The sequence below is a fragment of the Pteropus medius genome, unplaced genomic scaffold (genome assembly GCF_902729225.1).
Source record: "Pteropus medius unplaced genomic scaffold, Ma_sr-lr_union100, whole genome shotgun sequence".
Taxonomy (NCBI): Eukaryota; Metazoa; Chordata; class Mammalia; order Chiroptera; family Pteropodidae; genus Pteropus; species Pteropus medius.
Genome location: NW_024351731.1, coordinates 1565691 through 1630443, shown reverse-complemented (window position 1 = coordinate 1630443; position 64753 = coordinate 1565691). Strand labels below are relative to the sequence as shown.

At 44.1% G+C, this 64753-nt stretch overlaps 1 protein-coding gene across 1 annotated transcript; it reads left to right on the top strand.

The window, feature by feature from the left end:
• Nucleotides 1-4797: 4797 nt before the first annotated feature.
• On the top strand, nt 4798-59023 carry DNAAF11 (dynein axonemal assembly factor 11). Its single transcript, XM_039845887.1, has 12 exons — nt 4798-4934; nt 11529-11696; nt 15722-15799; nt 19815-19987; nt 22457-22656; nt 27899-28090; nt 30587-30664; nt 33260-33325; nt 36178-36247; nt 36917-37012; nt 50841-50926; nt 58664-59023. Exons 1-12 carry the CDS (start codon nt 4925-4927, stop codon nt 58839-58841), a joined length of 1395 nt encoding a protein of 464 aa, XP_039701821.1. The 5' UTR covers nt 4798-4924; the 3' UTR covers nt 58842-59023.
• The last annotated feature ends 5730 nt before the right edge of the window (nt 59024-64753 follow it).

The window sequence follows — 64753 nt, the reverse complement described above, 5'->3', positions numbered from 1 at the left end:
TCTTCGCTGCCTTAGTGAACAGAAATGACACAGTTTCAGTTTTCCAAATAAAAGTTCAGGAGCCACCCTTGACGCTAACATTAGTTTTCTGTAACGAAGTGCCACAAACTGGGTGGCTTAAATGTCAGAAAAGCATTTTCTCATAGTCATGGCAGCGAGCAGTCTGAGATCAATGTTTGGGTAGACTTGGTCCCTTCTGAGGGCCATGCAAGAAGGCTCTGTTCCAAGCTTGTAGGTGGCTGTATTTTCTCTGTGGCTTTGTATGGTCTTCCCTCTGTACGGTCTGTATCGACCCTGTCTCCTCACAAGGTCCTACACGATTATTTGCCTCCCGCCACCTCTGTGCGCATCTGCCCCATCATACTAGCTGCCTTTCTCTGTTCCTTTCGTAAGCCAGGAGCTCCCCAGTCTGAGGGCTTCTGCTTTTCTCTCTCCTTGGGAAAAATCTTCCCTTAGCTCTTCACATAACTGGCTCTTCTCATCCTCAGGCCTCATCCCAAATGTGACCTTCTTTGACCACCCAAAGTAGTCCTCCTTTCAACTTAATCTATCACTCGATTTTTCTTTTGTAACACATATCGTCTGCAATCATCTTATGTAGTCTTTCTTTACTCGTTTGCGGCTTGTCTCCTGCTGTGAGTATACAAGGTCCAGAATAGTCAAAAGCTTTTCTGTCTTGGTCACTACTCAAGCCCCAGTCCTAGAAGCTCAATATATGTTTGCTGAAAGAAAAAAATTAATAATTGGATTAATAGAACCCTCTAATGCCCACCCAGATTAGGAATCTTAACACCAACTACATCATGTGCTTGAAACAATTATTTGGAGACACTACACGCGCACACACACACACACACACACACACACGCATTTAGGTAGATGAGACAGAGCAGGTGGAAGATGCAAATAAAAACAGAGTTTGAAATATTGTCAGTCGTCTTTGTTCATGTAACCAAAGCCCTGAAAATATTACCTTTCTCTAAGCTGAAATGGGAAGCTATGAATACCAGAAGATTTTGCGAGGAAGGCCTCTCTCTGCCTTTGGACAAATGGTGCCCAGCCGAGCTGTGTGACAAGGAAGGTGAAATCATTTTCAGCAGCTGCCACCAAACTTGAAGAGGGTTGATTGATGCGACAAAGTCTTTTCACAAAGAACATAAATCAAAGAAGATGACTGACAGCAGAGTAAACATTTTAGAACTAGAGTAATTAGGAATATATTAGCAATTAAAATAAACTTATTATCATTAGCAAAATTGGCAGTTACTTGCAATTTCCCCAGGGGCCTCATTTCTAGTTTATCCTTGTAGATTATATTTCGGCAGGACTAATGTTTTTGGAGATACGGTTTTAATTTATCTCAATTATTCCTTACCGTGCCTAGCATATGGAAGGCACTTGATAAATATTTGCTGGTGGAAAGAAGGAAGGGTCAAAGGAAAAAAGGAAGGAAGAAGGAAACAAGGAAGGAAAGAACGGAAGGAAGCGATGGAGGAAGAAAGAATTGATAGTACATAGTAAACATGGGAGCTTGTTTACTTGCAATGAGGAAACTCTTCTGAAGGAAAATTAATGGAGAGTCTAATGGAATTGTAATCACAATATTAGTTACTCATCATAAAAATACTAAATTATATAGAGTAATGAAAATACTAAGTTATATATAGTGATGGAAATAATAAGACTCAAACAGCTTTCTAGGTCAATATCCAACACAAAAGAAGTTGGGAGACTATTTCGCTGCTAGTGGAATTTCAAAACACCCACTTCAGAATTTATTTCTCCTACTTATAAACACAAAAACGCTGTCACAGTTTCCTCAGGAAGCACCACTCATCTTGTTATATTTCCAGGAGCCAAAGAAATGAGCCTGTTTTGAATAATAATTTGCATAAACAGATACACACCACAACTCTTTAAACTATCTCATTCAGTTTGAGTGAAATGAACTTGACTTTACTTGGAGCTGTCACATTGTGATTTATTTCCCAATTTCCCTTCCTGTCAGTGGACTGTAACAATCACAGTTCATTTGTGCATCCGCCCTTCATGCCCCACAGGTGCTCTGTGTCTGAGAAACGCAGTGACTGTGATGTTCGGCTTGAGGAAGGACACAGCATAACCAGCCCAGCTTGGCCCATGACAAATTATTAGGTAGAAGTCCTGGTTTCTCTGATTTATTAGCCAAGGCAAGTCTCTGTTCCACCAGAGTGATGGAATGATCTGTCAAGACCCTGCTCTTGGAAATGGCTCTGATCCTAGGTTTTCGTGAAAAAGTCCCAAGACAGGAAGTAAATAAAGAACGGAAGAATGGGGCACCCTTCCTGCTAGATCCCCTTAAAACATGGATGTCTCTGTGATGATCCTACATAAACCATGAGATGTGGTCCTTACATGCGGGACAGCCAAGCTCTTGGGGAGACTGGCTCATTGACTCGCTCATTCAACCAGTCGACAAATCTATATTGGGCACCTAATGAGTGTCGGGAATTGTGCTGAGAGCATGGAGTCGGAGAATCCTAGTTTGCAAAACAAACTCCCTGCCCTCAACTGGCTCTCGGTCTCGAAAATGATGCAGTATAGAGTGCAGGTTTGAGCACAAAATCCCGGATCTACTATCCTAGTAATATAATCTCACTGGGCTTCAGTTTCCTTATCTATAATATGCAGATGACAATGCTGCCTACCGCCAAGGGCTGCTCGGGAAGAATTAACGAACACTTCAAAGCACTTGGGCAGTGTTGAGCGTGTAAGCAGTAGAATGAGAGTCCCATTATTTGTTAACTTGTGTGTGAAGTGTGAATGAATACCCCACTTTCATAGGCATTAAGTTTCACAGGAAAAATTCAAGGCCTCTTTGACCCCTAGAGAGTTTAAGAGCAAGGCTAGAAATTCAAGAGTGAGTTTGTCTGAAGATGAGGATAGAAGCTCAGAGACAATATATTCGACACTTGGGTTGCAATTGCTTTCGAGAACTTTCTAGAGTTCCGGACTAACTCCTTCTTCTGACCCACAGGCCGAGGTTCTTTATCCCACACCTGACTTCATGCCTCTGTCAGCTTAGAAACTACTTTCTACCTGGAATACCCCCCAGTGCCAGCTTCCTACCAGAAGCTACATCCTTTTTACCCTCGATGAATCTCTTGCTGTCAAAACGCACAAGTTCAAGCATAGGCATATTTGCTAAACTAGCCTGCTGTTCATGGCATGTCATCTCCTCCATGAGTAATCAGACACCAGCATGCAGACCTCTCATTGGCACAGATATAGGTGACTACCTGTATTGTCATCTTCATGCGGAAATGGGCAGGTTTTAGCTCTGGAAGGTGGAGCTACCTCTCCGATGCCACACAGTAATAAATCAGTGGATTCGACCTATTGAGGTCATACTCTTCATTCCATACTGTCTTACTTCTGAAAAATTGTGAAATGATGAGAATCAGACTGTTGGGTAGGAGCAAGGGATATCACCTAAATGTATAGTTTGAGGGCCTTTGGGAGTCTCCTTAGGATGTGAAATATTACTCCCACTGTGGGTACAGTTCCTGAAATCTCGCCACTCCAGTTCAGTTCCTTTGGCCTGGCTTCTAAGGCCTCCATTACCCTGACCTAATTTCTCAGGCTTACTATAAAAAATCCCCTCTATGCAGCTGACCCCATCGCCATGCCGATTCCTCCCCACTTCACTCTGCCTTATCTGGCTTTCCCTGCCTCTCCGCCTCAGTCCATGCTCTCGTCTCCATCTGACAAATCCTAATAACTGCCCACAATAAACAATGAACAAGTGTCTGCTCGAAGAATACATTTCTTCGCACTCAACATTGCTCTATGAGTCTTCTCTTAAAATGCAAACATAATACACACTGCAAGATAAGAAGCGTACACTCCACACCGTTTACTATGACTGGGATGGGGGAAGGTTTTTTTTTTTAACCTTTTATGTATTTTTTTTCTTTCTTTTCTTTTGCAAATATGGCAGAAGGTAATAATTTTATAATAATACATTAAAACTCTTGAGCTGTGTAATACATGGAAGCACCAACATTCCAACATCTGAGGACGAATGCGCTTTCCGATGTCCTTCGTAATATAGAATTGGGCTAAAGCAGAAGGCGCACGTCTGGGGAGAGGTTTGGGGGAGCGTCAGGGGAGCAGAGCGAGCTGTAGGAGATACACTTCGCACACTTTACCATGAAGAGAGTAGCGGGTAGGGAGTGTCGAGGGAAGGGATAATGGGTGGTGTTTTTAGAAAACTTTTAGCAGGAAATCGACTGGTGCTGGGCCGTGACTTTAAAGAGATGACAACTAACGTTTATAGTGAGCCTGTTGTTTTTTTAAAAAAGTGTTTCTCATTCACTCAAATTATCTCATTAAGACTTTGCAATGATCCTTGAGATTATTATTATGACTCATCTTACGGAGGCGGAAACAGGCTAAGGAAGTGTCAGTTCCCCTCCCTGGTAAATGAAGTCTGGTCTAAATCCAGAACTCCTGGCTCCGGAAGGTGTTAAAAAAAATACGAAGAGGGAAAATAAAGGCAGAGGGCAGGCTCAGAGGCGCGCCTCGCAGGCTCACCCATCAGGAATCAGAGCGCCCCGTGGTTCTGGGCTCGCTCTGGCCAGTTCGGCGACGCGGAGGCAGCCTGCGGCCTGCGGAAGGTCAAGGGTGCAGGCGGGGAGAGCGCGAGGGCTCGGGTGGCGACAGCCCCGCGTCCGCCCGGGACCCGCTTCTCCGCAGTCGGACCTCCCCGCTCCTCCCGAGCGCCCGGAACGCGGCGGCGCCTGGTCGCGCGCGGCCTCCGTAGCGACCCCGTTGCCAAGGCTCCCGAGGGCCGGCGCGGACGCGCACAGACGCGGCTGGGCAGCGACAGGGGGCCCGGCGGGGCTGGGTCCGGCTTCCGCGGCCCCCGACGCCGAGGGGCGCCATGGGCTGGAGTAAGCGCCCCCTCCCGCAGTCCGCCCTTGGTCGGGCCCCGTGGGGTCGTGCGCGCCGGCGCCAAACCGTCCGCGGCCCGGGCCCGGGCGGCCACGCGGGTCCCCTCGCCCGCGCAGCGCCCGCCCGCACGCCGGGCAGCCGGGCCCTGGAGAGAGGGGCTCGGGTTCCTCTGTGAAGCGGGGCGGGGAGGAAGGCGCTGGGCTGGAGGTGCGGGGGCCTCGCGTCGGGCACGGCGGGACCGGCCGCGCGTTCCTTGCCGTGGGGCTGTGGGCTGGGCGCGGCGTCCCCGCTTTCCGGAAGGCAGGGCAGCGCAGTGGTTCGGGGAACCGACGCCGGGGCCTCCCTCCTCCACCTGCTAGCTAGGGGGCTGAGCCAGTGACCTCACCCCTTTGGGCCTAAGCCTCCTCATCTCCAAAACGGAGGCGGTCACAGTATTGTTTTACAGGCATAGTAAGCGGTGTACAAGTGGTCCTTTAAAAATACCAAGAGAATGTGCAAAGTGTTGGGGGCTAACAGTTATTCGTACTCTGTAGAACCATGTATATTAGATGGACTCATTCTGATACAGCACTGTGTTTGACCTCCCCAAATGGCAATTTGGTACATCTCAACCTAACTGATCATTTATTGCGAAAGTGTCATAGTTAATATTTTTCAGTTAAGAGGCTGTGCTGGATGATGGGGTTTCTGCCTTGGAAGAACTGACAGGCTGGCAGAGGAGGCGGCGGGTGATTTATAAATGTGAAGCCCCTATTCCTAAACCAGTTACTGATATTTCCTCTTAGTTTCATAAAACAATAGACAAAAATTTAGACATAAACAAGTGAGAATTTTGTTACTATTCTGAAACCCACCCATTTTACTCCCAGATATTATCGATGAAAAATGAAAACTTTGATCCACACAAAGACTTGAGTATGAATATTTACAGCACCTGCTTTCACAGCAGCTAAAAAAAAAATGGAGACAATCCAAATATTCTCCAATATTTGTTAATGGATTAATAAATTGTGGGCTCACTGATTGCCAGATATGGGTGCGACTCCATTTATTACCTGGCCCCCACATGCCCCCACTCTAGTAATACCTTGACAATGCTTCGTGCTTTCAGGTGTTCACGTAGGCTGGAACCCTGTGTCCAACAGGCCTCAACCTGTTTTGGTATTCCCCTTTCCCCAGACATCGTTATTCTAATGATGGCCATCATTTAGAAGGGAGGAATCATTGCCACGGACACTTGTGGTGTTGCAGAGGCCTTCTCCTTGGGGACTCAGCCTCTCTTTTAGTCAATGGGTTGTCAGATAAAATACAGGACAAACGGTATTTTTATTTGCTAAATCTGGCAATCCCAGTTTCACGTTCAAAAACAGGCCAAGATCTGGAAACCAGGCAAGAAATTGTGAATTTTTATTGAGGCGATTGTTCTTAAGCTTCTGGTCATCGACCCTTGTATATTATCCTTAAGAATGTCATGTTCTGTTAACCGTCTCCATAGCTCTCCATAGATAAGACCTCCACTGGCTGTCACTCCAAACTGTCCCTCATCGTACCATCAATCCACCAGGAATGGCGTCCTCATTGCCACTCAGGCAGTAGGTGATCTGACTTCAAAGTCTTAGCATCTGCTTTTAGTACCACTTCTGATATTAACTCCTCCAGGTTGGGTCCCCCAGGAAGCAGACTTTTAGATGGAGATTAGTGTGCAAGAGGCTTCTTAGGGAGTGTCATCACGGTGGGCAGGGAAGAAAGCAAGCTTGGGTGGAGTGGGAGGTCGAGCTGTGACGCATCTTAACCGAGGCCTCAGCTTACCAACCTAGAAACTTGGAAGGACCTGTCAACTTGGATGGACCTTCTGATTTCTTCAAGTTGGGGTGAGGGAACTGGACCTTTATAGCCCCACATCAACCAGTCATTGGATGTGGGCTTTTTCGGGAAAGGGTATGACCTCGATCGAGGTGTCTCTTCCTCCGAGATGACTTCTGAAAGTGGGCAGCTGAGGGCTGTTTGCTGGGAGAATCCGCAGCAGCAGGAATTAATCTTTGAGATCTGAAGGGGGACTGGGTGGCAATTCGTAGCAGCTGCAATAGTCTGGGTGGTCTTTCCTCATGTGTTTATCTGGCAGAGATGCAGAGGTCTACTGGCATTTCAGGATTCAGCTCAGGCTTCTCGATGCCTCTACTGACCTCCGTCTTGTCACTCAGTAGCACCGATCACTCCTGCTTGTGTACTCATTGTGCTTTCTGTATATTTTTGTCATTGTCCCTTTAGATAGCACTTTATCCGTGTTTTTTAATAGCAGTCTGCGGGAATGGCCTCTAATGGTATCGTTGGATTAGGGTACAGTATGGCTACCAATGCTCATTGTAACACTGGTTCGGTAAGAAAAGGCAGGTCAGATGAGTGATCCTTTTTTTAAGTTTCCTTTGAAAACAGTAAAAGAAAAAAGGGCTTAGTTGCTTCAAGAGGTAACCTTCACCTATTGGTAACCCCTTCTTTTCTAGTAAATCTCTATTTCAGATATGTATCTGCTAAGTCTTTCAAGATGTTTAAATCTGCCATAAAATATATTATTGGTTTTATCGTAATCCAGTGAGAAAGAGGGCTGTGTACAAAACATGATATAAAGCCTTAAGGAATGAACACTAAATTGTTGGCTTTGGAAATTTCTAGAACTTTGCTAAATACGCTGAAAAGCTTTGTGGAAGCAAACACAGCATGGCAGCCTCCAGTATTTCAGAAACCTTCTCCTGCCCTTTGCCTCCCTACCTCGCAAGTCATTTTCTTGGCACTCCCTCGAGTAAGCGGGGACCCAGTCATATTAAGGAATTGAAAAGAAGCCTAAGCTAGTGATCAGTCTGGGTTAAACTTTTGGATTCTTCAGCAGAGTTATTTTAGTGACATAAGCATGAATCTGTGGTTATAACTGTCAGATGCTCCATCAGTCAGGCATCTGCTGGTTAGGACCGTCGATGGGTGAAACCTTTCTCAGAATCCATCTGAGTCCTGTACTTTGCTATTTGAATAAGAGAATGAAAGCAATACGTTGCACGTGGTACTTTGGCATGCTCTCTATGCCATATGACAGGCATTGTAATACCACCGCTCTCGGAATTGTTATGTGACGTATTAGTGCTTCTAAGGCATTTTTAAATCCCTAGAATGGTTTCTTATAAACGCAGTGCCGTATTATTTGGAATAGGACTTTCTAAAGATGACTAGTGCTCCTTGGAGTTACAGGATGTTTCATCTAAATCATGTCGTATCCAAAACTGCAAAATGCTCTCCCATTCAAAACACGGTACTCTCCATGCACCGTGCGGATGTTCTTATGCGTTTCTTCTCGGAGACTCTGGGTTTTGCACTGACGTTTGCCGTTACAGGTCAGGCGGTGTTGTGTGACAAGTGTCGAGTGCTGTATAAAAGGGAATGCTACACAGCAGCTTGCTTATCAAAGAAGAGTTGAGTAAAGGGCCACTGGGCAGTTGGAGACCTCCACAGTTCTGCCTTCTCTGATTCTCCGTTTCATTTTACTCTATCCTGATTGTGTGTAGTTGTTGCTGTTGGGCCAACTTCCCATCGTGCTGAATGAACTCTTAGCCCCTCCCCTCCCTTGTGTGTGTCCATGTGTGTAAACTGGTTGTTTATACTACGGAGATTCCCCTACTCCCTCATCTTTTCAACTAATAGTGATTTTTATCATAATTCTCACGATTAGGAGATGGATCAACAAAATTCCCTCCTGTTATCTACATGGCCCTGAAGCCAAGCAAAGATTTGACAATTGCATAGAAATGATCAATTCACATATATAATAGCATAATTAAAAGGTTTTTTTGTTTGTTTTTGTTGTTAATTTTAAGAAAGGTATAGCAAGAGAACGCAGCAAGGGTTATTTGGTACCCATAGGAACTTTGTCAACAGTTGGAGGAACCTGGAAGTCTTTTGGTTGGAACAAATCAGAAAAGCCTTTAAGACTGTAGAGCTGGAGGAGCCTGTGATACCCTCAGTGTCTCCAAGATCCAGGAAGCCCTCTGTGGGCTGTGCAGATGCTTATGTAGCCATTCAGGCCAGAGACCAAGTGATGCTTAGCAAGATGCTTTCAGAATTCCCTTGAACACATTGGACTTAACTGTGCCTATAGAAGATAGCTCTTATGGAGTTCTGGCTAGGTTTATGTCTTTAATATGGATCCCCCAGTAAGCCTTCTGGGGCAAGTGGGGATCTGGGAAAGAATATAAGTTGATGGCTATGTATCTGGTTATAACCAAACTGCCAAGTAAAATACATTTTCCTCCCTAGAAGAATGTCGCTATAAGGACCCAGAAAGCTACATTTACTGTAAGCCTCTCAGACTCCTTGAGTTCTGTGCCAGAACATGGTGGCTGGGGAGAGCTGGCTCCCTGGCCCACCCCTCCCTCCTCATCCCACCTCTGGCTCTATCCTGGTCCCTCATGCCCATGTATGAAAGTTTCTGCTGCCTACACACCAAGTCACCCAGCATTCCTGGCAAACAGCTATTCCTTGGACAGCCCTGGATATAAAGATGCATATCTGATGGGGAATGAGCCTGGAGAAGCGGCCAGTGCCGGGCTCGGAGGCAGGCTGGGGCAACGTGAGCAGAGAATTCCCTTGCCCCTCTACCTGGGGCATGGTCTAGGGGAAAGCTGTAGGCTCTGGAAGGGCACAGGCTCTGGACGGGCACGTCCCTCTGACCCCATTGACTCCAGGTCAGATGACAGCAAGGCCCCCAAAAGTCTCCTCCCCCCATGGATTTGTGTAGTGTACGTCATGTATACACCGTTAGTCATCAAAGGTCTTTTCGACAGAGTGACTAATTCCCACATCTCATTAAGTTAGCTGAAATGACACTGGCTGTGCCATCTCAGCCCCCGTGTTGCATCCTTGCTAAGAGAATCCTTATAACTAAACTACAGATGCAGATAATAACAGATAAATACACTGACTTTACATGGCAGCTTTGCTGTGTCCTCACCTTGGCTGTACCCATCTATTCATCATCGGTTGATTTACCGTTAGAGCCAGCTTTGGTGGCGAGACATTTGGAGAGTAGTTTTAATGCCCTTCTTTTAGAGGTTTAGTTTTGGGGAAGTTTTCTTTTTCCTAAATAGAGCGGTCTATTTAAGCTGGTTTATCTCCTAGCAGTGGCGCCCAGAGGCAGCGGAGTGTGGCCGGCAGGAGGGGCCCCGGTGAGCCAGGACTGGCCGGGCTGCCCTTGCAACCACCTTCCTTTCCAGCCACTTGAGCCCACCCCACCCCAGGAGCTGGTTTGCAGCCATCAGCCTGGTAGTCGAGCCAGAGCTTAGAGCAGCAAGAACAGCCCTCACGTATGGTATTTTAATCTCTCGACTTCCATGTTTCCTTTAGCCTTTCTTCCAAAGAACTGTCGTTGCCAGCCACCCCACCTCCTAACACCAGAAGGAGGGTTCGGCTACTTGCCCGCGGGTGATGGAGCTCATGCATGTTTCCGTGCTTTTTAGTAAAAGCAGACTCTAAGGAGGTGGCATGGACGTGGGGCCCTGACGGCGCTGTGACACATTTTGTCTCAGCCCAAGAGGCCTGCACATCTGGGAGCCTGGGCCATCTCCAAGGCTGCTGCTCTGCTTGTGTTGGGGGCAGTGTAGCATAGCACTTAAGAGCACGCGGTCAGGCGCCAGATTCCTGCATTCGAAACGAGGCTCTAGGACTCCCTACCGAGACCCTGGACGGGTTCAAAGCCCTTTCTGCCTCCACTGCTCACCTGACACGTGTACATCGGTATCTACCCACTCACATGTTACATGCAGAGCACTGAGGACAATGCCTGGCACCTCGTAAATGGGCAATGACTGAATATTATCTCTTGGGAAGGGCATTCCTAAGATGTGAGGGTTCAAATGGATTGGCAGGTATTTTTAGCAGCGCTGGAAAGGCAGGGTTCCTCCTTTGTCATTACTTCCTTGATCTTAGTGCATCTTATGAGGATGACTTATGCCTTGTTCTTGGCTCCAGCGGTGCACCAGGGTATTGTCCACAATACCAGTCCCTTGGTGCCACCATCAGGCCAGCCCAGTGCTGCATATCACTGGGGATGAGACTCTCCTGTGAGCAGCTTCTGTGAAGGTTGGTGGCGGTCCATTTATAAGATTTATAAGATTGCAGTGCAGAATCTGGGAATGTTTCCTTATTGCGTGGTGGGAGATGCTTTCATATTTCTGCCCTTAGTCAGCCTGACTTCTCAATAGCAAGTGGCTGTCTCTTGGTTTACTTAGTGGGTCTCATCACTTCGACATGACACCACCACCAGATTCCATATCAGCATCTTTATAGTCGTTGCCCACCATCTGTCTCCATCCATACAGCAAGATGTGTGTAGACCCTGCACTAAAGAGACAAAACGTTCAGTATCATGTCTTCCTTCCCTCTGACTCACTGTGGTGTCAGAAAACCTCCAGCAGGGGGCAGCACTCCTCTGAAACTCACCTGGGCCTGGAAAATTGGCATTTAACTGCGAAGAAAAACCAATGCAGCAGTAATGTACTAACCTGATGAGGGACACGGGGACGCAGTGTGGTAGGTAACAAACTTTCTTTCAGTCACAGAAGATCTTATTAGACGGAATGCCGAGCACAACGACTGTGTGATTTTTTCCCTGGAGGAGCTCTCCTTGCATCAGCAAGAAATAGAAAGACTAGAGCACATCGACAGATGGTGCCGGCACTTGAAAATCCTCTACCTTCAAAACAATCTCATTGGGAAAATCGGTAAGTTTTCAGGACTTCGTTCTCATGATCTCATGGACGTTTTGAATGGGAGAACTTTAGGAAAGGCAGCGTTATTCTTACAGGAAGTGGTGGCCGAGAAAGGATTGCATGGGGAAATAGACACAGCCTCTCAGCAGCTGCGTGTGGAGCGTGCCTGAACCTTTCCGTGTGTGGTCCTTGCTCCTGAGGTCTCAGTCAAGGACTTGGGAAGAGCAGAAAGGCGGGGGCCACCTTAGTTGACTTGCTCGTCTGTAGCCTAGTTTTTAAAAATTTGAAAAGGAGGACGTAATCCTGACATTTGTCATGGTTTTACATCACTCTGGGAAACCGGAAGGATTTTGTAGGAATTGAGCACATCCTTGTCAAGTCACTGTGGTCGCTAGTTCTGCCAGGCGTGTTGAGAACGTGTACGTGCAAGGCATTGTCCTCAGCATCAGGTGTTGAGGGGCTTCCACAAGTATACCCTGTTTACTGCTCTAGCTTGGAATGAAACGAGAGGTAAATATAGGAGTCAGGTGGATAAAGATCAAAATATCAGCATTTTAGTTGGCAAAACTCATTGGAGAATGTGGTTTAGACTTGCAGCCAAGTGGGCTTTGTACTACTGCCCCCAGAATTAAGCCTGTTTGCCCAGTCACGTGCCGAAGTGGACAACCACAGGCTCCTCTACCCATGGGGGGGGGCCCTGCTTTATGGCAGCAGCAGGAGGAGCCTGCGTGCCCTCTGCTGGCAGGGAGATCCCAGAAGCCAGGAGAGAAGGTGGGACAGGCGTGGGCAGTTCCAGGTCCCAGTCACCCATCACATAAGTCAGTCCTTCCCACCAACCCCCCAGGGGCAGAGAGAAGGGAGGCCTGTGGAGTCACTAACGGGGGTCCTGCCACACAGAAACAGGAGGAGTGTCCCTCAACACTCAGGAAGGTGGTTAGTGGTAAGAGCAGGGGCAGGCCCGGGCGTCGGTAGACCCGGTTCGAGCCCCGCCTCTGCCACTTAGCAGCCGTGCGAAGCGAGGCGAGGCAGTGAGGTCATGCCAGTCCTAGTCTCGCTGTCAAACAGGGATAATAACACCTAACAGAACAGCTCTTCTGCTGCTGTCATTAATATTGTCATTTACCCCACGCGCCCCAAGCCAGCCCCACTGAGGTCTGAGCAGGACGGAGAACCGAGCAGCATTGGAGGAGCAGGGACAGGGTTGGGGCTGGCGAGGCACAAGGAGCACCAGCCCCTGCCGTTCCGCATTGAGCCCGGAGGCCAGCTTTGCACTTTCCAGGGCGATGTGCAGGCACTCTCAGCAGGGGCCTGTGGCAACGTCCGGAGACGTGTGTGCGTGCATGCGTGTGTGCGCGTGCATGCGTGTGTGTGCGTGCGTGCGAGGGCTGCTAATGGCATCCATATGCAGAGGCCAGGGATTCTGCTAGCCCTCCTGCAGTGCCCAGGAAGGCACTCACACGCAAGAAAGAGTTACCAGCCTGAAACGTTGCTGTTGCTGGCGTTGAGAAAACTTGGTGATGTGGTTGCCTCTTGCTTGGTGGATAATTCAAAATCGACTCTAAGCTTGCAAGAAGCCTGGAATTTGCATCTTTTTTTTTTTGAATATTTATTAGATTCCTTACATTTCACATAATCACTTTCAGCATCTTTTACTTTACCAGAAATTGGAAACTCTGCCACATTGTTCAGTAAAAGGCTGTTGCAGACAGCCAGCCACCAGCCTCCGTGTGTGGCGGCCTTAAAGAGCTGTCCTAATTGTCCTGATCTGAAAGGGTTCTCGAAATTTGAATCTCCACAGCTGGGTCCATCACAATCACTAATTAGTAGCATAGTATTTCAGGCCTTTTCAGAGCTGGGAGAAGGCTTACATTTTTGCTTCCAAAGTATTCTTAAATTAAACACCCTTTTAAATTTGAATCGGACTTCTCAGCGCTACCCACCCACAGGCTCTCAGGCATTTATTTAGCCAGCGAAACTGCTCCTCTTGGACTCGGACTTGCTCTCGTGCCCTTGAGGTGGAAGTTTGTGAAACCGGATGCCCTTCCTGAGCGTCTGCTCCATCTTGGGCGATACAGATGGGCTGCGGGGCAGGCTCTGCTTAGTGTGGGCCAGGTGTGAGCCGTGACCCTTGGAGTCCTGTGAAAGCGGGGCACAGGCCCCACCCCAGCCCTGCTGACTCAGAATCCGTCTGTGGCAGCGGGCTCCAGGAATTTGCATTTGTGCTGACTTCCCAGGAGCCTCTGGCCTGGGCAAAGCTGGGCACCCCAGAGCCACATGGGCTGGGGGTGGAGAGTCGATCCACTGCTCTGTCTTGGCAGAGGAGCTGCTTCCGGGGTACAGACTCCCTTCTTGTGGCCCAAGAGGCTCTATACATTTTTACAGGCTTTTTTTTTTTTTCCTGACCCATTTGGCCCGTTGTCCTTGAGGAGTTAATTTAGGACTTTTGGAACATATCTTACCTCTATGTTTCTCCCAGATGACTCTTTTAGCATTTAGAGCGTTGTATACATAACAAATGTGGGAAAGGAAGAGGCATTTTATTGTGGGGCTGGCAGTTTTAACAGTGATAACTTGGAGCGTTTCTGTTCGGGATGCAGACCGGGCACTCCTGTGTATCATATAGTCTTTGGCACAAAGAGCTCTACAAATCTGTCTGCTGTTGAATGCTCAGATGTTGCAGCGAGAGTCTTCATGAACATCAGTATTGCTTAGGATGATCTGATTGCTGAGAGCCACTTGAGTAATTTTTTCTAAAAACCTCATTTTAAAAAATGAGTAAACTGAAGCTTGGAAAGGAAAACTTATTCTCAGATCTATGGGAACAAATATATGATATTTTGTAAATTTTAAATGAAATGCAATGATGCTAAGGGCGATGATTATAATCATATTTGATCTTCAAAATATTCCTGACAAGTGGGTGGAAGAAGCATTATTTAAGTGGTGCTGCCCAAACGGACACCCCTCAGTAGGGTTTTTACATTCATGCCGACTTAGAAAGGAGTGTTCTTTCAAGGTCTAGTGTAATGATTTACTGCCAAGTTCTGCAGTCACACTTTCTGCCTCGACCACTTAACCTTGAACAAGTGGATTAATCTTTCACACCTTGGTATTCTCATTTGTAAAAGGGAGACAGTAATAGTTTTTACCTCATAGGGCTATCATGAGGGTTAATGACATGGTATATGCAAAATGCTTAGACAATTACGTGGCATACGATCAGTACTCAGCGACGTTAGCTATAGTGGTATTACCTGTTTGTAAAAGGCCGCATCCTGTGGTGATGCCTCGACTTGCCTATGTTTATTGTTTTGTCTACATGGGTTTTCAGAAAATAACGACAGTCCTATATCAGGATGATTTGGGCTTCAAGTAAAGGAAAACCCAACTCAATGTGGCTTTCCAGTAAGAACATCTAATGCCTTACCCAGCTGTTAGTCTAGAGATAGGGCAGGCTCTATCTCTCGGTTGGTCGATTCCTTCTCTCTGCTCCACCAGCCATGGTGGGCTTCGTCCTAGAGCTGGTTCCCTCCTGGTCGCAAGATGACTGTGAGTGTCGGTAGGGATACTACTGCCTCCCTTTTTAAAATCCAGCAGGAAAAAAAAGAAAGGAAATCCCCAAGCATGGAATACAGGTCTTACCTTTCCATCTGGCCGGGAGCGTTAGTGCGCATGCCCTCTCCTGCATCACGTGTTTGCCAGGAGATTGCCGTGGGCTGGCTGGCTTAAGCCCGAGCTCCTGAGCTGTCACTAGCAAGGGATGTGGGATTGCCATGCACTGGCCCAGCTTGGTTAAGCCTAACCCCTGGATCTGTGGCTGGGTACAGACATGAGCAGAACTGGCTTCCATTAGGGAGGGTTGAGGGAGAAATGGATTTTGCGTAGGTAACCAACAGTGTGTGATGTACAGGTATAGATCTGAAAAAGCAACATGGTTTTGAGAGCCATAGTTCTGAGATTCTCTTTATCATAGTCACAGTAGATTTTGTAAAAATGTCTTTTGTCTCAAAGGTTAATTACATCATTTTATATTTCAGAAAATGTCAGCAAACTCAAGGAACTTGAATATTTGAATTTAGCTTTAAACAACATTGAAAAAATTGAAAATTTGGAAGGTAAGAGTTTTTTGTTTTCTTGTGAATTAAAATTAAGTTTTAAAATTCGATTTAAACAGAATCGTTTGAACAATATATTCTCCCATTTTGTGGATTTTCTTGTCAATTTTCTTGATCGTGTCCTTTGGAGCACAATTATTTTTTTAAATAATAGCTTTTTTGAGATATAATTGACATACAAAAACCTGCATGTACTTAATGCACGCAGGTGAGTTTGGATGTGTGCACACACCTGTGAAGCCATCACCACCATCATAGACATCCATCACCTCTGTTTTCTCTCATCTCCCCTCGAATTTAAATACATACTTTGGTTGCACTAGATTGATCTTCTGTGCCTCCTAACCTGCATTCCTGATGTAAACCTCTTCGTCTTATTGTGCTGTGTCCTGGAAGGTTTCCTGTTTGACTTGGAGGCTTCTATTTTGTGCTATTATGTTTTTGCTGAATGTCTGGTAAAGCGTGGGGTCTTTTCATAAGCAGAGGATTTGGTTTTGGTTGATTAGGGGGCTGGTGTGAGCGCTTCTGCAGTTGTGAGGTGGCGTTTGCCCCTCCAGCCTCTTGCCTGGCTGGCAGGGCTGCTGTGGGCTCTGTGCGAGTGGGCGGGATGGCGGGCAGGCATTGCTTCAGGGAGCAGGGGCACCGAGCAGAGGCAGGCAAGCTGCTCTCTCCACCCCACTCCCATCTGCCAGGAGCTAAAATTAGGAGGATTTTACTTAGGCTATGGTAGATTTTAGCTGATTTACCCCCTAGTGTAGAAATTGGTATTCCAGTGACTATCAAAGTTACATATATTCATCATACATTTAAAATTCTCATCTTCAAAACCTGAAATGCCAAAGCCCCACACCTGTCATCGGTGCTAGAATTGAGATGACTCCCTCCACGATTGGCATTTTTCTCATCAGAAGCCGAGTCCTTGTCCGCTCCCAGCTCCCACTCCACAGCTCTGTGACCGTGTTCTCATGAGAACGAACGGAACAACAGAGTTTGCTCAGTGCCCGTGTTTTGTGGTAGTAAATTGCCAATCTGAAATGTCAAAGGAATCATTAAAAACTCTCACTCTTGATTGGCTTGTCTAGAGCTTGTTATTTTTAAGGAAGTATCCAAAAGGATGGGGAAAGTTCTATTTTTGCGGTGTGTTCTGGCCGTCCACCACTAGGGGGCGGCATCGTCACTGTTGTCTTTCTGAGCTTTCGGAATCAGGGTCCATAGTCCATCTCAGGCCCTTTACCTGGATGCGTCTTCCCTGTGTCCACCTTCCCGGTCTTGATATGGATGCACTGGGCACTGCGCAGTCTGAGGATATGTTTTGGGGGGAGGGGATAGGCGTCTTATCTGCTGGCAGATACACACTTTTTGCTTAATTTTAAAGGTTCAAGGTGAGAGAAGAGGAAGATATATTCAGCTCACCTGCTTAAGTAAATCTCAGTATAATTTAAAATATATATAAATATAAATAAAATATATATATAAGTCGTAGTACTCCAAATATATCTTTCACATTTCATGAAATCCATCTAACATTTTTTGCCAGTGTAAAACAAGCCCACAGATATGGAAATATAAACTTAATTATATTTACATTCATGTGTAGTTTCATATTCATTCTTATAGTGGCTGAGTCCACATTTTTATAATTTAACGACTGAATTTCCAAGTATATTGATGTTTTTTTAAATAACTCCTTACTGTTTGGTGCTTGAAGTGTTTTTAATTATGTTTGCTATCCTGAACAGAACTGTTCTGAACAGCTTTGTACAAATTACCTGTTTTCAGTCGATGCATCCAAATGAAACTCTGGGCCTGGGGCAGAAACATCTCAAAGCCCATTACATGTACTGTCAGGTTGATTACTAAAGAGAATAATCGCTATCTTATAGGCTTGGCAATTTTTTTCAAAATTTTGTCTCTGTTTTTACTAATTTAATAGAAATAGAGATTTTGTTGTCCCTTTTCATTTATTCGATTGTTTTCGAAGATGTGAAGTTACTGAATTTTCCTTACCTATGTCATAGAATCTAGAATATATAAAAGTGTTTGTTTTTGTACATTTTGGATATCCGTCTTTTTAATGACTAATATATTGACTCTAGTAATTCAATACGCAACTTAAAAAGTCAAAGTGCTCCTTGTGCTTATGCGGGAAAGCAGCAGTGTTCTGTCAGGGCCCGCGGCCCCCTAAGCCCTGACCCAGAGGTGGCCGACCGCTCCCAACCCGCCTCGTTCTGCTGTGTGTTTCTAGCGGTGTGCTCAGACTGTGCTTTTTCTGCTATTTATTGATATTCTCATTTTTGGCTTCATCTGTTGACTTCTTGATGTGGAAGATGCAGGTTTTGGCCTCTCACACGGCCCCCGAGGTTCTCTATTCCCTTCTACTCACCCCGTTTATATTTTTATATCACATAATGGGGCCTCATAATGAGATATGGGATTTGGACCCATTTATGGCGACTGGTGTTTGGAATTAGCATTTGTTGGGAAGACAGGTGGCACTCATCGGTGCTGACCCACATCCAACCTCGGGCCTTTCTCCCTCCGGGCTTCCTCCAGGCCGGTCTGGCTCTCTCCAGCCTTGATGAATCACAGGCGGGACCAGCACTGGGCCCACCCGTCAGACGGGTGTGACTACAACTGCTTATACTTATAGACCCAAAATTGTATTCCACAGAGCTGTAGCTCGAGAACTTTAAGGTGCTCATGATGTTATTAACAAATGGCTAACATTGGCCAAGAGACCTTCCAATGTACCAGTTCAAAGAGGCTTTCAGCTGGGCAGACCTGGATTCAACCATGGGTGTCACAACCTGAGTACAGCCAGCGTGGCAGCATTCTGGAAAGGCAGCCTGACATGGGGAGTCGAGCCTAGGAAAGGGAGAGAGGCGCCCTCACGTGACACCCAGGAAGAGGTATGAGAGCAAGCAGGGTGAAGAGGGAATCCACGTGGGAGGAGAACCAAAAGCAGGGTGTCAGAGCATGAGCGGGGCGAGGGCTGTCTTTGCTGTGGACATCTGCTGAGCCTGGAAGCACTAAGGCAGAGCTAGCCTATTTGGAAGAGACTGGCTTCGGATATGACTGGATGGGAGGAAAACACGGAATTCTAGAGAAGGTGGAGTCAGGTGCCAGAATCAAGAAAGGATAATGGGGAGAGAACACTATCATTTAATAAAATCGGTTCCACCATCTGTAGCCTTCGGAAATGAGAATAACTTTGCCGAAGGTTACATGGTTGCAGAGCTATGAACCAATCTGAATCAAGTTCATTTTGGTGAGCTTAATATATATCAGGAACCAAAACTCACCCTAAGTTACATAGCCACAAAACAATGACAGAAAAGCAGTGCATAATCGGGAAGCACGTGAGAAGAGTGGAGTGTGTAGAAGTTTGAAGGAATGAGTACAGAGCAAGGTGGAGCCGGGTTGTCAGCTAGAGATGACTCTCGAGATATTGAACTTGGCAAAATCTGCCATGTCAATCCAACAAGCGTGAGCCAGTCGCAGGAAGAGACAGCCTCATGTGAACCTCGCCCACAGGGGCTTCAGTACAAACCAGGTCAGCTCTTCCTTGGTTCACAGCAAGAAACTGCAGACTCTGCTCCTGCGACAGGGAGCAGCCTCCTTTCCCTGTAGGCACATCGCGTGAGAAGCCGCAGTGAGAAAAGCGCTCCTTGGGCCGCTTCTGATCCTAGCGGACAGTTACTGAAGCTCTCTGGGTGGAAGGCTCTGTGCTCGGTGCTTTCCATGCCTCGTCTGCTGTTATCGTCACAACAATCCACCGAACTGGGTACCGATACTGTTAGGATTCTATGGACGGGACGGCTGAGGCTCGTAGCTTTTCTAAGGACACAGAGCAAGGATGTGAGAGCGAGAGATGGGAATCGGTAAGCAATGCTAGGAATCGGCAGACTTAAAACATGGCAACTGCTGCTGCTTTTATGTGCCGATGCATACGTTTTATTGCCAATGCGATTTTTTTTGTTTTGTTTTTTCTTTTGCTTTACACTTCTCTCAACAGGATGCGAAGAGCTGACAAAACTTGACTTGACTATAAATTTCATCGGCGAGCTGAGCAGCATTAAAAGCCTTCAGCACAACATCCACCTGAAGGAGCTGTTTCTCATGGGAAACCCATGTGCAGACTTCGATGGCTACAGGCAGTTCGTGGTGGCTACTCTTCAGCAGTTAAAGGTATGCTTGTTCCACTGATGCAGACATCTCAGTACTAAAAACCAGCTGCAGGGCTTCCCGATTTACTCACGGTATTGTCACGGAACATGTTGCTTCAGAGAATGAAATACTCCGGAGAATCAGAACCAATTCTTTGACTTACGGAGCCTTTAACATTGTTTTAATTGTTTTAACAAATCTCGGAAAAATAAATTGCATGCTTCTCTCCTTTCTCATTCGCAACACACAGAGCTTAACTTGACATATTTCTTGATGAGTTCACCTTGTCGCTTTGAGGATCATTCAGCATTTCTAATAACAAACCAAAAGCTTAGGGATTTTGAGATGGCTACAGTTGTATGTACTTTTTGTATTTCATAGTCTTAAACCACTGTGCTTTTGTAATTATTATTTTTTTATTGTTGCTTTCTATCAACTCGTTCTCTAAGTTAGCGGTTCTCAGACTTTGGTATGTGTTGGAATCCTTGGTGGTGGTTGCTGGGCCCACCCCCAGAGTTTCTGGTTCAGTGGGTCTGACATGACACCCAAGACTTTGCGTTTCGGACAAGCTCTCAGGTGATGCTGACGCTGCTGGTCCAGGGGGCTCCTTCGAGCTCCACTACTCCCTGTGTTGGCCTCTTAGGCCACAGCTCTCCTAATCTGATATTTTTGGAACTAGGGAAAAGCATATGGTTTCTAGAGAAATCATACACCTGAGCATATTAAAGTTGTAATGTTAATTTTCACACGATTCCAAGAGTTCCTGGCCTGCACAAGGCCCCATGCTTCTGCGAGAATGCCCGGATGCCTCGGCTTCCTGCAGGCATTTTCTTCAATCCTCAGAGGACACCGGCTTTCAGACTGCTGGGTTCCATGTAGTTGAAATTTCTGGGATAATAGGATGCATTTCTTCCCATGTAAATTTCTGTAAGAGAATGAGTGCCTCAGTAATCGAACGTAGAATGTATATTTAGAATAAGTGATCAATTAGTTCAAACATAATCCAGGTTGATCATCAATGAGCAATGACTTCCTTAGAAAACGAGCTGACGGGAACCAGAATATCACGGAAACGGGCCCTGTGGTGCAGCGGCCCTGCAGATGTGAGGGGCCACACCCTCTGTTTGGAGCTCACCTACCTGGCAAGCGACTCAGGTGGGATTCGCACCTGACAGCGCCCCGTGCACACCGTGCCATTCCCACTGCTCCTCTCCGGCTTGATGTGCAACCTCCAGAACGAGTTTTTTAAGGCAGTGATACTGTTAGTAGACGACTAATTCAGCTCTTCCTTGAGGCAGCCGCCTCTCTTTGAAAAATAGCATTCATAAACGTGTTTACTATTGTTTAAAAATAGGTCGATAAACTTTAGACTCTTAATTGCCATTTTATTGAAAGCTTGTGGCCTACTTGAAACAAATCATGTTAACAGATGTGTTATTTTCCTGAAGCTGCCGTAACAAAGTACCACCAATTGGGTGGCTTAAACTCTAGAGGTTTATTGTCTCATTGTTCTGGAGCCTGTAAAGGTCAAGATCAAGGCATCAGTCAGCATGGTTGGTTCCTTCTGAGGGCTGTGAGGAGACTGTTCCATGCTCCTCGCCCAGCGTCTGGTGGTCGCTGGCCATGTCTGATGTCCCTTGGAATGCAGAAGCATCCCTTCTCTCTCTGCCTTTACCTTCACACGGCGTTCCCCTGTGTCTCTGTCTCTTCCCGTGGCATTCTTTTTATAAGGACACCAGTCATATTGGATTAGGAGCCCACTCTACTCTTAATCACATCTGCAAAGTCCCTTTTGCCATATAAGGTAATATTCACGGGAATTAGAGCACATCCATTCTTGGGAGGAGGGGCGTTTTTCCGCCTATGACACCTTTCTAAACACCTCACCTCTTTTTGTAGAATGAGGCTGGGTAATAAATAGGTATCTTTAAATTGGTAGTTTTAAACTTCAGATTTTATATTGATTTTTTTATTTGAATATTTCAATTTCAAAAATCACTATAAAAATACCAATGTAAACAGTGACCATAACAATTAATAATACAGAAGGGTAGAACGTGGGTTTATATGTATTAGAGCCCAGTTCTGTGTCGTGGACAAGGTCCTTCCTTATAGAGAGCGTGTGGCAAGGGTCATAGTTATACTTTAGAGCTATGGTTTGACTTGGGGCATTCAATCCTTGGTCTAGTGAGTAGTTATAAAATTAGTGTATTTGGAGAGCTTGTCATTCATTAATGATTAGTTTCAACAGAGGACCTACTTATTATTATCAGTAAAGACAGCTTTCAAACTGTTGATTGTATGAAATAAACATTGACTTAGATCAAAGTTTCTGCTGTTTCCCGTTAAGTATGTGACTTTTAATTCCATATCATTTTGGTGCATTAGTTATTATTTCTAAGTTTGAAATATTCCAATCAAAGTCAATGTGGTGCAGATTCAAATCGCAATTTCGAATAATTGTTCTGTACTGGTTGTTTTTTATCGAAGTGGTTGGATGGTAAAGAAATAGAACGTTCAGAAAGGATTCAGGCATTACAGAACTTTCCAGTAATTGAACAACAAATCAGAGAGCAGGAGAAAGCTTACTTCCTCAAACGAGCCAAAGACAAGGAAGAAGCTCAGCGGAAGCTGCAGGAAGAGCATGAAAAAGAAGCAGAGGAAAGTCACCCAGGCTCTGGTGGACGTTGGTACGTGGGAACACAGACATTGGCGTTATTCTGTATGTACATTATTAGAGTTCACTTTTGAGTTAACTTCTGTGCAAAGCAGCAAACTGCTCTTTTCCTAAGGTGTTCACAGTAGCATTTCTATTCCACACGATTAGTTGGGAGACTATATTAGTATGTGAATTTGGGGGGAAGATGGCGAGTGCTCCACTATCAGTGACAATTCTGCGAGGCTTTCTTCCCTTAGAAACTAAAATGTCTTTGTAAGCTTGCCATTTTAATTTGCATCCAAACTTATCCTCCGACAAAATTCTCTCTCAAAGATGCACCGTAAAGATGAATTAACAGGTGTACACTTTGATTTGTAAAGTGGGAATATTTTAGAAACGTTAAATGCAAGTCACATAATTATAAATTGAATACTTTTGATTGCATCATAAAATGCGCTGTTTTGTGAATTATATAATGAATATATTTTTAATGTGATTAATAAGCCTCTAATGGGTATTTTTTACAAACATGATTTTTTTATGCTTGTTTAAGTGAATTGCATCTATAGTCAGTTCATTTGATTTCATTTGATTTCAAAGTAAAAGCTTTAAATATTTTGATAACAGCATCTCTTAAACTCAAGAAAATCATATTATAAAATTTTCAGACAAACATAAATGTTAAAAAAAGTAAATAGGCATCTATAGCTCCACCATCCAGATTTAATAAATGTCAATAGTTTGCATTGTTGGTTTTGGATCTTCTACAAAATAAGAAATAAAATATCGTTGGGAGGGCGGAAGCCCCTGAGTGGCCTTCACCGTCCGCTTCTCCTCTCGTCCCCAGCAGCGTCTGCCATCCTACAGTTTGTATGCATTTCGTATATGTTGATCCCATTCGTATTTTTTAACATATTTACTATGTCATATGCCTCCTGGATAAGAGTAGTTTGTTGCGTTTTTTTTTTTAAGCATGAATGATTATCTTTCATGCTAAGAAACGGCTCTGCTTTTCGTTCAGCATTGTGTTTTTGAGATTTACGCATGTGAACACGTAGAGCACTAGTTCATTCGTTCTAACCGTGGAATCTATGGGACGACTAAATCACAATGTATCGCAGAGGTAATAGTCACAGTGTCTAACAGCTAGTGATTCATCAGCCCTGATCGGAGCGCGCACCGGCTCCAGCCACCCGCGTGGCCCTCCTGGCGGCTGCCAGCTGAACGTCCACCCCAGCGTAGCCATCCCTCCTCGCGTGGCCGTTTAGGTTTCTTTCCTTCGTCCATGTTTTCAGACAAAGTTGCACGTGTGTCCTTGTGCAGGTGTAAAATTTCTCTAGAGTATTCAGTAGCGACATGGCCACATTATCAGTTAGGAACATCTTTTCAGCTTTATATGCATTAATTACCCAATTATTTTCTAAAGTATATTAATTTATACTCATGTATCAACAGTATAGGAGAGAACTGTATAATATGATATTTTAAAACGTTGGCCAGTCAAGTTGGCTGTTAAATAGCACCTGATGTTGAATTTGTGTTTCTAGAATTACTAGTGAGTTTGAATATCTTCTTATGTTTATTGGCTGTTCAAATTTCTTCTGTTTTGGTTCTCCTCACGTCTTCTGCCTATTTAAGTGAGTTGTACATTTTTTCTTATTGACTTATTGTTCTTTTATGTTCTGGATGAAAATTCTTTTGTAGTTAGTTACTTGCTTTGCAAATGTCTACTTCCAGTCATGACTCGTCTTTAATTTTAAAAAGTGCTTCTATTTTATAGAATTAAGAAATATCTATGTAGTTAAACTTAGCTTTGTACTCTTTGGTGCTGTTTATGAACATTTTCATTACTCCAGTGTCATATTTATCTATCTGGAACTAACTTTTGACTACAGTGTAGGCGTGGGGTACTAGTCATTTCCCACATGGATAACTAATGGTCTCTGCACCATTTATTAAGGTGGTGTGGTTCTCCCACTGACCTATAATGCCACCCTTACCATATGGCCTCTACTTGTGTGTTCATGGGTACATTTCTGGGTTCCCTAGACCAGGAGTCTGCCAACCCCTGGGATGCAGACTGGTACTGATGCATGGCCTGTTAAGAACTGGGCCGCACAGCAGGAGGTAAGAGGTAGGCAAAGGAGCAAAGCTTCATCTGTATTTGCAGCTGCTCCCCAGCTCCAGCATCACCGCCTCAGCTCCAGCTCGGATCATCAGGCATCAGATTTTCACAGGCGCACCGGTCCCTGGTGCCTAAAAGATTGGGCACCACTACCCTAGATTGCTCCATGGAGCACCTCCACATGGTTTTAATTCCTATAGATTTATGGTAAATCTTGCTATTTGGTAGGAGATATTCTCAATATTCAAAATTATCTTGACTCTTCTTAGTTTTTCACTTTTCTGTAAGAATTTTAAAATCTGCCATTCAAATTCCCCTCAAATCCCCAGTGTAATTTTGATTGAAATTGCATTTAATTTATATGTTAATTACGGGAAAGTTAACATCTTCATGACATTGGTTCTTTCCTTGCTGAACTATTTATAAATAGCTCTGTCTATTTAGTTAGGCCTTCTGAGCCCTTCAGGAAGGTTTTGTCATTTTCTCTATAAAAGTCTCATAACATGTTTTATTAGTTTTATTTATAAATATCTTGTAGAATGGGATTTTAAAAATAGACTTGTAATTAGTTCTTTCTGATGTATTAAGGAGACAAATGATTTCTATACACTGATATTAAGCAATCTTGCTGAACTTTTTAAAAAGATTCAATAGTTAACCTGTACATTATCTTTACTAGGTAGGAAAACATTTTTTTATAAACAGCAACTTTAAATTTTTTCTCTAATTCTTCTACCTCTGCTTTATATTTCCCTTATGGTGCTTGTTAAGACCTTCAGTATGGAATAGCATCAGTAAGAACAGATATTGTGTGTGTGTGTGTGTACACACACACACACACACACACACACACACACACACATGTATATATATATATATATCTTGTTCCTGACTTTAAAAAGAATGTTTCCAGTTTTTCATCATTAAATATAATGTTTGTTGTGGGTTTCGGTAGAGTTAAGTAAGTTTCTTTTTATTCCTATTTGATCAAGAGCTTTTATCATCACAGATACTGGATTTTTATCAAATGCTTTTTTGAATCTATTGAGATAATCATGTTTTTCTGTTAATGTGTAAAATCATATTAATAGATTTTCCAGTATTAAACCATTCTTGAATTTCTAGAATAAACTCACTTTGTCCATATGATATATTTTTGTTCATATGCAATATTTTTGCCTATATGATATATTTTCAATGCATTGCTACATTCATTTTGCTAGTATTTTAAAATAATATTTAACCTAGTTTATAAATGAGTTTATACTATATTATCTTTTTTTATTGTATTTTTTCCTAGTGTTTCACATCAGTTATAATAGGCACATGAAATGCGTCGGGGATCACTCCCTATCTCTGGTTTAGAAAAGTTTCCAAGCATTCAGAAAGATCTGTTCCTTGCCTTTTAGTAGAAGCAGGCAGGTGGGTTCCTTACAGAGCCTGCTTCCTCCCCACCCAGGACTGACTGTCCCTCAGCCATCACCCTGCTTTCACTCCAGTTAGCCTATGAAATAGTGAAATAGTGAATTACTGACGTAGTTGGCGAGGAGCAAGCGGCTGCTATTCTGCTGCAGGAAGAAACACCAGAGAGGTTTAGGGATTCAAGAAGGGGAGCTGGACGTTTCATCTCTTGACTGGACAGAGCCTGCTTCCAGCCTGGAGAATGAAAAGATGGAATGTGGCCTAGAATAGCCTACAAGCAGAAGGGTCAGGAAGGGGGCATCAGTGGAAGCAGCTGACATGTCAGGCATTTGGCATGGTAAGGCTTTGCGAATATCTCATAGGCCAAGGACATGTGGTAGAAGGAGCTGCGCTTGAGCCGTCTTGAATGGACACCACCAAAGTGTGTGCCGGCAATAAGAGACTATGGGGTGGATTGTCAAAGGCAGAAGCTGAGGGATTATCACAGATGACAAGCCAGGTAGTGCGTGGATCACTCTGGCAGGGAACAGTATACTTGGAAGGCTCTCGCTGAGGGCCAACAAGAACCAACAATTGTGCTCACAGGAGAAAGCCAGAAACTGGGCATCAGCCCCAGAGAGGGTACCAACAGCCAAGGTTTAATAGCATCATCTTCACGGGAATTGTTTGCCTGTTTCTCCCCATCCATTCTCCCAGGCCCAAATTTCTGAAGTCAGAAAGAACCTGAAGAGGCCCAGTGAGATGGGGTGCAGCGGGGACGAGTAGCCCATATGGATTTTTTTCATTTAATATCATTATGCAATAAAGTATATTTTCTAGAACAAGGTCAGGGGAAAGAGGCCGTTCCCAGTGTTTCCCATTTGAATGATGTCATTTTCTCTGTGCTAGAATAGAATCTCCTAAAGGAACTGTCGTCTGTCTTGAAGAGGGTTGTATCTCTGGTGCCTGGCACACAGAAGATGCTCGATAAATATTTCTCGAATCTATGTTGAAAAATGTTGCATATCTCACATAATACCCATTTGAAGCTGTATAGAGACATCATTTAATTCTCTTACAATCCACAAAACATAAATAAAAAAAAGAATAGAGGACTGTTACCATATAAAGCTAAAACACCAGAAGTCATCCATGAAAAATGGAGTAGATAGAGACCATACCATGGGGGATTTCATATGCCCCACTAGGGAATTTTGGAGTTAGAGAATCATAAAAGAACCTGGTATTAATATGATTTAATTTTCCTGTTAGAACAGTCCTCCAGGAACAGTGCAGAGTGTGAGATCGAGGGATGCAGGACTGGAGATGGAGGTATTGCTAAGTCTCAGTGGTCCCTGAGTTCGTCTGATCATCAGTACCTCCTGCAAAATATTGTAAAACACAGATTCCTGGGCCTTACCCCAGATCTGCTGAATAGACACTCTGGTGGGAGCCCAGGAATCTCTACTTTTTATAAAGCTCCCCAGGTGACTCACATCAGCCAGGTCTGTGATCCCTTAGATCTGAGTACTGCGGTAGTCCTGGAGATAGACAAGAGCCTGTCCCAATGCTATGGCTGTCATTTCCTCCAGCTTGGCTCAGATAAGCTCTGTATTAGGCACATTTTGTCAAGGTAAGAAGATAACGTAAGAAAAATATGTAAGACATTTAAGGAGCAGCGTTAAGGATGCATCTCAAACATCCATCATTGGTCCTACATGCTCTGTGTCTCTCTGTTCTTTCCTAGCTCATCTTCTCTAGAGAATCATGAGTACCTCCGGGCACCAGAGATGCAAGATGGGGAACAAAACAAAAAGAAACTGGCTGACGGCGAAGATGACCTGGAATTCTGGAATAAGCCCTCTTTGTTTACTCCTGAATCTAGACTGGAAACTCTTAGACATGTGGAAAAACAACGGAAAGATCAAGAAAAATTAAGGTATTTCATTTTCTTCCCTGTCATTGAGAATGAGGTCACACTTTCTCATGGACTCAGTTTTTACGGTTGCATATTGTTTTCTTCATTATCTGTGTCAAGCTTTGTTAGCCATCACGCATGAACTTTGAGTTCAGCTTTGTGTTGAATTGTATCCACTAACGTTTATTCATATCAAACTACCTTCTTTAGAATATCACGAGTTATGGCATTTGGGGTAGGGTTTTGTTTGTACATCTTTAGTTTTGTAACCACTTTAAATGAGTTGAGCAATGGCATGGCCTGGGTTAGAGATGCTGGTTGTCAGGGTACCAAGAAAAAGGCCACTGGGTGAGATGAATGAGTCCCTTTGCCTCTTTTAACTTCCAGAATTAACAAGTAGAAGTTAGTTTTCTAGTCATTATCTTTTCCTAATACAACTCTCTTGAACATTTAACAGTATGCTTTCACATTCGGATTATTTGGATAAAATGTGACGATTCGTTAGAGGCTGGAATGCTTAAGCTATTATTTTCGGAGCAGTTTTTTTAAAGATAGGCTCTGTGTCATTCCATTCCGTGTCATTGCTTAAGTCTAGTATGTCAAATGTATCACTTATGCGAATACTTATAATTCACGAGCTCCGGAATGTGATCAGTTAGTTCTGAAATACAGTAACTCGTGGCAATGACACAGGTGAAAAACAGTCTCTCTCCCTGTGGTTATCAACCAAGAGAAGAACTGAAACGAGCAGAAAAACAATTGGAAATCTCTGCCGCTTCTATAAAATTTTCTTTATTAATTAGCTAGATAGGGAGGTACAGAATTGAGAATCAAATTTTATCTAAAATGCTCATTTATAAAATTCGGTGATTTGTACACTGAGAGGCCACTCAGTGCTTTGGGAACAGCATTGGAATAACATCAGAAAATGTGGACTCACGTTGTGACTCTGCTGTTGACTCTGTGTGATGCTGGCAAGCACCTAACTTCTCTGTTTTCTCACCTGTTAAACAGGGGCTAGCACACCTGCCCTATCCAATGCACTGTACTGTTGGGAGAATCAGGTGGGCCATAAATGCAGAAGTGCTTTGCAGGCTCAAGAACGCTTTGAAATGGAAATTGTACATGTTTATATGATATGTACTATATTTCCGATGTATACACAAACACATAAGTACACATATTTATATATGTGTACACGTATAGGCATATATAAATTACATTATATTGAGCCTGAAATCAGGATAAACTTTCTTTCTCTGATGACAGCCTAAAATAGTACGGCTGACTTGGATGAAAGTCCACTCACTCTGTCCAGTGCACTGCGGTCTACCCAGCCAGCGGGGCACTGCGATGTTCGCCTCTTCTGATGCCCCTTCATTGTCCCAGCTCACGGAGAAGAACGTAGTTCATGGAAACATTAACTTACTGGACCTGGGGGCCCAGGTTAGGGTACAGAAAAGTATGAATAAATCTATATTTTACAGTAAAGTTAACTGTCATAAAATCTATATTAAAAGAATAGAAATCTAAGGCAAAGAATTGCCTACAATTCCATCCTCTAAACAAATTTATTCATTCGATCTTCTAGAGCTTATCTGTAGATGCCTATTTAAGTTTTATATACTTTTTTAAATATGTAGAACTTACGTTCTACGTTTTTCTTTCATGTTATTCCATGAATCTTTTCCTCTTTGCTCTATATCTTTTCCAACTATTCCTATCCCTTCGACGTGATGGGTGTTAACTGGCTTGAGTCGATCCCTCCACAGTTTTCTGTACCGTCTACAAGCCTATGAATCATTTCTTCAAATGCAGGATATGGGCTCTTAAAAGAAAAACAAAAACGGACTTAGATTTTATATACTCGTTCTCACTAAATACATTATCCGCAATTTTCTATCACTTTTTAGATTGGTAAGTAAAGCACTAACACACTTTTGAATAGCTGCAGAATATGCCACCACACGAATATGCCACAGTTGATCCAGTCATTCCTCCATTGGTGGGAATCCGTGACAGTTCCGGGGTTTTGTCACTGCAGAGAATGCTGTGACAGCCATCCTCGTACGTAGGTCTTTATGTACTGGTATTTTTATTTCTACAGAATAGATTCTACTTGGCATTTTTAGCATTGTAATTTTAACTAAAGCAGAAGCTATATACACGAATGAAGACTTCACAGCAATCTGAATAAATCATGCATAAAATAGACCTATTGAAATATTGATACATGTTTGTTCCATGAAAAGGGTTTTTCCCCCCATCGAATTATCTGGCAGATCGTCTTGGTCACATTTTCACTGTGTAGACATCAATGCAACCGCACAGAAGTCTGGCTTGTTTGTCGATTCCCAGAAAGAAATAGATCTTCATAACAGCAAACGGCAATATATTCACAAATACCTGATTAATTTTCTTAAACTGTTTCTCAAACATATTAATTATTTTTATATTCACTTTGTTTATTTTTCCTCTCCCCTCTGCCCCTTGTTCCTATCCACTGCCAATCTTCAGAGAGAAAAAGAAGAAAGCGAAACCACCCAGGACTTTGATCACTGAAGACGGGAAAGCCCTCAACGTAAACGAGCCCAAGTATGTGAGGCCACACAGAGACTTGAGGAAGCACAATGTGTGCCGTTGGTCGTTACGGTTACAGGTTTGCTCTGCAGAGGGCACATCTGACCCCTCTCAAAAAGCTCGATGCCTCTAACAAGAGTGACATTTGTGCATATTTGAAAGCAAAACCTCTCTTATGTTTTCAAGTGCATAATGTTATATTTCATCTTTTTGGCATCCAGAAAATGATCTTGACATATGGAAACCTTAGCTATATATGTATCCCCTGAAACTTTGGACCATCTACAGTTTTATGCCTGAGAGTTGCCAGTGCATTATTGTTGTGTTTATGCATTTTTAAGACTCTGCCATGAACAGACTGGCTGAGAATACTGCTACATCTCCTATCCATCTACTTTATACCCTGGAACACATCTACAGAGCATTCAAGAGCTAAGGAAAGAAATCGATATAAATACTCCTGTGAAGTTAATGAGAGAGGAAAAATATTCAAACTGGAAATCCTCAAGAATAAGAATATCTTATCTATTCTATCTGGCTGTCTTAAAATTTAAACTAGAAAGCAGCCTAAAATACACACCAAAAAGCCTATGGTCTAAGTCTTGTTTCCTTCATTTCATTACTCAAAATCTGTTTACTATTTGCTATGCCATCACCATGATGAAGGTGCCATCCTGAATCATTGCCAGGCATCCTACATTTTATCTGCATGGCAATCTTGTGTGATAGGCACTATTTATTTTGTCATAGGTCCAAAACCTCAGCCTGAGCGAGGCGAATTGACTTGCCCAAGGGCACTTAGCTAACGGGTAGTGTGTCTGACTTGCTCATGCTAACGCACTTCTGGTGCTTTCTATGATCACCCTCCCCCAGCCCCATGCACACGTGCCTTCTTTATCCAGCAGGCACGAGGGCAGCACAAGACAGGACACTGGGCACTGGGGTTACAGCGGTGAACACGACAGGTTTCCGCCTTCGTGGAGGTTAAAAATCTAGTGGGAAAAGCTCTCTCTTCAGCCTTCAGCAGGGCTCAGGGGCGACTCCCAGAGCTCCGTGTGTCCCTCGTGAGACCACCGCACCTCTCACCACATTGACCACTTTACCTGCCTCTACGGCCAATTCTGTTTAGGGGTGTCCTATGAAGAACTGATTCCGCATCACCTCCCCTATTACCGCCTACTGCGGTCACCGTTCCTTACTCTCCTGGTCATCAGTCATCCAGAGTCTTATTCCCATATGGCTCTGTACACCTAATCGGACTCCTCCTCTCCCCTCTCCCCGCCCCCCATCCTTTCCACTGTGCCCTCTGGAGCTTATGCTTTGTCAACAAAACCCGGACAATTGCAATCGCTTGTCAGTAGCCCCCATGGTTCATCACTTGGCCTCCTGTGATCTCTTCTACTGCACTGAATAAAGAAGGATGAAGAGAGGGAAGGGTACGTACTCCCTCTCTTTAGGAAACTTCCTGGGAAGCGCCATGTAATCCTCTCCTTCACAGAGCTAAGTCACATGACCTCATCTAGTTGCAAGGGAGGCTGGAAAATGTAGTCTTCATTCTTCAGATCTATGTTTCTAGTTAACATCAGGTCCTACTACTGTGGAGAAAAGGGGAATGAATAGTAGGAAATGATGACAATCTCTGCTATAGAAAACTTCTCTGGAATTGCCTTTCAAGTGCTATATGAAGGGAGAGTTTCCGTTGGCCAGCTGGGAAATTGAGGAGCAGCAATCGAGGCAGAGGGGACAGTATCTGTAAAAGCTCCCGAGATGAGATAGAATGCATGAGTCATTTCAGCAACTGAAGTCCCGCCCGGCTGGACTGCTGAAAGCGGGGAGAGTGGCTGCCTCAGGCAGACGTACTGCCAAAAGCCAGATCTATGGCTAGTTTTATATTTTCCCAAACAATTTAGCTTACATCCTTTAGTCCTTCTGAGTAGTATGTTGACGGGATGGAAGTGACACCTAGGGCTCAGCCTCGGGGTGTAGGTGAAGGATTTAGGGCTTTGAAATCCTGCCTTTTCAGGCTCACGTGGCTTCTTTCCCAGCTGTGTCAACCTCTCCGAGTCCCTGTTTCTTCATCTGCAGAATGGAGGCGACATAACAGGCAGTGCCCCAGCATTTCCCAAGGCAGTGGAGAGGTCAACAGTGAAAGGCAAAGAGAAAACTAAGGGAAAGAACGAGGAGACAAGACTGTTGAAAACTGAATTAAGGAGTAGAACGCTGGATAAGGGGAGACACATGCATCGCTTAGTTCTCCACAAATAACTCCAGGCTTTGAGTTTGCTCCTGGAAAACTCGAATGAAATAGAACATTTGAACCACCAGATGTCTCTATCTCTGCACCAATGCTCATTTTTTTGTATGTAATTTACCTTAAGATTCTCACATGAAAACACCGTAAAGAGAAATAATGTATGACTATGTTGTACATTTCGGTTGAAATTTTTAAATCACCGTAGACATTTTATTGTCCAGCTACCAAAATAAGTTTGTCATTGGAAATTATTATATCATTATTGTGAATTTTACTTCTGATAATGAGATGAGGCTGTCTATAAAAGTATTACTAAATACATCATCTTTTTTTCCCCCAAATGAATTATTCCTTAGACTCGACTTCTCTTTGAAAGATGATGAAAAGCGTAACCAGATCATCCTGGATCTTGCCGTGTACAGGTAAAGACATTTTATTGTGTATTTTAAATGGCATTTCCGTCTATTTTCGTTCTCAATTGCAATCTCTTGAGTTGTGAAACACTTTGAAATGAAATTTGGTTTACGAGTAATCAGCACCTACTCCTCTCCCAGTGCTTATTTCTACCTCTCCGTGCTTTGTGATTTCTATCTGACAAACTATAAATTTACTTGCATTTTTAAAAAATTGTGGTCAAGGCAGGAACTTTGTTTTGTTTGTTCCTTCCTCCTTATACCTCCAACACCTAAAACATCTCCTGGCCCCTGGTAGGAGCTCAATAAGTACAAGAATGAGTACATGAATGGATGAATGAATGAATGAATGAATGAATGAATACTGATGATGGGACTCAAATAAGGCCTTTCTCTGTTTAAGGCTGTTGTACATGCTCTATTTTACTTGCTCTCATAACCCAGTGAAGTTAGAGGGCTCGTTATTCTGGAATTGCCCAGGACGGGGTGCGATTTCAGAGGCCGAGTCTTGTCAAAGTAATCACAGTAATTCAAGGAGCCCGCTCAGGAGCCCTTGGGCCTCGTTCCAGCTTTGTTTTTTTAATTGTGGTAAAATATGCCTAACTTAAACCTTACCATTTCAAGTCTACAACTCGATGATGTTTAATAAATTCACGATGTTGTACCACCATTGCCACTGTCTACTTCCAGAAAATTTTCATCACCCCAAAGGGAAACCCTATACCCATTAAGCAGGCGCTTCCCTCTCCCCCGACAACCCCTGACCTTCTTTCTCTCTGCATAGATTTGTCTATTCCAGATATTTAATATAAATGTAATCACATGCGGCCTTTGTGTCTGGCTTCTTTCATTTAGTATAATGTCTTTAGAGTTTATCTACGTGGCAGCATGTGTCAGAATTTCCTTCCTTTTCATGGCTGAATAATATTCCACTGTATGGATATACCAGTTATTGTTCATTCACTTACCGACTGATGGGAATTTGGTTTTTTAACACCTTTGGCAATTGTGAGTAGGGGCCAGGTCCGCGTGTGGTCCCCTTTTTCTTCACGCCGCGCTGCCTCTCCCACACGCCTATCAGTTCTGCCCACGTGCTGCCAGGTCACCCGCCTTGAGAGAGCTCTCAGCTGTCCTCCAGCTGACTTGCTTCTGTTCCTCCACATCCCCAAGCTGCCCTTGTGGTTTCTTAGTTAAGCCTTCTCTATTACATCTTTTTAAGTCCGTTCTGTTTTTAGGTCTTATTCCTGGAGAATAATGAATGCGTAAGCCTCTCCTTCTAGCTCTGTCGACCGCTAAACCTTCAATCCTCAGAGGAGAGCTTTCCTCACCCCCCATACGTGTCCATCTTCAAAGACAGTGCTGTTTCTCCTGTCTAGGCAGTAAAATCCTTCCATTCCCATACTTCAGTCCAAACTAATGACGCTGAGATTCCTTGTTATCTTCGTCAGCACATGGGAAGTTAACTTCACGCATTCATGTAAGCTTCCTGCCTTTATTCAACAAATATAGAATACCTACTACATTCCAGGCCCTGGGAGCTTGTAACTGGTCTTGAGTAAACGCGCTCACTGCTCTTCATAGCTTACAGTCCAGACGGACAGGAAGCAGGCGGGCATACAATAAGTAATTACAGAGGGAAAAGAACTGTGTAGGAGAGGGGCAGAGTTCAAGGTGTGTGAGTCCGGTGGTCAGTGGTATAATCAGGGAAAGTCAGTGACATGAGCCCTGAAAATCAAATGATAAGAAACAGTGAGCTCCGCAAAGAACTGGCAGAAGATTGTTTTAAGCAGAGAAAAAACATAGGTAGGGGAAGATGAACATTTTAGGAGGCCCTAAGCATGAAATAGAACACGCCGTCAATTAATGTGGGAGATATTGAATATGACGTTTTAGGAAACTTTGACTCTACTTTTGATTATTGTAATACTTTTTATTAAATAAAATATGATGGCGCCTTGTTAACACCAACTATGTACTCGGCGCTGCGCATGTGTCTTCATAGCACTCTGAGCGGACAGGCACTCTTCACCTGATTTCGCAGAGGAGGAAGCAGCTTGGAGGGGGTAAGGAATGTGGTCCAAGTGATAGAGCAGGAAGAGGGGGAGTTCTCCCTCTCAGGTCTGTGTGGCCGAAGCCTGTGCCATCCCCGGTGACCCCAGAGTTGTCCCGCCCGCCTGAGTGTTTATGATTTTTGCATCATCACTGCATTTTCTAATGTTCACAATATTTTAAAATGTATAAAATCGTTATCTGACGAAACGAGCGAGGTGAAATCTAGCTCTTTCGTTTGTTCAGAAAGTCGAGGAGAATAATCGCCCCCCGCTCCTGAGGTGAGTGCCGTGGACGGAAGGCCTTGCTTACTCAGCAGGATGTGACGTCACAGGGAAAAGCAGAGCCAGTGCAAGGGAGATGGCATCAGGGCAGCCGCAGAACAGCTGCAGGGGTGGGGAGCAGCCATGAAAGTGGGGGCTGGTGGTTGCAGGCTCCAAGCACAGCGGATGCAGCATTCCTGGCTATTCAAGTCAGTCATGGGGGCTTAAAATAAAATATTCACTAAAGAACATGGCAAGCTGTTTATTGCAAACCTCTGATGTTTGAGACCCCAGATATTTTTGGGTTCAGGGCAATCAATGCCAAATGTACTCGTGGGTCTAAAAATGAAATTGCTGGTATATTGAATTTCCTTTGGTCTGGGGATTAATTCAAGCCTAATTTTTGAAGACCTGTTTAGCACGGACATTTTAAACTCTCTTCATTTAAAATGGTCCCGTAAGTATGAATTTATATTTGTGAATTAATTTGCAAACTTAATGTTTTTGAAAATCACAGGAGTTAGTATGTTTAATGTCTTTATTTTCAAGGTGTATGGATACCTCGTTAATTGATGTTGATGTGCAACCAACTTACGTGCGAGTAACGGTCAAAGGAAAGGTGAGTAGAACCCTGTAGACTGTTCTCATTTCGAAAGCCGAGCCTCGGACGAAGGTAGGTTGCCTGAAAGTTTCGTTTTGTTTTGTCTAGCTATATTATGATAGAAAAAGAGAAACTCAATCAGAGAACTTTTTTTTTAAGCACACGGGAATGGTACTCAGCAGTAAAAAAATAGTTTGATAAAATTAATATTTTTAACCTGTGTCTATAGCACTGGTATTTTTTCCAAAGCTGATGATTGTACATATGGTAGCCTATGCTTGAAATTACATTTAAATACGACACTCATCTTAAATTGTCGATAATTTCATTCATAGCAACTGTAATTTGATCCTTTTTGAAATAGTTTTTGCTAATTCTGAGCATTCCTGTTAGGTAGATCTAAGACTTTAAATGGAAATATGTTGATGTTTTAGGACAACAATTTTTGTCTCTAAATTCTTTATCACCCTTGTTAACATAAATAGACCAGCGAGTGTTTCATTGTGATTAATAACTGTTTTTTTAGACTATTTATTAAAGTAGGTAGAATAGTTCATGCGTACCTAACATAGCTCATATATTTTTTTCTAATAATTTTTTTAAATTTGTGATGAAAATACCTCTTGAAGTAACTGCTCTCTCGTGTAAGGTGAAGGCACCCTCGTGACACTTCCTGTTCATTTTCAGCCATTTCAGCTTGTCCTGCCAGCAGAAGTCAAACCTGATAGCAGCTCTGCTAAAAGATCTCAGACAACTGGGCATTTGGTAATCTGCATGCCCAAGGTAGGTGATGTCACTCGCTGGGGTGTAGGCGACTTGTCCTACGAGTTCTTCCATCTACAGCCCTCCCTCCCTCCGCCGGCCAGAGCGTGGATGGGAGCTGGCTTTCGTGAATCACGTGGTTCTTCCATGTGGGGCAGGGACCTGTGAGCATGTCTATTACACCGCAGTCATACTTGCCTTACAGATAACTAACCGTGAAGGAAGACAAAGCAGGTCTTGGATAACTAAGAATGTGTTTGAATTCCAAATGCTGAGCTTACTAGTTTTGGGACTTCGGGCCAATTACGAACCTTCCTAGGCCTCTGTGTCCTAATATAATTCTTAAGAGAGATAATACACGTAAAATCCAAAGCATAGTGAGTACCCAATAAATACTGCTATCTTTCCTATTATTTTATGATATGGACAAGATATTATTATAACTAAAACTCTTTTTCGCTGTCTTTGCGGGAGAGGTGGTAGAGATTATTTTTGATATGAATCAGAGGAAGAGACACAGAGCTCTTTCCTGTCGCCATGGAGCAGAAGCTCCTCTGGACTGATGGAGCCGATTTAGCTGAAGAGCCCAACAAGCCTTGCTTGGCTTAACCCTGGACAATCGAACCAGCCTCTGCCAAAGAGATGGCAGTACTTCGTTTAGTTTCTATTATTTTATATTTGGTCACCGTTGCGTCATGCTGTGAGCTTGGGCTGTGGTCGACTTTGCGCAAGTCACTCAGGCTTCCAAGGGGAGGAAGAGATAAGCCAGTCCAAGTGAGGTTCTGCTTGTGAGGAAGAACGGGAGGATGGAGGCAGGCGTGTCTGCTCAGAGCCCAAACCCGATTGACCAGTAAGGTTTCTATAATGATTTAATAATCCTTCATTTGCCCCTAGCCAGTTTTGCAGCAGATCGAATATGGGTAAGCAATTACGTATTTTTACCGAGGCAATAAAACAGCAAATACAATTTGTTGTCAAGCAAAAAAATAAACACAACTGTAAGAATCGTATTGTCCTTGGTGACTGCAACAAATTAAGGAAATGCTTCTATGCTAATGAGAATATCCTGTAGAGAAATCTAAGAGGTAACTTAATTACCTCCGTACTTTGATATAGACATGTGTATGACACTACAATCAGCAGGTGTTTTGTTTTGTTTTGTTTTTTGGAAACTTCCAGTCTAACTGAAAAGCCAAAGATGGGATGGTATGTATTTTCTAAAAGGAGATCAAGACATGATTTGTGTGCCTAGTGCTAGTGCTAGGCAATTGATCAGGAAGCCTTTGCTGTCACTGCTTATGAATCTTTTAAATAAACACAGCATTCTTTTTCCATTATCCTTTTTGTTTTTATATCTGTCTATATTTTTCATGTTAAATACACATAAAAAGTATAAAAATGATATATCTCATAATGTATGTTTTTCTATGTATTACTCTTATGTTCAAGTTTTTTTTTTTTTTGTAGTTTTTTTCTCTATAGCTGCTATGTATTTTCTGAAGTTTATTTACTGATTTTATTCCCACTTTGAGTGAGGTTATTCACCTATCACATTTTCTGAGTTTATGCTTGGCCTTCAGTATGTGGTCAGACTAAGTTATGTGTACATAAACAATTACCATCACCAGCCTGGGAAGACACGGCACATGATCTCATCACAGTCCATCTTAACAAGATTTAACTGAAATTTCTCATTCACTGAGAAGCTTGCATCTCATCATTAAATTAAACTCCCATCTAGATTCTCAATTGACATGTTACAGGAACACTCCAAGAATATGCTTCATGATTTCCTTCGGGTGTTCTTGCAGAATAATTAACTGAGATTAAGGAAGTTGCCATGTGAACTGAACAGCAAAATATATTTACAACTTCGGTCGGTGAATATCTGCATTGAGCACGGATGTAAAAGTCACCTATTAAGGTCAATATTACAGACCATGATTCTAAAAAACAGTCTCAGACTCCCTTCTTCTTATTAGTTGGACACGTATTTCTCAGTACTTTCTATTCAGGTATGCTTATCATATGCCCGCTGTAAATTCTCTTTGAGTCTCTGATTATTAATTTCTAGTGGGTCTGTAGTGAGGGCTGCCCGGTTGTCTGGCGAGATTGTCTTGTTCCATGCATACTTCTACTCCCTTTCTACAGTATTTCTCATCTTCAGCTCGTTCCTAAAACTTCCAGCTGGAAAAATAGAAGCATCAGAAGTTGATTTCCACATGCTTCACCCACCACATCTTCCCTCGCTTGGCCTTCCTTCCTGATGGCTCTAGTGATCTATCCAGGCTTTCCAGATGTGTGTTGCATCCTTTTTCCACTTGCTTTGAAAAGACCATTTTCCCCCCTCTGACAGTTCTCCATTCTCTCTACAGCTTCATTCAATTTCCCTTCTCTGCATCTTATATTAGAAAACATGCTGAATCATCTCCCTTCTTAAAAACAAAAACAGAACAAAATAAAAACACACGCCTCTATTTATCGCCCTGAGCTGCTTTACAGCAAAACCCTTAAAACAGACATTTATATTTGCCTTCTGTTCTTTCTCATATTCAGGCCTCTGAAAATTGGCATGTCTAGTCATTCAATTCTGGGCCCTGTCTCTTCTCTATTTATACTCATCCCTGCATGATCCCTTCTAATCTCATGACTTTAAATAACATCTCTAGAGCCCCATCATCACTAATTGCCAAGTGGGTAATTGGGAACAACAAGCACACTAAGGAAAATTTAGGAAGATGGGCTACATATATTAAAAACATCTTAATAATATCAATACCTATTAAAACAGTGAGCAATTACTGTCCACTGACCCAGAAGGAATGTCTGAGAGGATAAACCGTGCTTCCGGTGACCACACAAGGGTGAGAAGGAAAAAGTCAAAGTGGGGAGCCCACTGCGCTGGGGGCTCTGGTGTGGCGCTCCCACTTCGGGATGCAACTCTGAGGGACTGTGTAACTCACGAGTGAGGTGGACGAGAAGCCAGCCGATCCTCAGAAGTTTTCGCAGCCTAATCGGCTAGTGAAATGGCCTCCAAACTGGGCCTTGAACTTGAGTGAAGCTGATTTTAGATGAGTACTACTCACAAATGCCACTCAAAACCCAGTGAAATCCTCTCCAGGAGAAGTAAACATCATCACTGGACTCAAATTATTGACAGGTAGACAGACAGACTGATTTTCTTTTTTCAAGTAAGTGCCCAGCACACATGGTCAAGCTAGGCACTTAGAGACGTGAGTGGGGCCCAGTAGAAACCCAGTGTCTTGGAATCTGGTCATGCCAGGTTGCTGCTCTTCCTCCCGAGTCCCACAGTTACTGTACAAGTATTAAATCGTGAGATGCTGTTTTACTTTGAGGTTTCCCAGAAGCAGAACCTAATGCAGGGACATGAGTATGTGGTTTGCTGGGAGGTAAGGGGATGGTGTGGGCGGTGGGGAAGGGAAGGCAGCCAATAGGCCATGCTCGGCCGAGCCAGCACCCCGGCAGGAAGGCTCTAGGAGACAGTGCAAACGCACTGCCTGAGAGGTGATGGACTGGGGTGGTAGTACACTAACCCCTGAGACTCTGGTCGATGGGAGGAGCTGCCCCCTGCTGTCAGGGCGAAGGTGAGGGTGGTATAAACACCCCAGGACTTCCGAACTGATGCTGGCATAGACCAAGCAAGATAATCATGACCTTTTTCATATGAATGGAGGATATGCCCAACTGAGACTCTCTCTAGCAAGATTGTAAAAGGATATTTCTTTAAAAAAAAAATCATCATCATCATCCTTGATGTTTGTGGGTAATCGTCCATGGGACTGTAAGATGAGATTGTGCTTCGCAAGCATGAAAGGATTTTGAAGAAACCATTGTTAGTTAGATGTGTTCCACTTTTATTTTAAAGCCACGTCACTGTGTTTTGTAACTTATTATTGATTTTACATATAAATATCAATAATTGCACTTTTTAAAATTTTCTCAGACAATTTGGATTGCTTTTGGAATCAACACCAGTATTCTCATCCTTATTTTTTAAATCGTTTTTCAAAATTTAAATTGTCTTTGCTGCCAAGTATGTGTTTATTTGAGATAGAATATACTTCAGAAATGTTTGACTTATACAGGTATTTTTATCTCTTCAAAGATTTTGAAGAGATAAAATTTATATATTTATAATTTATATATTTTCTAATATTATTGATTAGCGATCTTCTTTCAAGTTTAAATAGAAAAAGATCTTGTTTCCTTTAAAGAAATCTTTTTTAATAGGCTCAGAGAATTATGTGCTTTTCTTAGTAAAGTCAATAAGAACACAGTTAAGAAATAATGAAGTTACTAAAATATCAACAGTAAGTTTGGAGATATATATATATGTGTGTGTATATATATATGTGTGTGTGTGTGTGTGTGTATATATATACACACATATATATATAAATATAAATAAACACACTCTTATGCCAGAAGAAAATAAAAATGTCTTATTGATTCTAAAGTTTCGTAATAATAATATTCCTTTATGGGAATCTGAACTTTGCTTCTTCAAATGTTTAGTACCAGAATTACAGATAATTAATGAATCAGTGTAAACACCAGAGATATGTAAGGAGATGGACGATTTACAAGTGACCCAGTGCCTCTGAAGTTGACACAAGAATTATTAGGAAGTGGCCATCTATGTCAGCTGTCGGGCTGGGCCTCCTTGCTGAGCGCTGTCCGCCTGGTGGCTGATTCCACTCCCCCACCCTCCAGAGCAAATCACTGGCTTCCGTCAAGGCCGGCTGGTATCTAATGGACTTAGACAGTTTGGAAGTTTTATGAAGAGGAAAATGCGGAGACATTTTTAGAAATTACTTCCGAGGCATGGGCGAAATGTTAAATGTGCACACTTAAGCAAAAATGATGATGTACCCATAAATAAATTATATGGACGTTATTAATATCAGACGAGGGAATTATTTAGCACGTTTGTGTTGTCACAACATGGAAGTAAGGTACTAGAAGTCAGAAGTAGAAAACTTTCTGCAAAATTATGAAAAACTTTAGACAATTAGTGAATTATTAATTAATCAATTAAAATATTTATTCAATTCATCAAAAATTTATTAAGCACTTAGTATGAATAAAGTGCTGTGCGAATTACTGTGGAAGAGAAAAAATGGCATGGGCCTCTTAGGTCCTTCTTCCTGTCTTTTCTTTGTTGGCTGCGCTGACCATCACCCCAGAGACCCACATCGGCCCTCATCCCAAGTGAGACGTGTCGGTTTCAAAGAGGCTCAGACTCTTGTTAAGCAGCTACTCTTCCCTTCTGCTCACACCTCCACGTTCAGATCAAGGCCATGATACCTCCCTGATGTGTTGCCTCCAACTGGGAACCTACTGAGGGCTTCCCAGTTCTCAGCCCTCATCATATCGCTCGCCCGTTAGCCCTCTGCTGCTGCGACTCTGCCATCTTACTAAAGTTCCACAGTCTTAGAGAAATAGTCGTAATTGTTTCGAAGAAGGTCTCAGTGGATTCAAAACGTTACTTTCTTTGGAAGAGTAGTGAAGATGATATAAAAAGGAAGTTATGTGATTTCTAAAACTTATATTAAAACATGAAAATAGGAAAATTGTGAGTGGAGAAAACAACCATATAAACACTTTCTTTCACAAGCCCCAAATGTATAATTTGCACTTTATTTATGTTGATGTTTAACATAAATATTTTCAGGGAAAAGGAATGGAATGAAATAAAAATGTGTAAATTACAAAGCATTACAGAGAATAAATGCAAGCAAAAGTCAATACGGTTACACAAAATAAAAAAACATGAGGAAGGAAACATAAAAAGCAGAAAATCTGTAAGAAAGTAAGAGATGTAAAATCACTTATGCTATCTGGCTTACAAGAACACACCTGGATCTGAAAGACACAGGAAATATGTAAAAAAAAATGGGTAAAGCTACATTAAGTGAACGCAAGCAAAATTAGAGTAGTTATGGCAAAATTAATATCAGATATGATAGAATTTAAAACAATAGCATTGAATGGAACAGGGATGATTCTGTAGGAACAAAAAATGACAAAATAAAGACCAAATGCCTTTTATCTGCTAGATTGTACATTATTTAAGCCTCTTACAAAGATAAGGAAAAATCAAAGATTCATCTTTACTAGATTTATGACCAATTTCCATCTTTTATAGATACGAACAACAAAAAGTAAAACCATTTATTTGAATGATATAATTGAGATAGTTTTAAAAGTTTATAATAGACAAAACCCTATGAAAACCTCATTCTCATTTCCAAAAGAAAAAATATCATAGAAATCACATTAATTACAAGTCAATAGAAATATAATTGAGTATAAAATGTGGAGTAAACCAACAAATAAAATTGGGACATTCAAAATACTGTCCTAAAATGTTAATAAACCACAGTGGAAATTAAAAGTGTAATTATATATTATTTAGAAAATAAAAAATGTGAGCATAGGCTTTAGAATCAGGCACTTGTATGCACCTGGCACTGACCAGCCAGTTGAATATGTAATCAGCATGACTAATTTCAAATGGCCAAACGAACCCACAATTTTCTTCTGCAGACCTGCTCCTCCCGCAGACTTTCCTGTCTCAGAAAGTAACCCCATCATCTATGCAAGTCAAAGATTAGGCTGCATCCTTGACTCAGGTCTTGTCTTAGAATTCAGTTACATATCACCGCCTCCCTGCCTCACCCCCTGTCCAAGCCAGTGTGTCTCAACTGGACACCTCACACCCCCTTCTTGCTGTTTTCCTTATTTCTATTTTTTCCACCTTTTGATTCTTTCTCCATACAGAAGCCAGAGCGACCTTTTTAAAATATAAATCAGCTTATTTTATTCTTCTGCTTAAAACCCACCAATGGCTTTCCATAGCACTTGGAATAGTGTTCAGATTTCCTCGCAGCCCAGAAGGCTCCGTACAAGCCGGCTTCTGCCTGTGTTTCTGGTACCTTGTTCCACTTTCCTCCTCATTATATTCCAGACTCGGCTTTTTTCTCTCTTCCTGGAACACAGTAGCCTCATTCCCCCCACAGGACTTTTGTACTTGGCTTATTTTTATTTTTTATTTTTTGGCTAAGAATATTCTGCCCTTTCTTTTTATTCTCACCTGTTTTCTTTGTATCATGCAGGTCTTAGCTGAAATGTGACCTTTTCACAGGCTCTCTTCCTGATCGTCAGAGCTAACGTGGCCAGTGTCACCTTCCCTCACTAATCCTTCCTAGCCATATGACCTGGCTTATTGTTATTGCAGTATTTATCACCAAACGCAATGACCTTATTTGTTCAGTTTTGTATGTTTTGTCTTCCCGTGTCTAAGTGTAAGGTTTATCATAGTGGAGACTGTGATTCGTTCAATGTCTGGAATAGTACCTGTCTTTTACTAGGTACCCAATAAATATTATTTGAAGAATGAAACCCCAAGACTACTTATGCATACCTTATCTTGACTTAATGTCTTTTGACTATTTCTTCCAGCTAGTCACTTGATTATTTTCTTTTTGAAATAGGATGAAGTTTTTTAGCTTTGATTAATTCTAATATGAATTGTTTTATTTCCGTTTAGGTTGTTGCTTCCTATTTCCTGTCCATGAACTCTTTAGCTTCATATTCTCCTATGTTTTCTTCTAGAAGTTTTATCATTTTAGCTTTTATCTTTAGGTCTGTGATCCACTTAAAATTTTTTTACATGGGATATGAAGCAATTGAGAAGGTTCATTTCTTTCCCATGTGGATATGCAGTTCTAGCACCAAAAGATTTTACTTTTCCCATTGAATTGCTTTTTCACCTTTGTCAAAAATCAGTTACCCTTATAAGTAAGGGTCTGTTTATATCCTTTGTATTTTGTTCCATTGATATGTCTGTTCATCCTTACACCAATACCATAGTGCATTGATTGCTGTGGCTTTCTAATGAAGCTTGAAGACTAACTTCTGTAGCTTCATTCTTTTACGTGATCATTTTGGCTGTTCTGGGTCCTTTGTATTTTTATATAAATTTAAGAATCGGCTTGCCAATTTCCATATAAAAACCTTGTTCAGATGGGCCAAGCCCAGCTGGAATTCAGAGGCTATGAGCAGCTGGGTAATGAAGCCCACAGGGTTCCACCTCCCCGTGATATACAGAGCAGAGCAAAATCGGGGCAAGAAACGGATATGATGGCAAATGGGCTCAGTACCGTGACTGAGTTAGGATGCTGTATCACACCCTCCTTAAAACATCGCGGAGGCCTCGACCGAAGAGTATTAAAGTCAGTTATTAATGTCAACTCTTTTTAAGGACACTATCCATTTAACTTTTGTTTTCACTTTCTCTGGGGAAATCTGCTTAATGAATTGTACTTTATGCAAATGACCCCTTTTCAGAGGATGGATCAGTGCTAGGTGATCTCGAACGCCGAGTCCGAAACCTATCTATCTCATGTGATACAGTGGGAAGATAGAAAAGTCGTGCATGTCCGAAGTCTGCAGCTTCATCGGCCAACAGTTTACACGCGAGTGTTCCTATAGTCAACCCTATGGCCCTTACACACATTTAGACATTTTCCCAGCAAATTGTTTGTCGTCAGTATTTTCAGAGTAGAAAAGGGAAAGGGGAATGGCAGCAGAAGCTTCACTAGCATAGTCTAAAAAGAAAAGTATATCTTAATCTAGTGAGGAAAAAATACGTCTTTCAAAAGCCGTCACTCCACTGGACTTAGTGTTCTTGTTTACTTCACACGCGTTGGCTACTGAAAATAAGAAGGGCGCATTGAGCCCGCTACTCTTGCAACTGAGGTGAATTAACTACATCACTGAGGGGGAAAAATACTGCAAAGGCTCCCATCACCTCTGTGCAAAGTCCAAGTATCTTAAAATGAAGTCTCCCAAGATCTGACCTTGGCCTGTTTCTTCAGCCTTATTTCTAGCTACTTTCTGCCCAATACGCTCTGCTAGTTCCTGTGGGCCTCTATCTTCCTGTCTTTGTTCATGCTTTTTTCTCTCCCTGGAATGTTCTTCATCTCTGCATGACCTCCATTTTCTGGCAAATTCCTACCTATTCTTTAAAATTCATTTCAAAGCTCAAACACTCTAGTAAGCTTTCTTTGATCCTTGTCCCCCATGCCACCCAGGAGGTGTCCCTACCGTGGGCTTCAGTAGTCTATGCACGTATCTATCAATTGCACCTTCTTCGGTATGTCTTATTGCATACACTGTGTCTTTATTCCTCATGAAGTAATCAGGGATAATTTTTTTAATCTATCATTCCATATCTACCACTTAGTCCTATGTGCGGCACAGAAAAATGTACTCAGTAAATATTTCTTTGAATGGATTTAATGGAGGTAATAGTTGAAACTATGATACAAGGTGAAAATCTAAAAGAAATTTATTTCTGATTTTCATGAATGCTGTTATTTAAGAAGCCAGGGTAAATTTGCACAAAAAAGTTAAAAGGTGGATGGTTTTGTGTTTTCTTTCTCAACAACCGTCTCCGATTATGTTCCACGTTCTTTGTCCATTCGCTCTTCTGATTTGCCACTAGCAAGTCTTCATCTGAAATGGAATGATCGTTTGCTCATTCTTATTTAACGTTATATAAACATCTATTAAGTTGAACCGTGTGAAACCAGTGTTTTACAGGTCAAAAAATAGAAATGATTCAAACTAAATACAAGATTGAGAGCTAGGTCTCCCTTCCTTGCATCTCTTCACTGTATTTCTACGCCGTTCATATAGTCCGGGTTTGCTGTATTCATGACTTTTATAGTTGGTAAAGCAACCACATAAATTTCGTTCAAGTAATGTAGACGGTCTCAGTGCAGGGTGCTGCTGCAGGAAGAGATGAGACTCTATCTTGCGATACTATTCCAGCAAAGACTGGGAAGCCATGTGTCAGCAAAGCCTTAGAATGGACTTTTGCATTCTGTAGACAAGCGGACTCCATTACTACCTCCATATTCACACCCAACTCTCAATTTCATGACTCTGTAAGAGTTAAAATAATGTTTAGCATCATTAAGACATTAATCTCTACTTTCGCGGCTCTCCCACAATTGAATTTCCAAGTAGTTGCTTACATTTCTCTATGGATTCAGGAAAGCATTCGTCCCACATCATCTAATTGATTAAACATTGCCCTCATGACATCTCCATCAGTCATTACCAAACACGCTTAGCACGAATGAATAAGGTGGTTGATGTCAATGAACGTGACTTTCTAGAGGAGGATACCGCTAGACCACAGGCAGTGGAAGAGCAAAGGCCAGTGTTCCGGTGCCTTGGGACTCTGAGTCGGTCAATGACCCTCTGCTTGGGAAACGGGACCTTGGAGCAGAAATGTTTCACCTGCCGTTTATGTGAATGTTGGTGTTAATATTTTTCTTACTGTTGATTTCTTAATTCCTTCTAACTTTTAAACTTAAAAGAACCTTTGAAACTAACTGAGCTGAAAATATCTTTTAAAAATAAGGAACACATTTAGATTCTGGTGCACAGCAAATTCTCTGTGAAGGAAAGTTCCAAATTTGTGATTCTATTTACATTTCCATAAACACAGAGAATCTTTGTCTGAGCTTATTATGTGACAAATGACAGTGTTAGAAATGGGGTGTTTTAAGACTCTAATTATGCATGCGCTCCCATTCTTGTTAGTCTTCATGTTTTGTTGCTTCACATTTGAAGCAATGCAAAACTTGTACTTTTTGGCTCAAGCACCTTTTCCTCAAAGTTGATATTTTAATGTATTTTAACTAACATTGGCCTCGTTAATGTAATTACAATACTAAAACATAAGAAAGGTGCTAAGGTGCCACCACTCCCCAGAAAGCAGATCCTGAGATGGAGATGATCTTGCGCGGTGTTTGTTAGGGAGTGGCCTAGGGGTCGAGGCCTGTGGGAGGGCCGGAGGGGACCAGAAGTTGAGCTGCACCGCATGCCCAACAGAGGCCTCAGCCAACACCTCAGCAAGCTCTGGGCGGTCATGGTCCTTCAGAGTTGTCCCAAGTCGGGCTGGGAGCAGCCTTAGACACCACATAGAACAGAGATTGGAACACTGTAGGCTCTGGTTTCTTACACTCACGTAGCATTCAAAGTCCCAGACATGTCAAGGAAGGAGGAGAGACTTCCAGAACTGAAAAAGCCATGTGCTCAAGGATCATAGATGAATTAGGGGTAACGGGTACGGGCGGGGTCTCCTTCCCTCCTGAGGGGGGACTGGGCAGCCTGCATATGGGTTTGGGCCTTTCTCGGGTCCTGTTCCCAACTCTCTGGCTTAGTCAATGCAAATTAAAATTACTTAAATCAAATTAAAATGTCTGTGTCTCAGTCGTCCCCACTGCACTTGGAATGCTCATTTGCCGCGTTGGACGGCGCGGGACATCTCCACCGAGGCGGAGGACTCTGTCAGGCCGTGTGGCCCCGCACACACCGTGTAGCCCGATCTCGGAAGTCCTGCCGCCTCCCTGAGACCTTGCGGGAGAAAGGGGCCCTTGCTCATTACCCGGATGACTCGGAGGCACCCCTCAACTCGGAGGCACCTCTGTTTTGCCTCGTCGAGTCCGTCTTTCTTTCGTGTTCAACGTTAATATGGCTTCATAAACCAGAGCTGGAATCAGCAGCAACTGAGGTGTTTCCATCTCCCAAAGGCCAGGCTGGGGAGGCAGGGGAGGTGTTGGTATTCATCGCACTCGTTCAGTTAGAGAAAAGGCAGAAAAGCCATATAAGTTTGCATAGAAAAAGGGTGTAAACGCTCATACCCTGCCGCAGTGACATCCAAAAACATGACATTGTTGGCCAGCAAGAAATTAATGGAAAACAATGAAATTATGGCATGAGATATACTTTAAAGCATCAATAAAGCATTTTAGAATTAGCCTCCTCCAAAATAAACTGTATTTGATGATAATAAAGACCTGCTTTGTTAGGTGAGCCTTTCCATGAGTCACCATCTTTAATTATTCAGTAAACATCGCATCTGTGCTTTAGTTGCTGATTCTTGCACAGTATTATTCTTCTACAACTTTTTGTTATGCAGACTGTACCTCTCTTAAAACATTTCCGAACAAACTCTTCCAGACTTGAAATTTAATGTCTTTAGTGCATGCGGTATTCATTGTTATTTTCTTCCGAAGTCTCAGCAAAAGTCTAGCCATTGCACAAATCATTTGTGATGCTTAAAGGTATTTTTTTCCGAGTCAGCTCTTCAGTAGGTGTACAGAAAAGACAGTCTTTAAGGGGGATCTTTTTTCCTCGCATTGTATATAGGCTCTCCCGTGAGGTCTATGGGAGGGGAAAGGCCAGCTTACATTCATGTTCTTCTGCGTAAGGGAGCTGAACTAAATCACGCAGATTGAATTTTTATAAAATATGATAGAAAAATATACAACTGCACTATCTAAAAAAACTGATTCTCGTATCACCCCATTATCCATAAGGGCACTCACCTCCCCGAGTCTGCTGCCACAGTCCCGCAGACGAGGACTCATTTCTTCATTGTTCATTCATCACTTATTGAAACCTACATGGGATAAACAATGGGCATGGCTTTTGAGGGTTCTGACCTGTGGAGCATGTAACCACGAAGCACTAGTCAATGGGAAATAAATTACCCCATCTATTAATAAGATTAAGTGCCCAGCACTCCAGTGCAGAGGTCCAGTAAATATTGGACCAGAGCATCTGCTTCAGGATTAAGACTAAACTGAGCTCCTGACTTCTTTCTAAACGCAGCTGGTGAGCCCAGCGAGCTCGCCTGAGCCAGCACGTGGGAGCCGGGCCGGTGACGGCCTTCCAAGCCCACGCCTCATCTTTCTCCCTAATCACTTGCATGGGTTTGACCACTGCTGTGCAACACATCGAGTCTCAGGCAGGACAGACGGGAGTGGCAGATGTTCCTCACCTTTCAGAGGAGTGACTGCCACCAGGGAGATGTGACCAGGAAACGAGGTATCTTCTTTCCAAAGAGGAGGAGCCCACAGAGGTAGAGGAGTGCACGCCCACTCTAGATCGCTCTCTTCCTTACAAGCCAAGGACGGAAGCCCCTCCCTGGTCAGTGGTCCAAGGCAACGTGAGGCGAGGGGTTTTAAATTCCTTCCCTCTGCCCACAAGTCATCCCTGTCTCATAGGAATATTGGGAAGTGGGGGGTTAAAGAAGTAAAATACATAAAATACCTAGCTAGCCCGGCACCCTGTCGGGTCTGACAAGCAGGCACATGCTCTCTTCTCCCCAGCACTGTCCCCTGTTTGGGTTTCCTGACGGAGCATCCTGGATCTGAATGACCTGTGCCGAGCGTTTTTGAATTGAGTCGCTCAGCTTTATTTATTGAGACCTCACGCGCTCAGCACTGAGGTCATCTGGCTTCAAGGAAGTAGTGGAATTACGGAATCCTTCAGACTAAGAAGGGATCTCGGAGGTCACGTCTCACTCATTTCACGGGGGAAGGATCCAGGGTCCAGTAGTTGGGAGGGCGGGGGCTCCAGCGCCTTCCGCCACAGCGCGTTCACTGGCAGCACCTCAGTCACACCTGTGTCCCCAACACCCCCAAAAGTGTCTGGCCTATTGTTGGCTCTCAGAAAATATTTGCTAAATGAATCGATTCGCTGTATTCCCCTGCCTGGCCTTTGGCAGTCAAATCATAGCTTGTGGCTTTGTAAGACTTCCGTGAACAGATACCACGCGTGACACAGCCTTCTCAAACCACGTGTAGGGGCTTAAAGTTAGACTCCGCCATGGACTATGCAGTGCAAATTAAAACATTTTAGCATCTTAAAAATATATGCATATAAATATATATGATATTTATTTTTAAAGACGTAGGAGAGGGGAGTATACCACTTAGTATATGTCGTATTTTTATTTTAGGTGGGAGAAGTAATCACGAGTGGCCAGCAGACCTCTAAGCCTGTGAAATGTACGCCGGACAGCAGCCAAGAGCAAGCAAGCAAAAGGTAACCCCCGCCCCAGTTTAGCTTTATTGTATTGTCCTCTTCATTGTCATCTGATGGCTAGAATGCACCTTCAAAAAGATAGTTATTTAAGGTTTTTAAACAATTCATACCACGAACGTTAATGTTCATGACCCAGACTTAGACTCTTGATTGGCAGGGCTCTAAATTCCTAAAAATAAGTCTGTGTGCATGCGGGTCCCAGTTTCTCGGGAAATAACACCAAGTGGTGACGTCAGCACTGCTGACCGCTGGCATTTAGGGAGCACTTGCTCTGCCGGGCACTTTGCTGTGTGCTTTACCCGCAGTAACACGTGAAACCCGCCCCGTTTGTATCCTCAGCGTACAGATGGGGAAAGCGAGGGAAAGAGAAGTTGAGAATGTTCAAAGGTCACGTAGCTATGACACGTTGGGACAACTGCCGAGCCCTGTTCACAGTGCTGCTCCCGCTGCATCCCTTTTATGACCCACGTGTCACTTCATAGACTCCAAAACTCTCAAGGCTTCAAGGCCAAGAGGCCCCTCCGTGTGCCATTGTGTCAGGTCACCTCTGGCCTTTGCGTTAGCTTCTTACCCACCGGGACCTTCACCCCCTCGAGAGAACAGTCACCCCATTCCGCGTGTTTCTCAGCGCGAGGCAGGCCCTCCTTGGTTCCTCACTGAAGACTCTAGCTCGGGCCCCTGGAGACCCTCAGAACAAAGCCCACCTCCTGTAAGCAGTGACACCCCGTGAAGTATGCTGGACCAAGCTCTCGATGACTTCCCGGTTCTTCCTTAGAACGGACACCCCAGTGCTTCCAGCTTTCCTGCTCCCTGGCAGGATTTCCGGACTCTTACCATCCAGATGGTAAAATCTATTTTGAACCAAGGCAAACTATCTTTGTGATACAAATGTATGTGCCGGAATTATCATTATAAAAATACCTGAACGAGAGCTATGTTTGTGTCTTGCGTAATGCAAGCAGTCAGGCATCTGTATATTCAAAGGCAACTGTGGAAGTTTTGTAGGATTTTCAAACCTAGGGTTTGTTTGAACAGGTATGGAATTGAATTCCCACTGGAAAGTGGGGCGCTGTTTTTAACCTTGGAAATCCACGTGTGTCTTTCTCAGCTCCATGATTCCCTTTCAGATACGTGTGTAATTTACAGAGCTTCGAGGGTATTATGACTATCGTGAATATTCACGGTCACAATTAACCCCCAGCAGCGTCCACACACGTAAGGAGTCTGAGTCTAATGTGTGAGGAATTGCAGGGATGCGAAGCCAAGTCATTGCAGACAGTTTTCAGACGGTTTTCAGGCCCCAGGAAAACCGTCATCACCATGGTTACCCTTGATGTCTATAGACATCTTCCCACCCTTCTCTGTGGTAGTGTCTCCTGTGTTATTTTTGAAGAGCCTTTCCTCTTCATCTTCATCATGAGAAATGGTCACTTCACGACCATACAGAGTATGTGAAAGTTGTTTGTGATGCTCCTGAATCACTGACAAACTTCATTATCCACCTTGCCTCAGCCTCTGGCTGGGGGAGCCCACTCACCAAACAGCCGCCCGCTCAGGCTGCATACGGGAGTGAGGCCAGGCGGGTGGGACGTTTGAGGGACAGGACGGCAGGTGCACCAGCACATCCCGGGACTGGGACGGGCCCCTCCACCCTCTCGCAGACTGGGCCGTCCTTCCCTCCCACTGTGGAGGCGGAGTGGACGGAAGCAGAAAGACACGTGGGTGAGGTTTAGTTCGTCGAGAGGGACGGGGTCGCGTTTGGGGTGGGGGGACAGGTAACTGATTCAGCAAACTCTTGTGGTCCCGTGACACTGAATGATAAAGGAAGATAGCAACTTTCTCACAAATGGATTTGTTGAGTGTTGAGTGCCTGCTCTGTGCTCTACGCTGCTATGCATTTTCTTCTCCTTAATATTCGAAATAACTACAAGGTGAGTCCTGTTCTTACTAATGTACTGAGGTTCAAAGAGATTGAGGAATTTGCCCAGGATCACAACGTTGCTGAGTGTGTGGCGGAACCAGGATTAGAAAACTCGGTCCGGTCCTGAGCTTGCCTTCTTACTGTCTTTCCGGGACCCTTTTTCGCAGGCTTTCTTCTCTAGAGCATTCTTAGGTTCACAGCAAAATTGAGCAGAAGGCACAGAGATTCCCCATATACCCCCGTCCCCAGTCAAGCATAGCCTTCTCAGTTATCAGTATCCTCCATCTGAGTGGTTTGTTTGTTACGATTGATGAACCCACACTGACAATCATTATCACCCAAAGTCCATAGCTTACATTAGGGTTCACACTTGATGTTGTTCATTCTACAAGGTTTTGGCCAATGTATAATGATATGTACTGCTCTTAAAATCCTCTGTGCTCCACCTGGCCCTCCCTCCCTCCCTCCCCTCGACCCCTGCTGACTATCGATCTTTTTACTGTCACCATAGTTTTGCCTTTTCCAAAACGTGATATAGTCGCTATCATATAGTATATAGACTGTTCACATTGGTTTCTTTCACTCAGTCCTGTGCATTTAAGCTTCCTCCATGTCTTCTCGTGACTTGATAGTGCATGTTTTAAGTGCCGAATAATATTCCATCGTCTGAATGCACTACAGTTTACTAGCCATTTACCTACCTACTGGAGGACATCTTGTTTGCTTCTAGCTTTTGGCAATTATGAATAATGCTGCTGTAAACATCGTGTGCAGGTTTTTGTGTGAACATAAGACTTCAGCTCCCTCGAGTAAATACCAGGGAGTGTGATCGCGGGGTCATATGGTAACGGTATGTTTTGTTATGTAAGAAGCTGCCGAATCGTCTTCACCGTGGCTGTGCCATTTTGCATTTCACCAGCAATGGATGAAGGTTCCCGTTGCTCCACATCCCACCAGCATTCGGTGGAGTCAGTGTTCTAGGTTTTGGCCACTCTAGGAGGTGTGTAGGGTTATCTTGTTTTAATTTGCATTTCCCTGATGACCTATGGAGTGGAGCATCTTTTCATAGGCTTATTGCCAACTACACATCTACCCCCGTGATGCATCTGTGAATATTTTCAGCCTATCCTTCAATCACATGATTTGTTTTCTTATTGTTGAGTTTTAAGAGTTCTTTGTATATTTTGGGTAACAGTCTTTTATCATATGTCTTTTGCAAATATTCCAATCTGTGGTTTGCCTTATCATTATCTCAAAATTCTTTTTCACCGGACTTTAATTTTAATAAAGTCCAACTTGTGAATTATTTCTTTCATAGATCATACCTTTGCTGTTAAATCTAAAATGTCATCACTGTACCCAAGGTTTTCTAGTTTTTTTCCTATGTTATCTTCTAGGAGTTTTTATAATTTTGCTTTTTGCGTTTAGGTCGACGATTTATTTTGAGTTAATTTTGCGAAGGTTGTAAGGTCTGCGTGTGGATGTCCAGTACTTCTGGCACCATTTGTTAGAGACTATCTTTGCTCCGTCGTATTGCCTTTGCCCCTTTGTCAAAGATTAGTTGACTGTGTCTATGGAGGTCTATTTCTGGGCTCTCTATTCTGTTTCATTTATCTACTTTTTGTATTCTTTTGCCGATACCACACTGTCTTGATTCCCATAGCTTTATAGTAAGTCTTGAAGTTGAGGAGTGTCAGCCCTCCAACTTTGTTCTTCTCATCTAATATTGCACTGGCTGTTCTGAGTCTTTTGTCTCTCCACGTGAACTTTACAATTAGTTTGTCGATATCCACAAGATAACTTGCTGGGATTTTTATTGGAATTGCATTGAATTTATAGATCAAGTTGAGTAGAACTGACATCTTGACAGATTGAGTCTCCCTACCCATAAACACGATGTCTCCCTGTTTATTTCGTTCTTCGATGTCCATCGGAATTTTATAGTTTTCTTCAGAAATCAGGGTCACTTCATGGTATCTTTTAATGAACAGAATACCATATTCTTAAAATAATCAAAATCGTTACACTTTTAAATGATTAATGCTTTCTTATTTTTATTTTAGAAGTCCTATCTCACTGTGACATCGTAAAGGTAGTCTCTTATGTTATAAAGCTTTGTGGTTTTCATTTTCACATTTAGGTATAATCCACTAGGAATTAACTTTTGTTTAAGGTCCGACAGTTTTGTTAAGATATGACAACTTAATTTTTTTCCCATTTAGACACCCTACTGTCCCAATGTCTCTTGTTATAAAAGTTATACTTTCTACAATGATCAACAAGTCCACCTGTGTCAGAGGTCAAGTGTCCACATATGTGCGGGTCTGTTTCTGGACTCTATGCTGTTCTATTCCCTTAATTTTCCTAGGAAATTATAACTAGCAGTAAAAGTCCGCTCAGCTTATTCTTCTTATTGAAGAGTTGGCTCTTCCTGGCCCTTTGTGTTTCTATATAAATGTTAGAAATGACTTGTCATGTTTCTGTTTCTCTCTCTCTCTCTCACACACACACAGACACACACACACACACACACACACACACAGCATATTGGGATTTTGTTTGGAATTCTATTGGATATATAGAACAGTTTACGGAGAACAATTCTTATATCGGCATCTCTTTTTTAGTCTTATTTTAGTGTCTCAGTAAAAGTTTATAAGTTTTCCATCAATATTCCATGTTTTATTAATTTTTAGGCATGTGATATTTTTAATGCTATCATAAATGTGTACTTTTTTGTTTGTGTGTTGCTGGTATATAGATTTGCAGTTTTTATTGTGGTAAAATACACATAACACAATTTACCGTTTTAGCCATTGAAAAGTGTACAGCTCAGTGGTATTTAGTATATTCACACTATTGTGCAACCATCACCACTATGTAATTTACTTTGTGTTTAAGTTTTTACCCAGCAACCTTGCTAATATCTCTTATTATTTTATTAATTTGCCTGTTGGTTCTTTTAGATTCTCTGCATATCTGCCAAGAATGATCGCTTGTTTTCTTCCCAATTCTCTGTCTTTTTTTTTCATGCCTTACTGCATAGGGAAAGACTCCTGTGCAGTGTTGAATCGAGGGTGATCACAGGCATCTTTGTCTTACTGCCAAACCCGGAGGGAAAGTTTTCAACATTTTACTATTAAGTCTGAAACATTTCATTTAAACATAGTGAGTGTAGTGGTTTTATAATTCATGCTTTCATATTCAATATCTGAAGTTTTTATGTTTCTATTTCTGGTGCTTCTGCTGGTTCTCGTGCAAAGTACCCTTTTCCCTTGATTGCTTGTTTATTTTTTGACTGCGAGCTGCTCCACTGCGGATCATAGCTTGGGGGCTTTTCAGAGATCAGGGATGCTCAGCCAGGGAGCCTGGGCATGTGCTTTGGGGCAGACTCCAAGGGTGATCTCATCCACTTTATATTCAAGACTGAGCATTTTTAACCACTAGCTGCTATAAACCTTTTTAAGCCCCAGCTTATGGTGACAACTCAGCTCAGTTCCGTTGGGACAGCTCTCCTCACAGCTTCCTGGGGAAGTGGGCAGAGTGGGCTTCTTATTCACTCTCTCTGGGGACTGCACCCTTACTGGGAAAAGGGTTGGACTGCCCACTGGGCATGCTCAGGGCCTTGACCTCTGTCCTCAGACTCTGTAAGGTCGGCAAGACCAAAGCACAGCTTTAGGTGGCTCGGCAAATGCCCTCAGGGCCAAGGTGGCTCCAGGACCCACTGCCCTCTCTGGGTTCCTCCATTCACCGAATTCTAACCTGGTAGTTCCATAGTATCTGGTCAGATGCTTAATGATCTGAGGCAAAGTATCAGCTGGAAATGGGAGCCTTTGGTCCCAATGCGCCAGCCCACCATATTGCTGGATGTTCTTATGCTCTTTAATAGAAGGAATCAATCTTCAATGTGTTTTACGCCTAGTAAGACTTTAGGTGTTTTATTTGTTTTTAGTTTTTGCTTTCTTCCGTGGTAATAAATATATTCGTTTTGTCTTCCAGTTATTCTTACTAGATTGTAGAGGTTCTGGTTCTGACCGCCAAGTGGTGGGTACAAACAGCGATGGGCCTCTGTCGCTACAGGCCTCTGACGCTGCGGCAGGAAGCAGCACGGGAGAAAGGCCCCTTTCCTCCTTATTCGGGGGGTTAGTATGATCCTCCAGTGCCCATGCCTGGCCACTGGCTGTTTATTACCCAGAGCTTCATGAGAAATTAAAGTCCTGCATCCAAATGACCCCACACAACCTCCAAGGTAGGCGAGCTGCAGAAACTGTATCCTAGTTCAGCTTGGTCTTTATTACTGAGATCCAGAAGTCGTGGCCCCAGAGATATGCCTGGGAGTGAGATAGGCTTCTTTCCCTCAGAGTCAAGGACAACATAATTATAACAGCTGAATTTAGATATCTGCTTCATTAAGCCACTGATATCGTAGCTTTTTAGATGAGAACATAGTAATTAAAAAGCACAGCTGTATTGAATAATAACTGTAATATAGGTCTTTGAAAAGTATAACTTCCTGCATAGTTTATAGTGTACAATCTGGGTCTTCAGAATATGCGACTTTATGCTTCTTGTATACTTCGTATTTTTCTTCAGGTCTGTATTAGTCAAAATACTCAGAGGAATCAAAAATGCAAATGCTTTCAAAGGCTGAGGAGACTACAGAGCTGAGGAGAAGCGTTATAACAGAGTTTACCTGTCCCAGAGATAATCGAACACTCCCCCCGCCCGCAATAAACTGTGTCCCCTGTGTGAATGTAGTCTGAGGACATCAGTCTAGGCACCTGGATTCGATGGACTGGGATTGTCTATAGGTCACAGATAATTTTTTATTTAATTTCATTTTCCAACAATAGTATAGAATGATTTGTCTTCATTTATTCAACGAGTATTCCTTCAGTAAAGCTGTATGCCACAGAGGTAAGATGAGAAAGACAGAAATCTCTGCTTCAAAGACGTCAGTCTAGTAGGGAGACAGACCGATAATGGGACGGTTACGTGGCGATGTGATACATTTTGTATTGGAGCACCGTGCTGCACTAGTAGATGACACCAGGAAACTTGTCTCTTTGCACAGACCATGGGATTGCTGGGGGCTGGAATATAGTAGGCACTCAATGTATATCTGTTGACTGAGTGAATTGTGTAGTGATTCCAAAATAATGTGACTGATCATCAGATTCACTGGGGTAACGCTGTATACGTCCCAGTTACTGGGCCAGCTCCAGGCCTGCGGAATGGGAATTGCCAGGAAAGCAGCCTGGTGACCTGCATTAGATGGAGCTTCCACGACTATGACAGTGGGACTTATTGGCCAGCGGAGGCTGTCCCTTGCTCCGTTGCATGGTGGCCACTGCTGAGAGGGCTGGCTGGGGCTGTAGAAGCAGGTTATTGTAGGAGGGAGAATTGGTGGGCTGAACTTGTATAAATGCCCTCACCAAACTGAGGCAGTCTGGATGGTCTGCCGCAACAAAGTCCACAGGCCCGATTAGCTACATTCAGGAGTGAGACCTGCCTGGGGTGGCTCTCTCATGACCCTGGCCGTGGGGCATTGACAGGTAAGCAGAGTCTCCCGGCTGACCTGTCCTCCAGTTGCCTGTGCATTGGTACAGGCCCCAGCACTTTTCAGCACGTTAGTACTCTAAGGGTTAGACTCTTGCTTCTGCAAGGCTCTAACCAGCGACAGTCTCTTATTTTTTGCCTCTGTGTTCTGGGGATAGCACTTGCCAATGGTTGCTGAATAAATGAATGAGTTGAATCTGTTTGCAATTTAATTTTAAACGATGTAACCATTCCATTTGCCCTTCTTATTGTTATAGAAGCAAGCAAATTGAAAAACTAGAAGTGGATCCCAGCAAGCATTCCTTCCCCGATGTGGCTAACATCGTTCAAGGAGAGACACGCACGCCCAGAAGGGTCCGATCGGAACCCAAAATTATACCAAGTGAGGAAGATCTGGACTTTGAAGATAACCCTGACGTGCCTCCGCTGATCTGAAGCATCAGGCTGCATTAACTGGGACCCAGCGGACCCCGTTTTGCTCAGTGCAGAGTATGTGTGCATGTGACTTCCGGGGTAAACACAGAGTTATTTATCTATATCAGTATTCCAATGTTTTAGCTTCTGCTTTCTACAGTAATATTCTTAAACTAGTTTAAAATTAAAGGGCATACTTTAAATATGCTATAACTCATCATTCGTCCAGAACGAAGTGTCGGCTAGTGAACATGTTCAGTAAATCATAGCACTAACCTAATGCAGTTAAACAACCAGAAAACAATACCATTAAGGACTGAATGTTTGTGTCCCCGACCCGAATGTGATGGTATTTGGAGGTGGGGACTTTGGGAGGTAATTAGATTTTAGGTGAGGTCACAAGGACAGGGTCCCCATGATGAGATTAGTGTCCTTAGAAGAAGAAGAAAAGGAACCATAGCTCTCTCGCTCGCTCGCTTTCTCCCTCTCTGTCCTTCTCTCTCCCCTGCTGATGTGCGAGCAGCAAGAAGGCAGCCACCTGCAGGCCAGGAAGAGCGCGCTCGCTAGGAGCCGAATCAGCCAGCACCTTGAACTTAGCCTTCCAGCCTCCAGAACTGAGAGAAACAAATTTCCATTGCGTTAAGCCCCCAGGTCCGTGATATCTCATTATGGCAGCTTGAGCAGACGGAGACACCGTCTGCCCCTCAGAACCGATACACAGAGTCCACGGAGTCCTATAGTCACCTTGCCCGTCCTTGGGTGATGGTGGTTCCTCTCCCCGGGGAGTCACACCTAAATGCCGTAGGATCTGCCTAAACCTCCGTCCAGGTGCTGGGAAGGTTCACCCACCTGAGGAAAGGGCAGAGGCAGGGGGCGGGGGGAAGCATATGCTGCATCTCGATCCTGGCTGCGAGGATCATTCCCCCGTGACCCTGGAATCCGCTGCTCTGGCCGCTTCTTCCAGATGCTCCCCGTGTCCTTCTCCTCGCTCTGCCTGTGCTGTGCGCACTTCGCGCAGGCTCAGGGCTCCCGCCCCTACGTCAGCTCCACCGGGGGCGGGAAAGGCCTCCTGGTCCCTGGGCGAAAGGAAACCTCACGGGCCGTGAGGTCATCTCTGTCGCCAGTGCCCACTCTCCAGTCTAGGCGTTTTTTTTCTCTTGCTTATCAGGCTTTTCTTGAACAGCGTGATGGCCCTTCCTGTCCCTGTACCCAGCCCAGCCAGCCGTTCATGTCTCCGCCTCCTGCTCCCGGCTACCGCGAGGAGCCTTACAGCAGGACCGTGGCGTGAGTGGCTTGTGAATGCCAACAGGAGACCGCTGGCTGTGACCCTTAGGGGACACATGCGTGTGGCCCAAGCCCCCGGGCCCGCGTGGAAGCGCCCTCCTTCCACCTTCCGCTGATGGCGGGGCCACGCCATGCAGGCTGTGATGCAGGCCGTGTCTGTCGCTGCCGGCAGAGTCTGCCACAGCTTGCCCGACACGTTGGATGGGAAGCGTTGCCTCGTCTCCCGTTGACGCAGGGCCGGCCAACGTGTCTGTCACTGTTGTAGCAGACCTTCGCTAAGACGAGCTGTTCTTCCAGACGTCGGCTCCCTAAGTTTCGCTCCCTCCACGTGGTCTGGCGTTTTCTAGGTGTGAGAGATCAGCTTCCGTTGGCTCTGCTGGTGGGAGTCTCACTCAGCAAACGCATACCGAGCACCCTGCTAGGTCAGGTAGCAGGACAGATGCCTTTCCGAGGCCCAGGCTCCCGGCCTTGGTCCACTCTCTGCTGCATGGCTGCTCCCTCCAGCCCTCACATTAAGCCATTGCCAAGGGTGACCCCTTCGGCCCTCCATCTTCTCCATGTGCACAGTCTCCCCTCCCTATCCCCCCCGCCCCGCTGCTCCCGGGCCCATTCCCATGGCTGCTGCTGCCAGCTCAGGCTGATGCCCCCGAAAGCTCCATCGCAGGCCTTAGATGCACCCATGAAGTGGCTGTCTTCCCCTGGGCCCATGTTCACTGCAAGGTCCTACCTCGCCTTGCCCTGCCCCGTCCCCTAATTCTGCCTCTTTCGTCTTATGGATTCAGTTTCCATTCACCCAGATTACAAGATGTGTCACTGCTTTCTACGCTCACCGTTCAATGGGAACTAAATCCTGTCAATTCTGCCTCAAAAAATGCTTCTCCAGACTCCTCCAAACCCATCTCCACTGTCTGCACCCATGTCCCATCATCTGCCGTGTCACTGTGACCCCGAGCCTTGGAAATGAATGCCCCCTTTGCTGGTTGCCTAGAGACGTGACCCTCTGTCATTGGCGTCTCAGAGCCGAGGCTGGGAACGTGCGGGGTCCCGGGGTCCCGGCGAGCCCTCTCAGGCTTGGCTGGGAGTAGCGCGGTGCTGCCAAGGCTCAGGGACAGAGTGGTGGCCCTGCTGCTGCCTCTTCCCTCACACAAAACTCAGTGCCTAAAGGTTATCTTTAGATCTAAACGTGCAAGGCAATGCCAAACAAGCTTCTAGATCAGCGACACCTCGCTCGGGCCTTCCTGCGTGGGTGACCCAGTCAGTCTGAGCCCGCCATTCATTCAGGCGCATTCAACAGTGAAGCAGAAGGGGCAATGCCAGCTCACCGTCGGCGCCTTGACTCAAATTCCCCTGCCCGGAGCCCCATCTGCTGATGAAGGAGCTCTAGCTTGTGTCCCAGACGTGCCTGGGGACTCTCCCAGAGTGTCCGGGCTCCTCTCGCGGCTCGACTGCACCCTCCGGGGACATCTTCTCCTCGGGGCTCCTCTCTGCTGCCCCAGGGCCCTGACCACACCAGCGTGTCCGAGAAGTGCATGTGATGCTTTTCCTGGAAGGGGTCCCCGAGCAGTTCCGACTGAGCCCCAAGACTTTGGAACGAATTACTCCTGCGTTAGCTGAAGCCCGTCTTTCCGCCCTTCGCCGTGTGTGTTGACGACGCTACAGTAGAACTGGCAACGCCGTCTCCTCCTCCAGCCGTGTCTTCATCCGTGGGTAGAGAGCGGCCGCCGCAGCCTACGATGAGCGTTCCAGTGAGGAAGCCACCTGCTTCCATGCCCGCCCTTCCTCTGAGTTAGAGCACACGCTGGCCCACAAGGAAGCTTTGGGGACTCAGCCAGCACTGCCCGTCGGTCAAGAAATGAACCTCATCGTGGCCATCGGGGTGGCGTCATGTCCTAGGATTTGAGTGATGCCCTCTGCCGACCAGGACCAGTCCTTCCATCCTTCCCTCTCTCTTCTCATCTCCTGTCTTATTATCTCTTCCCCAGGGCGATGTTGTGATTTATAATAAGAAATACTTAGTCTATGTCCGGTGGTTTCTGGCACAGAGCTCCTAAAACCCTTGGAATTTCCCGTGATGAGGGTAATTAAGGTGCTTTTGTTATGTTAATGAGGTGACTGATGGAAAGGCACTAGGTAACCAAAGGAGGGTGCTGCTTACCTGGAGACTTTCTGTCTCCCGCAGCTCCAGGTAAGGGAGAGGAGCTCGAGGTTGACCTGATGGCCAATGGCCAATGATTTAATCAATCATGCCTATGTTATGAGGCCTCCACAAAATCCCCCAAAGACTGAGTTTGGAGAGCTCCTGGCTTGGAGAGCTTGCGGACATCTGGGGACAGTGGTGCTGGAGGGCATGGAAGCCCCGCACCCCTCCCCCACACCTTGCCCTGTGCATCTCTTCCATCTGCTGCTCCTGAGTTAAATCATTTTCTAATAAATGGGTGATCTAGCAGGTAAAACGTTTCTGAGTTCTGCGAGCTGCTCTGGCAAATTAATTAAACCCAAGGAGGGGGTCATGGGAGCCTCTGATCTCTGGCTGGCTGCTCAGAAGCACAGGTGACAACCTGGACGGGCGACTGGTGTCTGAAGAGTGTGCTGGGGGCAGGCCTGCAGGACTGAGCCCTTAACCTGTGTATCTTGTCGAAGATCAATTAGGTTGCAATGTTTCATTTTCAAATTACTATCAAACTCCTGGTTGGAGGGAACATGTACTATCCGCTCCTGTGGAGAAGTGCCCATTGGTGTCGTACTCCTTGCTTCTCTCTCGTTGAATCTGAACCGAGGCAATAAAAACGGGTGCTGTTTATTGTACCCCACATATATTAATGCCATACGTTCTCATAGAATTCCTTATTCCTCTCTTCATTGAGACTTACCCGTCTAGGTGTTTACCTCTGTAAGCCTCGCTTACTGCAATAACCTTAGAGTTATTGTGCTTCATTTTCTCCCCACCTCCCCTGGGAGCAGGGCTGGCTAGTACCATGAGTGGTTTCCAAGAGCCTGCACGGGGCCTGCCCAAAATACGCAATTTGAATGACCCTCCCACTGTGACCACAGAGTGTCTGTCTGTTATGTCACTGCCCTACCGGAAAACCTCCAGAGGCTCAGTGTTCTGGACTTGAGGGCCGGGTTCCCTTGTGTGTCAGTGTTGCTACCCTGAGCTGCGTCAGATGCCCAGGTGATCCTGCCCTGGACAGCGTCCCTTCAGCTGGACCCAGCAGGCTCCTTGCCACCAGTGCAGCCAAGTCCTTGTACAGCGAGGTAATGAGATTTTTATGACCAAAGAACTCTGGGCTCACAGAATCCACTTCAAGGATGCTTTTCTAGTCTGGAAGCTTCTCAGACTTGACTAACATTTATAAACCATTCATAAAGTACCTACCAACACGATGCTAAGTGCATCATAGATAGTGCTCCCCGATCAGAATAACCCTGCAGGGTTGGGAGCATCAGCCCATTTTATAGTTGAGGAATGTAGGGTTCATTGAAATGGAACGACTTCACATTGTTTAAATAAGAACAGAATCTGGATTAAAATTCACATCTATCTTATTTCAAACCCGTGCACTTTCCCACTACCCGTGTTTCTTCTATACGACGCCATTCTGATTTATAAGAAAAATATACAAAATTTCATATGCGCATAGCAGCAAGATCATACCCTGACCGCCACTGACAGATAAAGAATCCCAGACTCTTTCCCTGTATCAAAACATTTTCAGTGACTCTTTATTTTTCATTGCAGAGTCTCTTTAAATCAACCCCTTACTCTTTTTTTTCCCTATCAATTAGCCTGGTTGCTAAGCTGGCACAGTGAAGTGGTGTAAAAGCATCTCCAAATTAATAGTGCCTCATCAGCACTGAGCAGTGTGTGAAATTACCTTCTGAAGTGTTACCTGATGCAGTTAGCACCCCCTCGGCTGCTGACTTCAGACAAGAATGGGAACTCAGCAGAAATAGCAGCAGCTCTGCGTTAGCCATCAGCAGAACGCCAGGGCCAGAGAAGGTGAAGTCCTCCTTGCCCACCAGTCCCTTCCTCTGCCCTCCTCCGCTGTCCCCTGTTCCTTCAGCCTGCCAGAACCCAGGGCCCACGGCTCCCAGAGCCAGTTATTCCCAACTGGAATTGTTCTGTACGTGGCTCACCCCTTAAATAGAGCACAGTGCGTCTCCAGGCAACGGGATAGATCAATTATGAGTTGTGCTAATGGGACATGGTTGGGGCAATTCCCTGGCACTGTGGAAACGCTAACCCTGCCTTCGGTGCTGAGTCTAACCTGCCGGGAAACTCCACCGGGTAGGAGAGGCACGGGGGTGGGGTGGGTGTCACAATAAAGGGGGGCTCAGTGGGAGCCCCTGGCGGAACTCCCTCCAGGTGGCTCGTTAGGCAGCCCTACCTGTGGCTGTCCTCACCTGGATCGTGGATTTTCTCCCCAGCATGAACAGTGATTCCTAGCACAGCCCATCTTGGTCTCTGAAAGCTCTACGGGGGCTAACAATCTTACCTGAAATTAAATTTACTCATTCAGCTCTTCACAAAATAGAGCAAACTCAGGCCAGGTCTCTGTGTCAGGACCCGAAACAGCCTCGTCTACACTAGAGAAGAGCCAGGTCATTGAAGGAAAGGTTGTGGCTGAGGCAAGCGCTGTGGCAACAGA

Excerpts from the sequence above, each read along its gene's own strand:
- DNAAF11 (XM_039845887.1), top strand. Across the intron at positions 37,013-50,840 it reads TGGTAATCTGCATGCCCAAG|GTGGGAGAAGTAATCACGAG; the intron begins GTAGGTGATGTC and ends TTTTTATTTTAG. Across the intron at positions 50,927-58,663 it reads CAAGAGCAAGCAAGCAAAAG|AAGCAAGCAAATTGAAAAAC; the intron begins GTAACCCCCGCC and ends TTATTGTTATAG.